The sequence below is a fragment of the Triticum urartu genome, chromosome 1, assembly GCF_003073215.2.
Source record: "Triticum urartu cultivar G1812 chromosome 1, Tu2.1, whole genome shotgun sequence".
In the NCBI taxonomy this organism is placed as follows: Eukaryota; Viridiplantae; Streptophyta; class Magnoliopsida; order Poales; family Poaceae; genus Triticum; species Triticum urartu.
The window spans coordinates 75232004-75303944 of NC_053022.1; the positions used below are offsets into that span (position 1 = coordinate 75232004).

The following is a 71941-nucleotide window of genomic DNA, read 5'->3' on the forward strand; positions in this document are numbered from 1 at the left end:
GCCGCTTCGTTCTTTCGATGGTTAATGTGCTCCACCTGATAACCTTTAAAATGCCCTGCAACAGCATCAACCTCCCGGCGATAAGCCGCCATGAGAGGGTCCTTGGAATCCCACTTGCCTGATACCTGTTGAGCCACTAGATCTGAGTCGCCAAGACATCTAACCCGGCTCAAACTCATCTCTTTTTCCACTCGAAGACCATGGAGCAAGGATTCATACTCTGCTGCGTTGTTAGTGCAAGGAAACATCAATCGTAACACATAACAAAAAATTTCACCTCGCGGAGAGGTTAACACAACTCCAGCCCCTGAGCCTTCCAACTGTCTGGACCCATCAAAATGAATAGTCCAATACGTGTTGTCTGGTTTCTCTTCTTGCATCTGCATCTCTGTCCAGTCATTAATGAAGTCAACCAGTGCTTGAGACTTGATCGCGGTACGTGGCACATACTTCAACCCATGAGACCCAAGCTCAATCGCCCACTTGGCGACTCGCCCAGTGGCTTCTCTATTTTGAGTGATGTCTCCCAAAGGAGAAGAGCTAACCACGGTGATTGGATGTCCCTGAAAATAATGCTTAAGCTTCCGGCTTGCCATGAACACCCCATATACGAGCTTCTGCCAATGCGGATATCGCTGCTTGGATTCAATTAGCACCTCACTGGCATAGTAAACCGGCCATTGAACCGGATGCTCCTTGCCAGCCTCCTTGAGCTCCACCACAATAGCCACACTAACAGCTCGTGAGTTGGCGGCCACGTATAACAGCAGTGGCTCTTTCTCAACTGGAGCAGCCAAGACCGGCGGCTCAGCAAGCTGTGTCTTCAAATCTTCAAAAGCAGAGTTTGCAGCATTGCTCCAAACAAAAATCATCTGTTTTCTTCATCATCTGATACAGAGGCATTGCCTTCTCCCTAACCGGCTTATGAACCAGCTCAAAGCAGTGACACGACCCGCCAGTCGTTGAACGTCATTGATGCATGTTGGTTTGGCCAGGGATGTAATTGCCTTGATTTTCTCCGGGTTAGCCTCAATACCTCGGTTAGACACCAAAAACCCAAGAGCTTGCCGGCTGGGACTCCAAAAACACACTTGGCCGGGTTAAGCATCATTTTGTAGACCCGGAGATTATCGAAAGTCTCTTTCAGATCTGCGACCAAGGTTTCCTCCTTCTTGGATTTTACCACTATATCATCCACATAAGCATGAACATTACATCCAATTTGATCGTGAAGACAATTCTACACACACCGTTGGTAAGTCGCCTGGGCACTCTTCAGCCCAAAAGGCATAGACACATAGCAGAAAGCTCCAGAAGGAGTGATAAAAGCCGTCTTCTCCTGATCTTTGACCGCCATCTTGATTTGATGATAACCACAATACGCATCCAAAAAACTCAAACGTGCGCAACCCGCAGTAGCATCAATGATCTGATCAATATGGGGGAGGGTAAAAGGATCAGCTGGACAAGCCTTGTTCAGATCGGTGTAATCCACACACATACGCCAGGTGCCATTCTTTTTTAGTACAAGCACCGGGTTGGCTAACCACTTTGGGTGAAAGACTTATACAATGAACCCAGCTGCCAAAAGCCAGGCCAGCTCTTCTCTAGTGGCCTTGCACCTTTCTTCATTGAATCGTCAGAGAAATTGTCTGACAGGTTTAAACTTTGGATCAATATTGAGAGTGTGCTCAGCGAGTTCCCTCGGGACACCCGGCATGTCTGAAGGTTTCCATGCGAAGATGTCCCGGTTCTCACGGATGAACTCGATGAGCGCGCTTTCCTATTTTGGATCCAAGTTACCACTGATGATGAACTGCTTGGATGAGTCACCAGGCACAAAGTCAACCATCTTGGTGTCATCAGCTGATTTGAATTTCAACGCCGGCTCATGCTCTGTTGTGGGTTTCTTTAATGACGTCATGTCCGCCGGGTCAACATGATCTTTGTAAAACTTTAACTCCTCTATTGCACAGATGGATTCGGCATAGGCAGCATCACCTTCTTCACACTCCAAGGCAATCTTCCGGCTCCCATGTACCGTAATGGTGCCCTTATGACCCGGCATCTTGAGCTGCAAATACACATAACACGGCCGAGCCATGAACTTGGCATAAGTCGGCCGCCCAAACAGAGCATGATATGGGCTTTTGATCTTAACCACGTCAAAGGTTAATTTCTCTGCTCTGGAGTCATATTCATCCCCAAAGCTACTTCTAGCTCAATCTTACCAATGGGGTATGCCGACTTACCAGGTACCACACCGTGAAAAATAGTGTTGGACTGTTTAAGATTTTTATCAGTCAATCCCATCCGGCGGAACATCTCATAGTAGAGGATGTTGATGCTGCTGCCTCCATCCATGAGTACCTTAGTAAACTTGTATCCACCAACCTGAGGTGCCACTACCAAAGCCAAGTGACCCGGGTTATCAACCCGGGGCGGGTGATCCTCTCTGCTCCACACAATAGGCTGCTCTAACCAATGTAGATAACGTGGAACCGCCGGCTCAACGGCGTTGACGGCTCTCTTGTGAAGTTTCTGGTCCCTCTTACATAAGCTGGTGGTAAATACATGATATTGCCCACTACTCAGCTGCTTCGGGTTGCTCTGATAACCGGATTGCTTCTGCTGATTACCCTGGCCGGGTTGCTGATTATATCCTGCTTGGTGACCAGGATAACCTTGACCGTGAAAACCTCCTCCGCCTGAACCAGCGCCCGGGCCCTGAAAGCCGCCTCCACCTGAACCGCCACCTGGGTCGTGACCCCCATCAAATGCGTTTGAATTTTTAAATGCCTTCATGATCGTGCAATCTTTCCACAGGTGGGTGGCTGGTTTCTCCCGGGTGCCGTGCTTTGGACAAGGTTCATTCAACAACTGCTCCAGGGTGGGGCCTGACCCGCCCGACCGAGGGGGCTGTCTGCCCTTGCGCCGTTGATTACCTCCCTGTGCATTAGTATTAGCAACAAACTCATCAGCCTTACGTTTATTACCTCCCTGATTTGTCGGGTTATGCTGGTGACTCTTGCCGTTGCCGTTCTTCTTTCCCTTTGTTGCCTTTTCTTCGTCAGACACCGGGTCCTTGGTGGTATCAGAATCAGCATACTTAACGAGAGCCGCCATCAACGTTCCCATGTCATTACAGTCACGTTTGAGCCGCCCCAGCTTCTGCTTTAGAGGTTCAAAACAACAATTTTTCTCCAACATTAAAACTGCTGAGTCGGCGTCCATTTTATCAGATGAATGCATTATCTCCTTGACCCGGCGCACCCAATGGGTTGTGGATTCACCATCCTCTTGCTTGCAATTGGTCAGGTCCACAATCGACATAGGATGCTTACACGTGTCTTTAAAGTTCTGGATGAACCGAGCCTTCAACTCCGCCCATGAGCCGATAGAATTGGGTGGCAATCCCTTCAACCAAGTACGAGCTGTTCCATCTAACATCATAGTGAAATACTTTGCTATTTCTGCATCGCTGACCTCCAATAACTCCATAGCCATCTCATAACTCTCAATCCAAGCCCCGGGCTGTAAGTCAGCTGTGTAATTAGGCACCTTACGAGGCCCCTTAAAATCCTTTGGCAAATGCTCATTATGTATGGCCGACACCAAGCAAGGAACGCCTCTGGTTCTTGTGGCCACTCCTACCTCGACCGAGGTTGTTGGATAAGATGAAAAAGTTTGATGATCCGCCTGATCTGCTGCCATTTGAACTGCTCATTCCGCTTCTTGTCGAATCCTCTCCTGATCCGCCAAGTTAAGGGCTCCAGCCCGCACCGGCTCATGCCTGTATGGCCGGTTGTGGCGTTGAGCATTGCTTGACACATCTGCGGATTCCATATGCCTACTGTAACTCGGGCTCCGGCTTGGGTGAGGAGTTGAATGGATCCTGTCTCGACTGTAGGAGTATGCATCCTGCTGCGCCAGAGCTGTTTGAAGAAGTTCTCTTACCCTCCGTGTTTCAATTGTCGCCGGTGAGTCACCTTCCATCGGAGGAGCCGCCAGACGAGCCCATGCTGCGATGAGGTTTTCCAAAGGGTTGGAGAAGTGACCCGGCGGTGTTGGGACGTAATGAGGCAGAGCGGTAATTATACGAGGTGGATCCATGGCATGCGGCTGGACCGGTGCGTCGGGTGTTGTAATCCGGGGTGCCTCCGACGGGTTACTTCTCCCGGCTCCGGGTGTGTGAAAAAGATTCCTAGGATCGAGCGTCAGAGGCAGACGTGATTGGGTTTTCTGATGCCTCCTCCTCATGACCTTGTTCGACGCATTCAGATCCACCGAGAGCCGGAAGGTCTCTGCTTGAAGCTGTTGAGCACGAACGTCCAAAGCCGCCCGCTCTGCTGCCATCCTGACTTCCTCTGCGGCTAGATTTTTCTTAGCTTGCACCATCTCTTCACATACGTGTGCCACCTCTGCATCATGCTGGGCTTTATCCGCCGGCTCTACAACGACAGTCAACAGAGTCGTCAGTTTATCCATGAGGTCCATCAAGATCTGAGCCGGGGGGCGCGCGGGGTCTCCTGACCCGGCTGCAGCCGACCCGGTAGCTGTTGTCGTCGCTGCTGTAGAGTTCTGCCCGGGCTGTGTCCCTGCCATGAAGACTCCGGCCCAATTCGGCGGCTCAAGAGGGTCCGGAATACTGCTGCCATCAGAACAGCCTCCGAGCATGCCGTCCTGCAGCTGGTACAAAGAGTCTGTCTCGCCCGTTGATGATGCAATGTCAGAACAGATGGCCGTCTCACCGCCCTCCACCGACCCTTTAGAGTATTCACCACCATGGACGCAACCTACGAAGGCATGCTTCACGGCAGATTGAACACAGGCGGTCCTCGCGCGCCGAGCCGTTTCGATGAGGTCGGTGTAGACGTCCGGCTCAGGATCTGACTCGCCGATCCGGCCGATGAAGACATGAATTCCGCCGAAGGGGACCCGGTACCCGTACTCAATTGAGCCGGCCTCGGGGCCCCAGCCTTCGTCGTCGATATAGAGCTTGCCACGACGACTCTTGGTCATCCGGCCCACAGCGTATCCCTTGAGCCCTTCAAAGCTGCCCTTCAAGAACTCAAATCCATCGTGCGCTGGCCCCACGGTGGGCGCCAACTATCGTGGAATTGTCACAGCAGATGTCCTAGAGCAAGGACTTAGTCGTAGGGCCATCGCACTAGGAAGCTTAAAGGGGTTAATCGGGACAAAGGACACGAGAGGGTTTTATACTAGTTTGGCCCCTTACAATGAAGGTAAAAGCCTACGTCTAGTTGGGATTGGTATTGCTGGGGTTTCGATCACCAAGAGGCTCAACTCACCGGCTTGGTTATCGATTTGTTGTTTCTTGCCCTAAGCCGCCACCGGGTCATCCCCTTATATACATGGGTTGACGCCTTGTGGCCTACAGAGTCCCAGCCGGCTCATAATCGTGTCCGGCTCGGTGACTTCCTTTACATGCCTTTCTTTACAAGTCTTTCCTTACATACGGCGGTTTACAATATCGGGCCTTAAGTCGCCTCCATGCCTTTGGGCATTCTATAAGGTTTAATAAACTATCGTCTTGAATGTTTACTGAGCTTCTTGCGTAACCCGCCATTGGGGGCTGACCCGGCCCCTCCTGGGCGGGTCATGACTGATAGTAAAATCCCCAACAGGAACTCAATCTGATAATGAACCTGAAACTAGTGATAATGTTAATGATAATGTTCATGATGATGCTCAACCTAGCAATGATAATGATATAGAAATTGAACCTACTGATGATCTTGATAACCCACAATCAAAGAATCAACATTATGACAAGAGAGACTTTGTTGCTAGGAAACATGGTAAAGAAAGAGAACCATGGGTTCAGAAACTCATGCCTTTTCCTCCCAAACCATCCAAGAAAAAGGATGATGAGGATTTTGAGCGCTTTGCTGAAATGATTAGACCTATCTTTTTGCGTATGCGATTAACTGATATGCTTAAAATGAATCCTTATGCTAAGTATATGAAAGAAATTGTCACTAATAAAAGGAAGATACCGGAAGATGAAATTTCCACCATGCTTGCTAATTATACTTTTAAAGGTGGAATACCTAAGAAGTTAGGAGATCCAGCAGTACCCACTATACCATGCTCCATTAAAAGAAACTATGTTAAAACTGCTTTATGTGATCTTGGAGCCAGTGTTAGTGTTATGCCTCTCTCTTTATATCGTAGACTTGATTTGAATAAGTTGACACCTACTGAAATATCTTTGCAAATGGCTGATAAATCAACTGCTATACATGTCGGTATTTGTGAGGATGTGCCTGTTGTGGTTGCAGACGTTACTATTTTAACGGACTTTGTTATTCTTGATATTCCCGAGGACGATAGTATGTCCATTATTCTTGGAAGACCCTTTTTGAATACTGCAGGAGCTGTGATTGATTGCAACAAAGGCGATGTCACTTTTCATGTTAATGGTAATGAGCATATGGTACACTTTCCGAGGAAACAACCTCAAGTTCATAGTATCAATTCTATTGGAAAAATTCCATCGATTATTTTTGGAGGCTTTGAATTTCCTCTACCTACTATCAAGAAGAAATATGATATTCTTATTGTTGGGGATGTGCATATCCCCATTGAGGTAACCTAGTGTTATTCGAAAATTCTCTGGTTCCATGTTATTCGGAATGAGTTTGTTAACAAGACTTGATCAACCTTGTTAGTGGATTCCTTTTGATGAGCATGAGATGGATGAAGTTAGAAAACACAACTCTTTGTACCCTCCTTTTACTTTCTGTTATTTATATTAAGTAAAATAAAAATAGTATTTTCTGTCTGTTATCTGAATTATCCGTGCAATATAAAAATACCCCAAAAATAAAAGTTCTCCAAATGCCCTGAAATTTAAACATGATTTTTTCTGGAATATTTGAGAATATTTGGCACTGAGAACACAACAGGGGGGCATCCACCTGGCCACAAGGGTGGAGGGCGCGCCCTACCCCCTGGGCGCGCACCGTGCCTCGCGGGCCCACGGTGGCCCTCCTCCACTTATTCCTGCACCCACACACTGCTTCCTCCCACAAACACCAATATCCAGCTCAAGCATGAGTTCTAGCTCATTTTGCTGCGATTTTCGATCTCCTTGCTCAAAGCACCTCTCACAAAACTGCTTGGGGGGATTGTTCCTTGGTATGTGACTCCTCCATTGGTCCAATTAGTTTTTGTTCTAGTGCTTTATTCATTGCATATTCTTGCTTCTTAGGTGACCCTGTTCTTGAGCTTGCATGTCAAATTTATATGGACAAAAGTAGTTTTGATGCATGATATAGGCTCTAGGCACTTGTAGGAGTAGTTGCTATCAATTTTGTTGAGGTTGGTTTACTTTTATTTGAAGTTACTAAAAATTTCAAAAAAATTTAGAAAATAATGAAGAGATTTTTGAGGGGCTCATCGAGCCGAAGCTCGAAGGAAAAGCAAAATGAAGAAGCAAAGAAGCCCAAGTATAATCTGCCTCGCACCACGGAGGTTAGGCCGTGTGAATGGCCCTCCGATGATTTCTTGAGAGCCACCGGGATTTATGAGGATTTTTATGAATTGGCTAAGAATGCAAGCCTCACCGACTTCCTCCGCGACCAACGCGAACAGTATCTCTTACTCACCAATACTTTTGTGCAAAACTTCTACTATTATCCTAGGGAATCACCTCCTTCAGTAGAGTTTTATTTATATGATGTGGTTAAGAAGATGTCACTATATGAATTTTGCAGGGTTTGCAAAATACCTTTCGAGGGTAGCTTAGAGGAACCACAACGTAAAGATGTGGATGGGTTTATTGACACTATCACTATAGGGGAAACTAGGAAGGTTTTCGATGCAAGAATCACTAGCATACATTTTCCTGTTTTACGCTACTTTGCAATATTTGCTAGTCGGCTTAATTGGTCACGGAAACTGTGGAAACCTTAGTGTTCCTGATATTTTTATTTTTTCCATGGTTTATTCCGTGACGACTCTGTTAGTATGGGTGGTATTATTGCTAAACGGTTAAGTCTGAACTGTACAAAGGGCCCCATCTTTGGTGGTATCTATGCTTCACGCCTTGCTGCATATTATAACATACCCATTAGGCACTATGAAAAAGAAGAAAAAGTGCTGCCTACTGTTTATTTAGATTATAAGAGTATGGTAGCGCATGATTCTATTATAAAGAATAGGGAAGGGGAGCTCAAATACAAATTGTTCTTTGATAAACGTCATCCTGAGACTATCACCTTGCATGCTCCTTCCTTGTTTGATTTATCTACAGGCCAGTACCTCGTCTCGCCGGAGGCTATTCACGCCTACCGGAACCCTACATCAGCCACAGAGCCAGAGTCGGAACCACAAGTTGATCCTCCACGACAGTCTAATTACCAGTGGGATCCGGAGATCATTGCCAACCAGTGGCAATCAGAGTCTTCTTCTTCGCAGTACGACCCCAACTATTACTATGGATATCCGCCAGGCCAACCGTGTCCATAGACCAACTTAGGCCAAAATCCTAAGCTTGGGGGAGTACGTATTTCTCACCGACATTACATTCATGTTCACACACTCATTGCTAGATGTCGGTGCTCATACTTTTTCATTGTATCATCCATGCTAGTTTATTTTCCTTTTTATGCTTTCTTCTTGTGTGTTTAATAAACCTTAAGAAAAACAAAAAAAATAGTTGTAGCTTTTAGCTAGTTTTACTTTCCATGCTTGTAGTAGTAATTAAAAAGAAAACCCAAAAAGATTTCCTGTTCTTCTTTTGCTTGTTGGGAGCTTTCCCGTGTAAATAGTTTTATTTCTTTTCTTTTCTTTGGGGGTTGATAGGAGAAGACCATGATTAAATTGTTGACGTGGCTCTTATATGCATTATTGTTGATCTGACAAAAGAGCCCATATTGCCTTGTCTTCTCCTGTTTATTGAATGCTTGCAGATTCCAGCTTAGTCCAATGCACGTGCACTATTATTATTATCCACATCGTTCGGTCGTGCAAGTGAAAGGCAATTATGACGATATATGATGGACTGACTAAGATAAGAAAAGCTGGTATGAACTCGACCTCTCTTGTTTTTGTAAATATGATTAGTTCATCGTTCCTGATTCAGCCTATTATAAATAAACATGTTTGCAATGACAACTAGAGATCATAGTTTCTTATGACATGCTTAATTAGCTAGGAGCTTATAATGGTTTACCTTGCGTGCCAACAGGCTATTAAAATGGTTGTGATGTAGTATGATAGGGTGGTATCCTCTTTTGAACGATTCGAGTGGCTTGACTTGGCACATGTTCACGCATGTAGTTGAAACAAAATAGTCTCTACGATATTTATGTTCATGGTGCATTATATCCTACTCATGCTTGCATTCGGTGTCGATTAATTTTAATGCATGTTCATGACTGTTGTCGCTCTCTAGCTGGTCGCTTCCCAGTCTCTTTCTAGCCTTCACCTGTACTAAGCGGGAATACAGCTTGTGCATCCAATCCAATAAACCCCAAAGTTATTCCATATGAGTCCACCATACCTACCTATATACGGTATCTACCTGTCGTTCCAAGTAAATTTGTATGTGCCAAACTCTAAACCATCAAATAAATATCCTGTTTTGTATGCTCGAATAGCTCATGTATCAACTAGGGTTGTCCGTATCTTCCATGTTAGGCGGGTTATTCTCAAGAGGAGTGGACTCCGCTCCTCACTCACGAGAAAATGGCTGGTCACCGGGATGCCCAGTCCCATGCTTTATGCAAACTAAATCAAAATAATTGCAAACAAAACTCCCCCTGGGACTCTTGTTAGTTGGAGGCACTCATTGTTTCGAGCAAGCCATGATTGATGCTTGTTGGTGGAGGGGGAGTATAAACTTTACCATTCTGTTTGGGAACCGCCTATAATGTGTGTAGCATGGAAGATATCGCCATCTCTTGGTTGTTATGTTGACAATGAAAGTATACCGCTTAAAATATTATTCATCTCTATTTCAAAATCGAGCTCTAGCACCTCTGTAAATCCCTGCTTCCCTCTGCGAAGGGCCTATCTATTTACTTTCATGTTGAGTCATAATCCTCTTATTAAAAAGCACCAGTTGGAGAGCATCGCTATCATTTGCATTCATTACTGTTAGTTTACATTGAGTATGACTTGACTGGATCTCTTTTACCATGAATTACAATGTCTAGTCAGTCCTTGATCTTTAAAGGTGCTCTGCATTTATGTTTTGCGGTCTCAGAAAGGGCTAGCGAGATACCATCTTATTATATCATATTATGATTGTTTTGAGAAAGTGTTGTCATCCGAGATTTATTATTATTGCTCGCTAGTTGATTATGCCATTAATATGAGTAAAAATGAGACCTGAGAGTTATTGTGAATATGGTTAGTTCATAATCTTTGCTGAAAACTTGAATGCTGGCTTTACATATTTACAACAACAAGAGAAAACAGAGTTTGTAAAAGTTTTTCTTTATCACTTTCAGTTTGTCAACTGAATTGCTTGAGGACAAGCAAAGGTTTAAGCTTGGGGGAGTTGATACATCTCCGTCATATCTACTTTTCCAAACACTTTTGCCCTTGTTTTGGACTCTAACTTGCATGATTTGAATGGAACTAACCCGGACTGACGTTGTTTTCAGCAGAATTGTCGTGGTGTTATTTATGTGCAGAAACAAAAATTCTCGGAATGACCTGAAACTCCACGGAGCGTCTTTTTGAAAATAATAAAAAATAATGGCAAAAGATCAAGGCCAGGGGGACCACACCCTAGCCATGAGGGTGGGGGCGTGCCTGCCCCCCTGGGCGCGCCCCCTACCTCGTGGGCCCCCTGGAGCTCCTCCGACCTCAACTCCAACTCTATATATTTGCTTTCGGGGAGAAAAAAATAGAGGATAAGGATTCATCGCGTTTTATGATATGAAGCCGCCGCCAAGCCCTAAACCATCTCGGGAGGGCTGATCTGGAGTCCGTTCGGGGCTCCGGAGAGGGGAATCCGTCGCCATCGTCATCGTCAACCATCCTCCATCACCAATTTCATGATGCTCACCACCGTGCATGAGTAATTCCATCGTAGGCTTGCTGGACGGTGATGGGTTGGATGAGATTTATCATGTAATCGAGTTAGTTTTGTTAGGGTTCGATCCCTAGTATCCATTATGTTCTGAGATTAATGTTGTTATTACTTTGCTATGCTTAATGCTTGTCACTAGGGCCCAAGTGCCATGATTTCAGATCTGAACCTATTATGTTTTCATGAATACATGTGAGTTCTTGATCCTATCTAGCAAGTCTATAGTCACCTATTATGTGTTATGATCCGTTAACCCCGAAGTGACAATAATCGGGATACTTACCGGTGATGGTCGTAGTTTGCGGAGTTCATGTATTCACTAAGTGTTAATGCTTTGGTCTGGTACTCTATTAAAAGGAGGCCTTAATATCCCTTAGTTTCCAATAGGACCCCGCTGCCACGGGAGGGTAGGACAAAAGATGTCATGCAAGTTCTTTTCCATATGCACGTGTGACTATATTCGGAATACATGCCTACATTACATTGATGAACTGGAGCTAGTTCTGTGTCACCCTATGTTATGACTATTACATGATGAACCACATCCGGCATAATTCTCTATCACCGATCCATTGCCTACGAGCTTTTCATATATTGTTCTTTGCTTATTTACTTTTCCGTTGCTATTGTTACAATAACTACAAAATACCAAAAACATTACTTTTGCTACCGTTACTTTTGCTATCGTTACCACTACTATCATATTACTTTGCTACTAAACACTTTGCTGCAGATACTAAGTTTCCAGGTGTGGTTGAATTGACAACTCAGCTGCTAATACTTGAGAATATTCTTTGGCTCCCCTTGTGTCGAATCAATAAATTTGGGTTGAATACTCTACCCTCGAAAACTGTTGTGATCTCCTATACTTGTGGGTTATCAGGGGGAGCGGCGGCTCGGGTGCGAGATCGGGCTCCTCCCCGATCCAATCCAGCGAGGGGAAAGGTGAGGAGCGAGGGGAGTGGGGTTCGTGCGGGTGGGTGAGTGGGGGGAGGTTGCTCTAGGTCACGGGGGAGTGGGGGGATAAGGAGGCCCGGCTGTGCCTGGTGGGCCGGCCAGTGCGGCGGCCAGCTGGGCTGTTAGGCCTAGCATGTGGGGTGGGCTTGTTTCTTTATTTTTTTGTTTTTATTTTTAACTTTTCTGTTTTATTTTAACTACTGCTTCTATTAGTTTATCCACTAAAAGGCTTTTGTAAAATGAAACAAATTGTCGGAACAAATACTAGGCATTATTTAGTACTGCCACAAAAATCTTGGAGTTTAGAAAAAAATAGTTTAGAACTTCTATAATTTTGAAAATGCATTTTAGTAAAGACTTGGCCCCTGTTTTAATTTATTTAGGACAATTAAAATTTTTATTAGTGTTGGTTTCTCCCTGATAATTAGTTAAAGAATATTTGCATACCACCAAACATTTTTATTTTACCGTTTGAAGAAATAACAATTTGACTTTATTTTAATTTGAATTTGAAATCGGTTTGGATCAAAGTGAGGTTTATAAAAATAATCATGATGACCTGGCACCATTAGTGTATGATTACTGTAGCTTAACGACCGGGGTGTTACATTCATGGACTCGATCTTCTTCCTAGCGGGATTTCAGGCAAGATGACCGTCACCTTGGATCTTACTACTATCTTTGCTATGCTAGTTGTCTCGATGCTATCGCTATGTCGCGCTACCTACCACTTGTTTTCCAAGCCTCCCAAATTGCCATGATAGCCTCTAACATTTTTCCACCATCCTAGCAAACCGTTGTTTGGCTATGTTACCGCTTTGCTCAGCCCCTCTTATAGCGTTGCTAGTTGCAGGTGCAGTTACAGGTTGTTCCATGTTGGGACATGGATTTCATGGGATATCACAATATCTCTTATTTAATTAATGCACATATATACTTGGTAAAGGGTGGAAGGCTTGGCCTTATGCCTGGTGTTTTGTTCCACTCTTGCCGCCCTAGTTTCCGTCATACCGGTTTTATGTTCCTTGTTTTTGCGTCCCTAACACGGTGAGGGTTTATGGGCCCCTCTTGACAGTTCGCTTTGAATAAAACTCTTCCAGCAAGGCCCAACATTGGTTTTACCATTTGCCTAATAAGAACTAAAACTTGCATAGGGACCGGCTAGCACCCGAGGTCTCTTAATCAACCCCCGGACCAGTGCTCCTCATGAGTGTTGGTCCACCTACCTAGAAGTCGGCGGTGCCACCTCGGGGAAACTCGATGGTATTTTGGCTATCGTCCACTTCGCATAGATGGTGTTGTCCTGAGAACGAGATACGCGTGGCTCCTATCGAGGTATCGACGCACCGGGTGGTCTTGCTAATTTTGTTTTACCATTGTTGAAATGTCTTGTGCACCGGGATTCCGAGTCTGATCGGAGGGTCCCGCGATGGAGGATTGTCTCCGCGGATCGTGAGCTTGTCATGGGCTAAGTTGGGATACCCCTGTTGGGTTTAAACTTTCGAGAGCCGTGCCTGTGGTTATGTGGCAGATGAGAATTTGTTAATATCCGGTTGTAGTGGACTTGAACTAAACTCGATTAAAATACACCAACCACGTGCGTAACCGTGACCATCTCTTTTCAAGTAAGTTCGAGAAGACAACACGGTGGGGTTATGTTGGAACGTAAGTAGTTCAGGATCACTTATTGATCATTACTAGTTTGCAACCATTCGCGTAGTTTCTCATCTTACTCTTGTACTCGTAAGTTAGCCACCATACATTGCTTAGTTGCGTGCCAACCTCACCACTTATCCATTCCATGCCCATTAAGCTTTGCTAGTCTTGATACCCATGGTAATGGGATTGCTGAGTCCTCGTGGCTCACAGATTACTACATCAACAATTGCAGGTACAGGTTATGCGATGATCATGACCTGAGAGCGATGTTTACTTGTTTTGAAGCTCTTCTTCTTCTTCGATCAAGGGATTAGATTCCGGGTCGGGGAGCCTGGGATTAGCAGGGTGGATGTCGTTCTTCTTTTTCGTTTGATTTCATCCGTAGTCAGATCTTGCTCTTCTGTATGATGATTGCTATGTATTGATGAATTGTTGTATTTATGATGTAGCTTGTGGCGAGTGTAAGCCTTTATCTTATATTCTCATCTATTCAGTACATGGTATGTTGTAATGATATCCACCTTGCTATGCGCTCGAAATGCGGTTGTGCCCCAATCATGAATTCATCACGTGATTGGGATAGAATCGCATCTTGGACGCTATAGAGTGAGAAAAACCGCAAAAAGGATCGGTAGCACGCAGTAGCTAGGAATTGTAGGAATCAAACATGGGACTTCTTGCTTGCGCGAACTCGATGCTAGCCACTGCGATAGAACAGACCTTACGATCGAAATACAACAAAACTCTAAAAGAAACTAAGTACAGTTCTGGATTTAACACTGTTTGACAAAATACCAATTTACCCCAAAATTTGAGTAATTTTTTGAACGTATGTTTTTTTTCAAAAATGCAAACAGATTTTACGAAAAAGAACAAATTTTGATTTTCCCAAACATTTTTCGAAAACATGAACATTTTTGAAATTTGTGAACAATTTTCTAAAGCACAATTTTTTTGAATCTTGAGAACAAATTTGGAAGTGCAAATAATTTTTTAAAGCACAGACATTTTTTGAATCTTGAGAACAAATTTTGAAACGGAGAACAATTTTGAAAAATCCCGACCAAATTTGTAAGCACGAACAATTTTTTAAAGCAGGAACATTTTTTGAATCTTGAGAACAAATTTTGAAATGGAGAACAATTTTGAAAAATCCCGAACAAATTTGGAAGCACGAACATTTTTTGAATATGTGAAAAAAATTGAAATCCAGTACTTTTTCTGAATTTCAAAAGTTTTGAACTTTTTTGTGTAACAAGAACATTGTTTCAAAAACTGAACATTTTTGGAATGCGAACAAAATTTAGAATTTTCGATTTTTTGAAAAAGAGAAGAAAAGAAAAAGAAATAAAAAACCAAAGAAGGAAAAGAAACAGAAAAGAAGAAAAAGAAAAGAAAAAAGAAACAAAAATAACTTAAAACGAAAAGAAGAAAAAAGAAAACAAGAAAACACGGTTTGAAAACCTTCTGGAAGGTTCCCAAAACCGGCCAGGAACCATCCAGAAGGTTCCCAAAACCGGAAAATGATCCCACGTAAAAAAAACGCTAACTGGGCCGGCTCATTTACCACTGAACATGTGCTGACGAATAGGGTTTTCCTTAGAGCATCTCTAGTGGATGGTGTAAATTTGGACGTGTATATCTCCATATACACATCCATATACACCTTGCTAAATTATACACCTCCCAGTTTTTCAGTGAAACGTGTAAATTAGGATGTGTATATTTCCAACGGCTATATTTTCAAACAGCTATATTTCCAATGGCTATATTTCCAATGGTCGTATTTCCGATCTATATAAACCACCCCTACCACCTCTCTTCCAGCACACTTCTACCTGTGACTTCTCTTCTTACCTAGATTTCTCTATCGTTTCTCACGCAACACAATGAACACATCCACTTGGGACATGAGTTCTTCGTCATCTTCATCTGGCGACGATGAACTCATACTTGCAGCATTCGCCGAGCACGAGGAGGAAGAGAGGAAGAACGCTCGACGCCATGGCGGTTCCAAGCATGGACGGCAGTCAATCGATCGAGGAAGAGATGCCGGATTTGTTCTTCTATGGGACGACTACTTCAAAGAGATTCCTCGCTTTCCCGAACATTTGTTTCGACGAAGGTTCGTAATCAGTACACTTCTCTGCTTTGGTAATTTTTTCATTTCCTTGTCTCTTTTGCTTTTTATGCACAGATTTAGGATGTCGCGTACTTTGTTCAACCGCATAGCTGATGGTATACTTGAGCATGACTATGATGGTTTTTTTACGCAAAAAAGAAGTGCTTCTGGAGCTCTTGGGTTACATCCTCTGCAAAAGATGACTGTGGCAATGCGTATGCTAACATATGGATTAGCATCTGATGGTGTTGATGAGTACATCCGGTCCGCTGAGTCTACTAATTTAGAGTCTTGCAAGAAATTTGTGATCAAAGTTTGTGAAGTTTTTGGGGAAAAGTACCTGAGATCTCCAAATGAAGAAGACATTGCTAGGTTACTTGCAATAGGGGAGGAAAGAGGATTTCCCGGTATGTTAGGGAGCATAGATTGCATGCATTGGGGGTGGAAAAATTGCCCCAAAAAATGGCATGGCATGTTTAAAGGCCATGTGAGCGAGCCCACTATGATCTTGGAAGCAGTTGCTTCACAAGATCTTTGGATTTGGCATGCTTATTTTGGTTTACCAGGGTCTCTGAATGATATAAATGTTCTTCAACGTTCTCTTGTTTTTACAAAGCTAGCCGAAGGCCAAACTCCTCCAGTGAATTATAGCATCAATGGCCATCAGTACACAATGGGGTATTACCTTGCAGATGGTATCTATCCACGATGGGCAACATTTGTGAAGAGCATACCATCTCCAACTAGCAGAAAGCATAAAACTTTTGCCAAGAAGCAAGAGGGGGCTAGGAAAGATGTGGAACGAGCCTTTGGAGTTCTGCAATCCCGTTTTGCCATTGTTCGTGGACCTGCTAAAGGATGGAAACATAAAGAAATCACTGATGTCATGAAAGCTTGTGTCATAATGCACAATATGATAGTTGAAGAGGAGCGACAAACTGGTCGGCAAAGCTGCACTTTTGAGGCAATGGGAGAAAGAGTCACAGTCTCTCGTACTCATGCGGAAGAACTGAGCTCTTTTATTCAGATGACTCACCGGATTAGAAATTTCGATGAACATGATCAGCTTAAACTTGATCTAATTGACCATGTGTGGCAAAAGTTTGGAAATAAGTGATGTCCTAGTTATAAGTTTGTAATCCATTTCTTCTCATGTAGTTATAATTTATGCAATGAGTGATGTAATCCATGTCTTTGTAATGCATCTAATTTCCTTGCAATTTCGTGCATCTTCATTCTTTTTGAGTGCAATCTCCTCTTTTCGCAATTCCAGCTATGTGTAGCGAGCATTTCTTGCCGCCTCTTTGATCTCATCCTTCTCGAGCTTTGCTGCCCACACAGTTTCTAATGACAGCTTGCAAGCACTGTCATCAGCTTTACCTCTCTTATCCTTCTTCACACCATCAGGTCTTTTCTCATGTTCAAGAGCATCAGTGCGTATCGAGGTAGCATCAGTACGTACCGAGGATGCATCACCCAGATCATTGGTGGCTGTGCCCGGACTTGCATCAATGGTCTTCTTTTGTTTCTTAAGAGAAGTTTCAACTTCTCTTGTCTGCCACTTTGGATACTTCGAAAACTCTACATAGCAATGCATCAGTGTGAAAGGCTTCTTTTTTTAAGATCCATTTCCTTGAACAAAATGTGTGCATCGTTTGTCTGCACATATAAATATGTTGTCAAAATAAGCACAACATATATAGAATATTGCACATCACATATAGAATTACAAGAAATGCGCATACCTTTTCTTCTAGTCCTTCCACTTTCTTGCCTATTTAAAATCTGCTGAAGGCAACCACAAAATTTAGAGGTCTCTCTGTTAATCGTTGTGTAACGGCAATTGATTGCATTAGCATTACGCTCCGGCCATGATGATTCCTTGTGTGTGTTGTAGTACTCTGAAATTCTATCCCAATAAGCATCTCGGTTTTGATCTGTCCCAACAATATCCAAACTTGTATTTGCCCATGCTGCTATGAGAACCTTGTCCTCATCACTAGACCAATTTTTTCCTTTGTTGGATTTTTCTTTCTCTGTTATTGCAGAACGATGCTGAGTTGATGGAGTTGCCTGCTCTCCAATTGGACTATCTGGTTGTGTTTGTGTGTAACCAAAACCAATGGTGTCCAAGAAGCTTTGGTCACCATCCATCTGCAAGCAACCAATGCATAGCTATTTTAGACCACAATCTGACATCAAATTGACATGGCCAAGCAACAATTTGCAATAGACAAATACCAAATATCAACACCAGATGGAGAAAGCATTGCAATTTCCTGCTTTTCCCCACCCACTCGGCCTCACTGCTTCGATTCAGAGCTGCCTCTCCCCTGCCCGTCGACCTCACTCCTCTCCCCAGGTCGCAAGCCGCCGGCCTCCCCAGCCCGTCGACCTCCTACCTCTCCCCAGGCTGCAGCTAGCGCCGCCCGCACCCGCACCCCGCCGCCCGCACAGCACCGCCCCGCCGCCCGCATCTCGCAGGACGCTGCCCGCAGCTAGCCTCGCCCGTAGCTAGCGCCGCCCGCTGCCCGCACAGCCTCCCCAGGAAGAAATTGTTACCTTGGGCGACGGCCGGAGAAGAAACGCGACGGCGACCTGGGGGCGAGCTCCTCCGATTCTTCCTCCGGGCGGGCGCGGGACGAAGCAGCCGTCTCGTTTTCACGAGCTGACGAGCGTGGCTTGCTCGTGTATATTTCCACACCTCGTACCGTCGTGGACTGGGCGTGGATGTTTACACGCCCTTTTACACGAGTCGCTGGGAGTAATTTTTTAGCTGGCATCGTGTATATTTGCTATACACGTTCATATAGATGATCCACTAGAGATGCTCTTACTAGGGATCGAACCCCGCTCTCCGGTGTGGAGGACAAGTGCCTTAGCCACTGCGCTGCTCCGGCGCTCACTTCATAAGTGTATCAGTGTATAAAGAACCGAACCTCACGTGTTTTTGAAGAACGAATCATTTTCTTAACTTATAGGTGGCATGGTGGGTACTATTTTGTAACTTCGGGGGTAATTTTAATGACGGACGACCGGAAGCAATAAACCTTTTATTATTTATTTTCTTAATTTTTTTGTCATATCAAGATTTTCCTACTTGACAGCCTTAGCGTATGTACAAGGTGGGGCACTGGAAAGCGTACACGATGAAACATTGATTCTTACGCATAATAAATTAAAACACCAAATTCATTTGAAAATTCAAAATTTCCCTTGAATTTTTTTTGTTTTTTTCCTCTAGGTGAAAACAATTAGTTCAACTCACGTTTATGTTTTTCTTTTAAAACTTTATGTTCTAGGTCAAAGACTAACTTCAGCTTCAATAAAGTTTTTCCGTGATGCTCAATCACTTAGCAATTTTAGGCTCTGGGGGTTTTCCTCACTTAGATTCTCAAAATTTCTTCAAGAGGTTGCTCAGGCAAAACTCCTGCAAATTTATCGTGGAGCAGCCAACCAAAAATGGTTGAAGTAGGAGGCTATTTATAGCCGGTGGAGCAGATTTAGGGGTTGATATGATCGTTCGACACACACAGACAACGTCAACATGACACATGGCAAATGGTCGGATTTTGAATGAGACGTACATGGATGGTCTTGCGGCGCTAGACATCCAACTCCTCAGGAAGAAACTTCACTTCGATGTCCTGAAGACATTAAAGCTAAATGACTTGATTGGAAGAAAATTTCCAGGTCTCTACTCTTAAAAAATAGGTTCGGTTGAGAACACAAATGAAGACTTCAATCTAACTTTCACTTGAACCCCTTTAATAGTACAGTTTTCCCTTTTGACTCAACAGAACAAACTGAAACTAGTAAACAAAAGTCTACACTTCAGCTTCATATTCCTCGCACAGGTATTCCAAGGACTTCACTGTATCACACAATTTTAGGGGTCCATACTCTTCTATGGAACCAAATCCTCGGGAACTTTCACCTATGTATACTCACAAACATATTAATCCCTTAACTGTTTTGTCATTGAATTATCGAAAACCCTCAGAGGGCACTACGTGCACTTACAAACATTAAAATCCACAAATAATCATCCTTGCTTCTAAGATTCGACAATTTCAATCAATGTTCTCATCGACATAGATTTACAAAGAATGTCGAATTATATAAGAAGCATAGCATTGCTTGGTCTTCATCGTATAATTGCATTGTTATCATAAACCAAACCAAGTTACTTTAATCACACAACAACATGCACTACACAACACATGTGTAATACTTGAGAGCGAGTCTAGCCATACCACTTTCCAAATGAAAAAAAGAGAATAATGATGTGGGTTTATAAGAAGTAAAGATATAAAGGAAGTCTTGCATCATAGAGGTTTGATCATTAGATAAATGGAATGCCTTATAATCTATGTTAACAGAGTAGGGATAGATATGCAACAGATGTGCTAGAGTTATAAGTGTATGAAATCTCTCTCAATGGATTAGTGGAGTGTACATCCAACTTACTTGCTCACGAAGACCTAAAGCATTTGAGGAGACTCATCATTGAAATATACAAGTCAAGTTCTATTACGTAAAGATCCCAAATTGTGTATGAAACATGAAGTGCATGAAAACTCTCTCTCTCTCAAATGTAATAATAGTACCTTGAAGCACTTTATGATATACGATAAAACTAGGTGGTACTTTGAAACACAAATGCATATGAAAAAGGATAGTAGTGTTGCTCCTTCCCTCTCTTTTCTTTTCTTTTTTAACTGTCAACTCTTTTTTTTTCTCCGGCACCTCCATGGTGCATTTTTTATTTGATCTCTCAAGATAGTGCAACACTCTATAATGATGTACAATTCATTCTGAATTTACTTAAAACTCAACTGAATTCAAATGATAAACATGATGCTCTAATGAATGTCTCTAGTAGTGTACGAGAATGTGTAATGGTCTAGCAGAGCATATATGAATAGTGCTCGTCCCTCCTGAGCCAGAGTCATCATTAAAAGATGCATCTATATTTACCTTGACATATTCCTCCTTCAGTTTGAGCCATCCATGTCGAACAATTCCTACCCGAGTTTTCTTTTGATCCCTCACATAATGCTTCACCAAAGCAGATATAGCTTGAGCTGTGTTATGTGATTGATGGATCACTTTGTTTCATGAATATACAAAACTTGTGTATCATTGCATTGATAGAAGGAATATAATGAGTTCAGAGAGGGGTACAACACATGACATGAACGCACACATGCGTGAACATGCTGCCTGAAGCAGAGAGACGAGGGATGGTCGGCCCGAACAAAGGATACATCACAGCTAAACCTACCAAGCCCGAAACAAGAGCGGCAATGTCGAATCAGCAAGTATTCCAACATCGCCTAAGCCAAAACCGGCGACAACACGAGTGAGCAAGGTAGCACCTTCAAGAAGGAAGTCCACGACGAGACACCATCGCCATCCGGTCCGGAGGAACCAGAGCTAGGGTTTCCCCTGAGCTCAAAGAGGGGAGAAGCCGAGGGCCTTGACAGCGCCTCCAAGAAGGAAATGACATCCACAGACGCCGCCGCTGCCAGCACCGGCAAGCCGAGCAATGATTGGCCTAAGCTGAGCAATCCCATAGTCGTTGTATCTGGAGTCAGAGATGAGGAAGCCAACGCTGGTCGGAGCCACCGTGTCAGAAGAGGGTTAGCGGGGCTGCACTTGCCATCAGAGGGTGGCACCGCCTTCGGACCCACAAGCGTTGGATCTGGCAAAAGGGAGGGTTTCGAGGCGTACAGGGTAGGGCAGGCGGCGAAGCTAACCACGAGGGAGTGGAGCGACGGCGATCGGCAATGCCGACAAGCAGGGACTGGAGGGACACAGATCCATATTGCCGTGGCCGTAGCCATCGGGACATCGGTGAGCCAGGCAAGCTGGAAGAGACGCAACTGCTGGGTCGCCGAGGCCGGAGTTGCCCGACAGAGGACGCCATCAGCCATAGACACTGGAGATACGTGGGTCCAAGGTCATCGGGGCCGGAGTAGCGCCAACAAGTACGTGTCATGAGGAGCCCCAGGACTGCCACTAGCACCATAGCCTCGTCGCCTACGCGTGAGCCGTCACCGTGATTGATGGATCATGGCGTACACGGCAATTTGGTGCCCGGGCTTAGATGCTCCCGAAATCCCTGCCGCTGGTTGCTGCATTGGGATGGTAAAAAGTAGGCCTGGCGCGTCAGAGTGAATCTGAAGAATATTAAGAATACTCGCGGTATACGACCCGCAACAGTGCGAACGAGTGGGCCATTTTCATAGCGTGGGCGTTTGTCCGTCACGGGGGCGTTGCGAGCCGTCAACCAGAATCGTGTGGACTAATCTGAGCTGTGGTCCATGACGGTAGTCTAGGTCGTTCGGAAAACCTGAGCCGTGGCGACACGAGAAACCAGATTTCTGCGGCGGCTTGTGCTTCCTCTGGCGGCGGAGCAATGGAAGCCGACGGGTTGGAGTTCCCGGCAGATCCCGTGGACCGGTGAGTTTCCCTTTCGCGATGTTCGTCTTTCGATTGCTTGTTTGCCTTGGGGGCTGGATTTTCGGTCCACGATTTTGGTGACCGCCCACCACCATCGCCGGTGACCACGCTGCGACTCGCGGGTTTCCTACAAGATCCGGTTGCGGACAGTCTAGAACATCCAGATCCGGTCTCCTTTGTGCTGCTGCCGCCCCGTGATGCCCATCCGGCTATGCCGCCTGATTCCACTGTCGGGTCAGGCTCCGCTCGGCATGAATGTGGCCGCAGCCCCGTTAGGCCGGGAGGGGAACGCCGGGGAAAAAGAATGCTTCTCTGACTCTACACAATCCAATAGGAGGGAGAACCATGAAGCACCTGGGTGAACGAAAAGGTGATGCCCTCTTTGATTTTTTTTTCAGTTTACCCTGCTCGTCAGTTGGAAACAGCAAATGCTTCGTTTCTTCTATTTAACCTGGGAGGCATATGGTGGGCTGAATAATTGATGCAATTATTAATGTCAAGGCTGTGTGCTCTCTATTATTTTAACTCTGCAAACAGATGTTATGTGGTAGTAGAATGCTCACTGAATTTGGAAATTGAAATCGATTCATGGTCATTTCAGGTTGCGGATGGGCACTGCACCACCAGACAGAACTCTGTGTGCCTCAAGAATGAGTGCACTGGAATAATCTATTCCCAAATTCGCCAAGGCTTCTATGAAGTGTGTGATCAAACTAGAACTTGGATTGAGTTTCGACTCCCTTGGTGAGGCATACGACTTCTACAACTTGTACTTGTGGGAGGTTGGCTTTGGGATATGGTATGGTAACAGACAATTAAACGCCGATAGGACTAAGTCCATGCAAGAAATTGTTTTGCGGCAGTTCAATGAGCACTGCTTGCTCCTCTGCTATTTACCTGTATGACAGTTCTGAATCTGTGACTGAGTTGCGTGGGTTGTGTACTTTAAATTTTGTTGACTAAATAACTGGAGGACCAATTTCTGGATGTGGCATCAATGGGCGGATTACATACATGCAGACGGTGGCGGGGGCGGCAAGTCGGATACTTTAGATGAACTTGGAGTGTTAAAGCAGCAGTAGGTCTGGAATGATAATCTGTTGTTTATCGAATATGCAGGTATGCTCGTAATCGGCACTACAGTGGGTGGAGAAAATTCAGAAGATGAGACCCCAAACAATAGGGGATTGTTGCTAGGAGGTCGAACATGCGATCATGAAGCTCAGGCGGCAGCAAGCCGTGAAGTTGTTCTAAGTATGAGGTTGAAAACTTGTGCCATGTTTACAGATGTAGTGCCATACTGTCCAGCTGAGCAACCATCGCAGACTAATGATGAGCGGGTGAGTAAGTACAAGGAAATGTATTATGCTGCCGGCCGTCAGTTGTCGGTATACTGACATGATGGTAAAATGCAAGTAATGCTGATGGTGGAACAAGGGTTGGCGGTGGTACTGAGGCTGCACAAGTTGAATGTTCAACATCACTGGCAAGGGACATGGTTAGGGATCATGGTCTTGCCACAGGGTTGTGTGGCCAGCCTGGGATTGCTGAGTACATGGAGAAGTGCAGAATTCCGTACAAGGTCATTTCCAAAGGAAGGGAGCAGGATAGGGTGAGTGGTGCTGGGAATCCGCCAGGTGATCCGGCGGTGAAGAGTGAGTGGGGAGAGAAGTTCTGTCATTCCGTCGGACTAAACCATGACCAGCTGTCGCTTCAGGATGTTCTTCGGTTCTATGACAACATGCTGGGCTGTTCTAGGGAACTGCGGAAGTAAGTCTTCTAACTGCTATGAGACTAAGTGCATCGAAGTTTTTGATAGCTGTACTGACGAGATGTGTTTTCTTTTTTCGCTAGGAAATGGTTTAGGTACTTCAATCCGTTTGTGGTGGTGATGTCCAAGCAAGACCTGAAGGATGAACTAGGACTTGGTGGTGAGTTATCAATGACTGGCTGGAGGTGCATCCATGGCATGATAAGTGCCAAGAAATGAAGATGTATCGCAGGTGGCTCTATAGATGGAGAGGGGTTTTCGATCCATGCTTCGTGGTAAGTGTCTCAGTGATCCACCATTTGACCGTGATAATATAGGTAGTACTGTCATTGACTGATGTGTACTTCTTCGCAGATGGTAATTACATCCAACCTTGGTTAATTCCGTCCTGCTACACATTCATGCATGGAACAGTAATTATAACTTCCAAAATGTTGCGCAATATATACAGTTCATCCCCCTTGTTCCGCTGGAGGAAGGATGGTTGCCGCTAATGTGGGACATGATGTCGAAGAAGTTGCCGATGACACGGCATTACGACGGCATAAAACTGAAGGCTTCCCCTGACGAAGGTGAACATCCTATCAATTTATTTTTGTGAAGATGTGCTCACCAACTTAGCTGTAACTTCATTATCCTTATTATCTGCAAATAATTTTCATACACAGCACAATATGAACAAGCTTAAGAGACAAGCCCTCCACGAGTGTCTGGCGCACAAGGCATTGTGGGCAGTCGTAGCACCTAGTGACTCTTGCTTCAGAAAAAAAAACCTTCTGCGAGAGAGCCGTCCTGGAAGTAGGCGATTCTCTTGTGCGCCTTACCTAATGTACTATCTTAGGCATTACTACGATCTCCGCTGACCATCATTTTGAAGATGTATGAATCATTTCAGCATAGTATATGGCGTTTCGCTCACTTTGTAGCTTGTTTCTTAGATCCATGTAAGGAGCAATCATTGTTTTACATTCATCCTTCAGTGTAGTCTGTATGAATGTCAGCTTGGGATAGCCTAAACTCTTTTGCCACATCGCCACCTTTGTTTGCTTCTCCTTGTATTCATCTACTTGCTATTTAGACAAACCAGTCAGCACTTAATGAAATCACAAAATCTAGGCCTGAACCTATGTATGGCGCCCTATCTAATGAGCCAGAAATTCCTTAATCAGTTATGAGAGTTGTTGTACTACAGCAAAATCTTACAGTATGAGAGTTGTTGTACTACATCAAAATCCAACAGTAGAGTTTACTCAAGGAAACATTTTCGCATTGAAAATTCTCCTGCTGCAGGAGAGTTGTTGTACTCAGGCGACACTTGCTCCAGCAGCAGTATGAGATTTACAAATTGTAAGGTCAGAAACCCCACACGCAAACTCGTGTGAAAATGTTGAACCCACTTCCTGCATCCAATGCCACATTTTGGACGCTTTTTGCAATCGCACGCTTTGTCATATGCCCAGCATGCAAACAACTCTGATAGTAGACGCTAATTGCCATTATGTGGCAGGATCAGCATTTCCGTGTTTTGTTTTTTGAGAAACATCAGCATTTCCGTGTAAGCCTGACGGCTCGGGATGGCACACAAAAATAACTGGGCCGTGCGCCAGGGCCTGTTCCGGCCGAGAGGAGACGGCTCCTACCGTTTTTAATGCGACTGAGGCCTACGTTATGTTTATGTCGATACCTTCTGAATACAGCTGCGAATACAACTGAAGGGGCACATCCCGATGCGTGTGGACGGATGTGATATCGAGTGCAGCTGAGACTGGGCTCAGATTCGAATTTTCGGATCATGGCCTACTACTTTTTAAAATAGTGGAGATAGATATATCATGGCCTCTCCCTAAAAAAACAGATTGTCCAACATCCTTTTCCCATTTTTTGTGGGGGCCTTTCCATTTCCTTTAAAGTAACAGAACTTGGGTAAGAAACAAGAATGCATGGATGTGAGTCGTGCCTGAAATGGGACGACATTAACGTCGTCAGGCCTAAGGCACGCTGGAGCGGCTGAGGAGCTTTATATTTAAGTCCCTGTATTTGTTTGGGCTTTTGCGTCTGCTTTTGCATCTTTTTCACATTGACAAAAAAAACGAAAAAAGCTCCTAAATAGGTGATTTTTGCTTCGGCTTTTGGCTTATACCATCATATAACAATACTGATTCGAAGCAAAAAGACTCTATTTAGGAGTTTTTTTTTTGCCAAAGTGGAAACGTTGCAAAAGCAGAAGTAAGAGCCCAAACAAACAGGGCCTAAGATTAGTCAGATAAGAGGGAGGATGCATGACGTCGCAGTTAGTTGAAAGCTGAACCCATCAGAAGTCTGGAATTCTTTGTCAAGAGACCAAGAATTTGAGGAACACATTCTTTGCTGGAGCTACGCTCTAGTCGACTGTTCTACGAGACTGCATAATAACGCTAACACTCCTACACGAAGTAGTATATAAACGGTAAAGCTGTAACTGTTGTGCCCTGTTCTGACTATATGGATAGAACAGAATGCGTTACACTGCATCTGTCACTTGTCGGACAAAGCACACACAGTGATTAGATAATGGCAGCTTGAGTGGTCAGGTTAGATCACCACGGCCTACCGATTTTTGCATAGTACGTATATCTTGAAACGGTGATTGTAAAATGAAGGTATTGCTACAACCAACGAACTCTCATGAATGGGGACTCCCCCACAAAGAGTACATATGCAGCGGGGTCAGCTTAGCTCAGCCCGCCGGAACTGGACCAAATATGGAGCTCACAAGTCATTCTTCATAGAAACGGAAGGCACATTTGCTGGGAAAGTTGTGACTGGGCACATTTATTGCTGTACAAGGACATAACTATCAGAAGGTACTTGCTCACAGAAATGAAAGGCACAATGATCTCCTAGAACATGTACGGAATTACATAAAGATATCTCTTTTTTTGCAGCTCACAGTTTCAGCAAGAATGTGCGTATCTCCATGGGCCCCAGCTCGACAACAAGGGATTGACTGTCAACCGGGCTACCGGTAATTGGGGCAGGACCACTTTCGGTGTCTCCGACAACCCTCCACTTGAGCTTCCTCATCGCCTCCTTCTTTTGGTTGGCGGACAGGTTAGTTTCAGTCCATTCCTTGATCTGCGCAATGGAACAGCACTGAGCAAGTGAGCATTTCGGGCTAGATCTCTTTCCGAAAGGAAAAATATTCATGAGTATAATTCATGCGACAGAACTTTTTTTACAACAAATTCTTATCATGCAAAGAGATAAAGTACAATAAATTACTTACAGTTTTCTTTCCAAACAATTTTTTCAGTTCAACTTTTGCCATCACTGAGTACTGTGGGTCCTCCGCAGCCTGCAACTCGGACAAAAAATTGTTCAGTGAACAAAGTAGAAATAAATATGATATAAACTACAGTTATGTAAAGTAGGAATATACCTGAAACAAATGTGCCAAGCGGAGAAGTGCGGTACCATCATCGAGACTCTGAAATATTAAGCCACACTCTGTTAGTGACTAATAGATGCTATCAATATTCAGATATATAAGGTCCGAGATAAATAGTTTTTTTTTGAGAAATTGATAAATAAATTGTGAACCTGCAAGGTGATGATTGCCACATTATCAGGAAGACTGTAATTTGCATTCATCATGCTTGCTTTCACAACACTGTAGGATTTCCAACTGCTCTCATCCTGTAAGAACAATATTACAGCTGTAGGTAGGAATAATGACATGAAAATACTTAAGAAAACAGGCTGACAGAACTATACAAATATACCTCATGAGCGAAACCAAGAAGAAAGGGTGAATAAACTTTTTGTCCTTGTGTCCTCCGCCAGTGAGCTCCATGTCCAAGCTTGTTGACATTGACATAATAAGTACCCCTAGCCTGTAATAGTTTGTATGAGGCAGAGTTAATTTTCTGCAGGGGAAACAGTACTGTGTCCTACTGTGTGTATATGTTGATTTTTATATAGTGAACTTGGTGCGATGTCAGGTCGGTACTGGAGGAAATAGAAATGGATACTATGCTGCGAGTGAATGTATACCACGAGCCCATCACATTTTCTGTCAACGCAAACAGTTTCATCCAGTGGCTCCCCCACACCTCTGCTATCATCATGAAGTATACGCCTGACATGCACAGTATCATGATTAGAGGTTGAGCTTACAAGGGCATGCTGAAATTGATTACACAGATTTGTGATTGATTTCAATAGGTTGATAACAAAGTTGGTAAAGATCTCTATAGTTAAAAATACACATTAAACAGTATATTGCATAGTAAGTTTAAACATAGGTGGTTCCAAAAGAGATAGATGAGAAACTGCTACTTTTAGCTGTTTTAATGGACACATTGGCATTTCTTTGTAGTTCAAGCTGTCTGCTAGCTTCAAGACAATGCTACCATAGTTAGATATAGAAACCAACTAGAATTGGATCAGTCTATCCTGGTAAACAGCACAAATATGGTACTGCAATAGAAGCTATAATACCTGTGGAACATCATTTCTATTTGACCATCCTGAATGCTTGAAGCTCCAACAGCACGATCAACAAGGACACTAAGTTCATATTTCCCATCTGTTACATACATTCCGAGATTGACCTGTAATGTCAACACGAGAGAAAAATCTGTAAGAAAATAGAACTATTTAAATAACAACAACAGCCACGAAAGCATGATGAAATAGGAAATTTTATTTGGGGAACCAAAAATGAGGGAGTGTCATGCATAGTCCTGAAAATAAATGCTCTCTTATACATCCTTTTTCCCTGGTGGCTTCGCTATATGCAGGTGTAAAATTATTCCAGCTTTGTGCCTACTGATGACAGAATTATATAATTAAGTACATAATTTTGTAATTGTTATATTGAAATGGAGGCAAAATATTTGTAATCAAAAGGAGTTTGACAGAAGTTTCAAAAAGCAAAGAAGAGACATAGCTAGCTCTACTTTTAGAATTATCTATATTAAAAGTATTATTATTATATATTGGAAATCAAAGAGTATCTCAGTATTAAAATGTGAATAATGTTCATACGGGATAGTAATTTCCTGCAACCGGTTGAGTCACTTGAAGATCCCAATCTTCCCTGTAGTCTCTCACCTATAGATGAAATCACGAAGAACGTGGGTGTAAAAGGAGAGTACAGAGATTCAAAAGTCAAACGTATTAAATCAGATAGATGTTCAGTAGGGCCTTAACAGTCACCCATAAAATAATTCAGGAAAAATATGAGAAGGTTGGCTTATGATATATTCCGTATTTAAGAATATTTCATACAGTAAGATAATTTTTTACCAAGGTACAAAGAAATTAATTAGATCGTAACAAATATCTGAAGCATAGCTCATATTGATAGTTACCCTCTTGAGAAAATCCCTTCCATTCGAATCTGTATAAAAAGTGTGGTTTGTGACCATATTTGCTGTCAGTCTTGTGATGACCTCCTTTCCTATGCCATCATTGACCGGGATTGGCCCAATCTTTCACATATGAGAGGAAAAACAAAATAAACTTCAGTGCATGTTCAATAATGATGGATATCATTTTTTCTGGAATGGAGAAATACAATTCAGGCCCTTATTCTCCGAAGTAGAGGAAATTACTAACCGTGTATTCTACTTCAGCATGCTCCTTATCCTTATATAGTCTTGTAACCTAGACATAGAATGTTTTAAAAGATAATCAAAGAGGGCTTTATCATAATTAATATATTACACCTGAAAAATAAGATGTTGACATGAAGGCACGAGGGATTGACAAGTCATAACTGAAACTGTACTAGAAGACAATTACAGCTAAAGTAATTTCGAAGGGGTTGGAGAATGCGATATGGCTGCTAGCTCGACATGGCGAGTGATGACCGCCTTCTGCTCTTGCAAGGCAGTGGCACAATTTTTAAGGTGAAGTTCAGCGATGATGCAATTGGCAAAGATGGCGTAGGTGGCCCTGGTGATGAGGTCATGCGGATGAAGGACGAGCTCGACAAGCCCAGTGGAGATCATAAAAACTATTGTACTAGAGTTTGGAAGAGGCTCTTTCCTCGGGTAATATAGAAGAATTGTTTTTCTATTATAACTTGATTTATTCGTCATAGGGGTTTCCCGAATCAAATCTAAGTAACAAATCGTATATCTTATCTTTGTATGGCTTAAGGCCGAAACCAAAGCTTCCACTGAGAGATCATAGGGATCTTCTTCATAACTTGATGCTTGGATGGGCCATGTATTACATAACAAATTTGGACGACCCACTACTTCTCACTTGAACAGGAGGCACATTGGGTCCAGACATCAAGAAGTTTAGCCTTAGCCACATGATATGTTCTTTTCGTGGTGACCTTAAGTTGTTGGAGCTAAATAATATCTAAAATTTGTCATATATAGGATCGTGAAGTCCTATAGTCATCTATCTTTTCAGAAAAACTTAGCACATAAAAGTGCAACAGCAGAGAAGGCTAAAATTAGTGTTGTGGTTTTAGTTCAAATATGAACTAAACCACGGCACTTATTTTGGATCGGAGGGAGTAGCAAATAGATTCCATGTAATGCTATTAATATAGGCTCAAAATTAATCTCAATCCTCGATTTGAGTAAATTTATATCTGACCTGATAAATCCACGGGCTGAATTGCTGGTGGACTTCATCAACCAGAGGTCCACGGATGACTTTTAACGGTACCTAATATAGAATAAACATAAATCAATAGATCACATAGAAAATGTATTTAAAGTTTTTAAATAGTAAATAATGCAGAAGTGAAGTTATTCAAGTAACATTAGAAAGGTAATCCAAGTACTCAAGTGCTATCTCTTTGTTGGGTGTGGGTTAGTGTGTGAGATGGTACGGGAAAACATGACTAGCTAGTAGAGGTCATGTGTGAGTCAAGTTGTAAGCCCATGTTGAGTTGCATATATAAGGGTGTGGAAGTCCTACTCCTAGGGATCAAACCATCCAGAAATTTCCCCCAAAATCCACATCTTTTATAATAGCCTGAGAGACTAACTGGATTATATTTTGACTGTTCATCATGCCTTTTGGACCTATATAGTTCAAGTCTTGTGATGTTAGGTACCAAAAGGGAACAATAATAGATACCATGGCTTCATCTGCTCTATAGTTTGCACAAAATATATCAGCAAAGAAGTTGTACTAAATCAGCGACACTTATTTTGGGATGGAGGGAGTACTATTTATTGTATCTTTTGGAGGTATGTGATCAACAACTGTAGTTTGCTGAGAAGATAAACTAATGCAGAAAATACATAAAGCACAAGTAATTTTGGAGTTAATGTTAATAATATACACTGATTTTAAACGGTGCATAGATGAACAGATAAAAAATTGAACTTAAACATGCAAGTTAGTATTACCGATCTTGAAACAACAGTCGGTGTAGACCCATCTGGTCTAAAAATATAAGCTCCAGATGCCTGGATTAAAACATATACAGACAAATAATAAACGTGTGAAACAGGTATAATTTAATAAAGAAAAAATTAGCTCCATAATGAAACCTGTGAATCCGCGCCATCACCATTATTTGAACCATACCAAAGAAAGCTCTGTTGAATTGGTAAATCCACCTAAAATAGATATAAAATTTTGCTACTGCATATCAGGATGAATAAACATGTGGTAGGACTCCTGTAACTTGCGAACATAATAAATTTCTTTAAACTCTGCATACAAAAGCAGTAAGGAAAAGCAATGTTGATCGACTATGAGAATTATCTTCCGGCAATAATTTTCAATACCATGTATTATGCACGGCATATTGCTTAGCTTGCAAAGTATGCGAATGCATAAACCAGGTACTCCCTCCGTTCCAAATTACTCGTCGTGGTTTTAGTTCAAATTTGAACTAAAACCACGACGAGTAATTTGGAACGGAGGGAGTACAAGCTAAATCGAATTTTAGATGATGTAACATTCTTTGTAACAAAATATTAGACAAAATGGTCAATGGCCAACAATGGTAAATTATAGGGCAGTGTTTGTTCATGCCATTGCAGAGAAACCTGCTTCGGGAGGCTTCAGGTTTGCATTACCGAAAAAGGCTTTCGCCCCGCTTATAAATAAAGCAAACCACCAATGCATAGACAGGTTTGTATTACAACTTTGCGAAGAGCTCTATCTCTCCTATCCGCTGCGACGCCATCGATCTCCAACTGGTCCTCGACAGTCGGGCCTGCTGCGGAAGTCTGACCTCCAGGCCCTGATCGACAAGATCACTGGCCGTTTGACAGTGTGGAAAGCTCCTCTACTCACCCGCGCATGAAGGTTAGTCAAGCTTAACTCAGTCCTCACTCCGTCCTTGGTGTATCAGATGGTCTCGCTTGACCAACCGCCATGGTCTATCAACTGTATCGTGTATCGACAAGTTTCGCCGCGGCTTCTTCTAGCGCGGCGGGGAGGAAGCCGAAGGTGGGCACTACCTTGTTGCCTGGAACGTTGCCTGCTTTCCGCGTGCATCGGGGCGCCTCGGCATTCACAACCCACGGCTGCTCAATAAGGCTCTTGCATCAGATGCCGCTGACTCGAGAAAGTAGTCCACGACAAGCCATAGCAAGGGATGTCAATCTCCATTCCCCGCGAAGCAGAGGACCTGTTCCTTGTCCCTAGGCCACAGATCCAGGCTATGTTTCTGGCATGATTGGTGGATCAGCAGGCGTAGCATCTCCCAGGCGGCTTCTCCCCCATCCACCTTGCTGCCAGCTCTCTGACCAAGCGCCGGAGGACCTGAGCCACATCTTGCTGCAGCGCTCCTTCTCGAGGGAGGTTTTGGTACTCCATCCTGCTTTTCGATGCGCCTTGATTGATTCACTCCTAGGGCTGCAACCTCTGTAGCGGAATGGTAGCCGGCGCTTAGCGTGGCTGTGGCACCAAACTGCTGGAAGGAGGTGAGCTCGCTGATCATGTTATGTGGACCAGTCCATCAAATGTGGAGTCTTACTCTTATCCCTTATTTACAGTCCTAGTTTTTTTGGGTGGAATTCCAGTCCTAGTTGATTAAGCATCTTTGTTAGGAAAGAGTCCAGTCAGTTTAGAGATTGTATTAGAGTTTCAATTTCAGTTTTGCTAAAGTCTTGTCTATTATATAAAGGGGCCGACCCCTCTCAATAAAGCAGAGAAGAATATTGTCTTTTACTTTTATCTACTTTTGAGTAATCAGGGTTAGGTCAGTAGTAGATTCTTCCAGATCATCCTCTGCATGTGATCGCTCTGGCTGGAGCTGAACAAGCGTGTCTCCAACAAGGTGGCCACCATGCCGGCACTATTTTTTTTTTCTTTTGGCTAGTGCCTATATGCCAACCTATCTAGCAAACACCAATTCTCACAATGATACCTACCAGCAACCGCACTATGATCACTCAAATTTGAACATATAAACTGAAAAAAAAACTGTTTTCTGATCTAATTTTGCATATGCACATACATATTGATAAGTAACAGTCTTTAATTTATCTTTTATACTTAACTATTTGTGAAATTTTACTGGACACAAATCAATTTACTTTTTATAGCAGAACCAGAATGTGTTAGGACTCACTCCTGTGATAGAATTGAACATCCGCGTAAGTTGTCCAGATGCTGACGAAAATGTCATCTTTAGAGACCCTGGTCCAACTTCAACTGTGTCTTTGCTTGGAGAAGCGATGGTTGAGACATACCCCATTCTGTTAGATCCTGGATAGTTCAATGGTAAATGATGTAAAACGAATAAATAAATTAATAATAAACACTCAGATGAAAACCAGATTTTTCATATTGACGTAGCAAAGAATGTAATCACTAATCATATTTGTAGTGTGTTGCACTTGAAAGAACCATAAATTTCTGCTTAGTGATTAACGTTGATGTTAGTGAAGATAACAAAAATAATTTGAAAACTCGTCATTAATCTGAAGAGAACTGAAGCATACATCGCATGCCATATTATCTGTACATATGAAGAAAAACAGAGTAAGAATATACTCTCTTGTAATACCCTGTTATCCAGTTCATCACCTTCACCAGAAATATATTATATCATCACTACATTGTACATAAACAAAAGTTTCTTTGATCTAACAAGAATAAAATCAAGCAGCTCTTCCTAGTGGGAAATTCACAATTTTATCAAAAGAATATAAACCGGAATAGAATATCTTAAGCAGATGCAATTTTCACCTGCTCCCTTGGGCTTTGAGACGAAATAAGTATTCCATCCCATTGGTGGCACAGAAGCTTGAAACACTAGCCAATATTTCGGGGGTTTGTCTGTATTGATTCCGAGATAAGCCTTCACATACAACTTCCTTAAATTGCTAGTCACATTATCTACCTCAACTAGTTGTGAATCGACAAAACTTCCATCAGAGCTTTTTACGACTAGGTGTAAGTCATTGACCTGAAAAGGGAAAATAATTATGGGTATGTACAAGTAAATTAGCTCAAGAACCTAGGATTAAAAACAGGTACAAGCCTTGACGGCATATTTCTTTCCATATGTCACAAAGTACCAAAAGGTTTGAAATAATTGAGTGCATATTTATCTCCTAGTGAGCCTCGATACACTTCATCTGCATTGTTCTGTTACAGAGAACCAAAATCTATTGGATAAAAGTGCACAATATAGGTTTAGACGCATACCGGAACCCGTATGAAGTCACTATGTTCCCACCCAAGAGGATTATAAGCAGTTATAACCTGCAGAAGATATTCTAAGTATGTGCAACATCATAACTGGCAAACATTACGTTAAAACAGATAGTACTTACTAAACCCTTTCCTCCTGAAATTTGTTCCTCAGTTGAAGGGCAGTAGCTTATATTGAGCAGTTGGCACTAAAAAAATTATTTGCCAATGGAACTGTTAGATCACGTAAACATATTCGGCGAACAAACTAGGCTATGTGTAAAGAGTAATGTGCTGTGCTAAAACAGAGCCAAATAATTAATGTTAAATAAGATCATACTGTCGTGTTTCCTTTCGAGATGAAGAAAGGTGATGTCGACATATATGTACAAACAGAATGTGATAATCATAAATACTATTACAGAAAATAAAGTCCATCCTAACTCACCTGACTAAACTTTACTGCTGGAGACATACATGTTCCCTTAGAGCTTGTCAGACAAGCCAGAGCAGTATTTACACCTTTCTCAACCTACAAGATGTGAATAGCCACTCCATAATTTTGTATGAAAAACTGGAAGAGCATTTTCACCGAAGCATTTCTGCAAGAGAAAATTATAAACCTGAGATGCTCCGAGAGCAAGGCGTTTCGAGTAATCGTCAGTTGTGTGTTGTTTTGCTGTTCCTGAGACGGCATCATGATGCTGGGCGATTCCCAGTGGGTCTTCCAAGCTAGAAGTGAATGATCCTCCCACAAGAAATTCTATTTGACGTGCAGCCTGTTAGAAAAGGCCATTTCCTATAATTAGCCACTTTTAACTTAAATACATGATTTTTAATCACCACAATTCTGTGGTTGTAGGTTTGTATTAAAAATATATGATACCAGGTAATATCCACTGAGCATTCGAACATATCCCTTGAAAGTTGGACGGCTAGTAAAATACCCAGTCCAGTAAGCATTTGTTGAATCAGCATATCTGCAATATGCAATGGCATTAGGGAGTAAAGAATGAACTCTTATCATTTTAGTGAGTATCGATAACTTACGGGAAATAATCATCGCGTTTGAGTGGCCAAGATTCATTTGATGCATGTTTTGCATCAGTGTAAATGGATGGAGTAGAATACAGCGCATGCACTCGTCCATCCTGCGGTGTTCAGGACATAATTTCTTATCTTCAAATAGTTTCAGGACATTAGTTAACCATGTATATCATCGAACTGCATAGATAACTGACTTTAACTAATGTGTTCAGTAGATGTTAAGATTCATTTTACAGGAGGAATATGGAATTAGTTATGTATGTTCTTCTCTTCCTGAATGAAATGCAGTCTTGTAACCCTGTCACCATACATGAACATAGGGGCAACACTCAAAGCTCATAAATATTATGCATGTCCTTATAATATATACGGTTTTCTTGCGCCCCCCCCCCCCCCCCCCCCCCCCCGATTGGGATGTGCACTAGGTTCCAGAGCTGTGGCTTGTAAATACTGTTTTTATCTTTTCAATACAATGAAACGCAAGCTTTGCATTTTCTTGAAAAAAAAATATGGTTTACCTTTCAAGAAAAAAGTATGAGTCAGCGGAATACCAAGAAAACGATAGCAGAACAGTATACATCAAAACTTGAGAGCCTCAACAAGTCAACTAGCATTCTGACAGTCGAGATCTATTAACCAGCATACCTTGTTCACGTAATGAATAAGTCTATCCATATTCCGGAACCAGGATTCAGCATACTGATAATTAAAATCATCACCCATGGTCCACATTATGTGGTTTGTACGCGTAACGTTTGCCTGATTAATAGAAACACCAGAAGTCAGATCCAGGTTTTTGTTCAAAATCTACTTCCGAATTGGTCGAGTAAACCAAAAGCTTTTACAACAAATGAAAGTTTACCTGTGCTATGGCTGCAGAAACAAAATCATTAACGCGTTGTTCAACATTAGTGTCAAACAGCAACGGGTCGTCCTACAAATGATTGTTAATGAATATTAAATATGTTAGAGTTTCTTCCAAGAACTAGAGGTCACTGAAACTGCTTGCCTAAAGCCATTTACCTGAACAGGTGTCATGTCATTCAAAACTTCAAAACTAAACCCATCGGGAGGGCTATAATGGACAGGAAATGCATTCGTAAAGATCTGCAGTTCAGTCATACATTTAAATGAACAGAATACAGGCCACTATTTTCAACATAATCATACATGCTGATGAATAGAATGCATATAATTATTTGCAACACAAGAATACTATGTAGTAACCTGAGAAGATGAACCAAATGTTCTTGAGCCCTGCCATATAACTTCCAGGCCTTTATCGTCTTTACGCTTTGCCCTATCTTGGTAATCAATTCTTGCAAAGTGCACAGAATCAAAACCAAGCTACAGTTATAACAACAAAAAAGCAAATATAAAATCTCCACATTATAGGAATGTTCCAGGAAGAGATATAAGATCACAGATAAAATTATGAAACAAGATTAAATGTTTTTCAATCAGTCGTCATATCACAACATAAAACTGAGCAGTAAACTTTACCAGCATAAGCAGGAGGACCTGTAACTCCAGACTAGTAAATGAAAATTAACTAGTGCTGGTCTAATGGTAAAGGGAGACCATGATGCTACCAAGTTGACAAACCACTAATGAAGTTTAATCAGACCCACCTACTCAATCTTGCCCCACTTTACCATGACTCCGATCTAAGATCTGTTTAGCTATTAACCAAACCATATAAAAATGAGAGATTAAACAAGGGACTACGTTTGTAACTAAATTATCTCCTGGAAGAAATCTCAACCATGACAATCCACCTGGAAAAAACTGGAGTTTTCAAATCCTGTTGTATTTACCTCTTGTTTTGCAAAAATATGTCGAACTTAGAGGAATCAGATTGCAGTGAACTGAGATGTGAAAAAAAATCAGTCCAACTGTATAATTTATAGGCATGCGGCATGCTTACTATACTGATTTCACATTATCCTTCTGAGAGCAGAGGCAAGATGCTAACACAAAAAGGCTACTAAGTTCTGATGTTCCGAGGAAGAGTCATGTTTTTGTACTACAATAATATAGCAAAACTTTATACTAGTAATCTAGTACTTCAATGCTTTCAGAACAATTTGGAAATGTGATGTTAACATTACCTCTGTTCCTAGCAAATAAGCTTGCACAGCAGAATGACCGAAAGGATCGATTTGCCAGCCAGCTCTTGGAGTCTTGTTGAATTGTTTTTTAATCACCCGATGACCAAGTGTGGTCTGATCAATCATGTCAATATAATGGGTGGCAGCTTCATCATGCATACACCACCCACCATTTCTGAATCGTAATATCCAAAGTTTATCGAAATTATATATTATATATACGCTTATTTATTTATTTATAAAAGATCCAAGGAAATAATGAAATCACATTACATACATGAACTCGAGCTGACCAGAATCAACTAGCTTGTGCACTATGGCCTGGATTTTTGGGCTTTTCTCTACCCACCACCTTTGGAAGAAGGCCTAAATGCAAAAGACATAAGTCTTATTCAGAGTTATGAAGATTTAATATAACTTATCAAGTAACATAAAGAGAGAAACAATTTTCTGGCCAACAATTTTCTATGTAACTTCCACAAGAGACATTGTACTCCATATATACCATGTCGCCGGATGCCGCGGCTGATTCATACGGCCAATCATTACAAGCCAACTGAAGGATGAACAGTCCTATATATAGAATCGTCGAGCAAGATATGGTCATTATAATATCGTTTCCGGATAAGCTGATCACGTGAACGGTGTGGCCCCACCACCGAATTAACTAGATGGGGTTGCCGGCCGACTTGCACTGAAACAGTGGGTTTGATTCGTGCTCTTTTAAAACGAGACCACCCATCCGTGACACAAGCAAGCAAGCAGCAATGACTGTTCAATCATTACTGTGTTCAACTTCAATCACGACGACGAGGTAAAAGAAGATATTTCCGTGGGCAAGGTAAAGTGGAGACAGAAACAAGGGAAGAAACGTCCAAAGCAAAGGGGAAGAAAATTCGACGGGAATTTGGGCGAGCACGTGACCTGCTCCGCGACGACGAACTTGCGGCCAGGGTCCCTCGCCAGTGCGTCCACCACGGAGTCCAGCGTGTTCATCACGCACGCGCCCTGCAGCAATGCACGCAGACGGGAGAAATCACGAACCGCGGCCATGGAAGACGGCGAGCGATAGCGGGCGCGCGGGAGGGAGGGAGGCGGCGCACCTGGATGGAGTTGTTGGACCCGACGTAGTACTGGTCGACGGTCTTGAGCCAGCCGACGTCGTCGTGGGAGTGCGGCACCAGGTGCACGTTCAGCAGCCCGGCCACCGTCCCCGCGCTCGTGTTGTACGCCACGTACCCGTGCGCCTCCCTCGCCGCCGCCACGGCGGCGAGCAGAACCAGCAGGACCAGCGGCAGCGCCATGGCTCGAGTCCTCGGTGCCTCCGTGCGAAATGGTCAGCCTCGCTCGCTTCGTTCCCTCGGGAGTGGGGCGGCGGAGTGGCCTAAATACACGGGTGGGGCGTGCGCTGGCTGGCCGGCCGGCTGGCGGGCATTTGTGCCTTTGTGGAATGTCGGTTTATTTTACTATGGAGTCGCCGGCAGTCAAGGAAAGGGCGCTGCCACCGATAGCAGGTCCATGCGTGTGTACGAAACCGAAAGAGTAAACTACCGGTGTCTTCGATTGAAATTTTGGAAGATCAATTCATTGATTTTTTTTCCCAATCGGAAATATTTGGTCCATGGGAATGGATTCATCAAAGATTTCAATGTAGTACTCCCTAATTTCCGATTAGGCTTATATCTTACTTAGACACATGGAATTAATTGTTATATCGGAAATCTTTGGTTCATAGGAATGGATTCATCAAAGATTTCAATGTAGTACTCTCTAATTTTTTATTAGGCTTATATCTTATTTAGACGCATGGAATTAATTGTTATATCAGAAATCTTTGGTTCATGGGAATGGATTCATCAAAGATTTCAATGTAGTACTCCCTAATTTTCGATTAGGCTTAGGCTTATATCTTATTTAGACACATGAAATTAATTGTTATATTTATTAGCTTAATGGCCGTGTGATGCCACCAGACGATAAACATACTGAAACAGAAGGCGAGAATCTGTTAGGGCATGTACAATGGTGCTATCTTAGGAGTGCCACGTAGGATAAATGATGAGGTGGAAGAGAGAGAACTCATAAGAAAAGGCTTGTTTTCTCTTATTTAAGGACAAGAGATGATCTCTTAGCACAATATGTCTCACCATATTTTTAGGAATTGCTAGTTATTGAAGATAAGGCTAAGAGATGACCCATTGTAGATATTTTTCTTTGTCATCTCTACATTACATGTAAAACTTAAGATAAAACTATCTTATCAACTATTGTACATGCCCTTATATGACTTCCTCATGCGAGTGGCGGATCTTGAATTTGAAACCAGGGTGGTCCTTATTTTTTTACAACAAACATGCAATACTAGGGAAAAGCCTAGCAGTAGCACGTGTTGGAGACGTAGTAGTGGCGAGGGCGCGCGCTACTGATACGGCGCTACAGCTAATGTTCAGCAGTAGCGCAGGTTGGGGTGCGCTACTACTGTATCGTGTTTTCCATCTAGGCGCTACTACTACTCCTTCCTAGCAGTAACGTGTTTCCCCACCTAGCGCTACTACTACACCTTCCTAGTAGTAGCACATTCTAGGCTACGAGCGCTATTGGTAAAGTTTGCCATTTTTCCTACTACATATTGCCGATGTATTTGTACTGGTTTATAGTAGTCTCATCATATAATTTTATGATTATGATGAGTTATCAATTCAGTGGGTGGAAAATACATGGATTAGATTCAAGTAGAGTAAACATGGTGCATATCCAAAGTAAAAGTGATCAAGTTTGGATTAGTAGTACTGGATTAGTATGATCAAGTTTGGATTAGTAGTACTTTGCACCTTATATTGCCTTCATTTGAATCTAATCCATGTCTTTTCCACCCACTGATATATATAGGGGCTGTTTGGTTCTACGCCTAGCATTGCCGCACTTTGCCACACATTTTTGCCAACCTTGCCTAAATTGGCAAGCTGTCGTGGAATTGTCACGGGAGATGTCCTAGTGAAAGGACTTAGTCGTGGAGCCATCGCAACTAGAAAGCTTAAAGGGGTTAATCGGCACAAAGGACACGAGAGGTTTATACTGGTTCGGCCCCTTGCGGTGAAGGTAAAGCCTAGTCCAGTTGATGTGGTGTTGCTAAGCTTCGATGACCAAGGAGCGAAATACGCTAGCTTGGCTTCCCGATCTGTTGTTTCTTACCCTAAGCCGCCACCGGGTCGTCCCCTTATATACACGGGTTGACGCCTGGCGACTTACAGAGTCTCGGCCGGCTCATATAACGTGTCCGACTCGGTGACTTCCTTTACATGCCTTTCTTTACAAGTCTTTCTTACACATGGCGGTTTACAATCACGGGCCTCAAGCCGCCTCTGGGCTTGGGCCTACTACAAGTCTTATACTAAACCATCGCCTTGTATATTCACTGAGCTTCTTTTAGTAACCCGCCATTAGGATTGACCCAGCCCCTCCTGGACGGGTCATACCTGGTAGTCATATTCCCAACAAGGCCCCAAGTTGATTTGAACTTTGTTCTTGTCAACCTCCAACACTTAGTCGAAATCCATCTTCTGTTGTTTTTAAAAGCTCTGTAACCCGCCATGACGTCATCTTCAGAAAATTTGGAAAAACACCACGACGTCATCTTCAACGGATCCTTATCTTAAATGTTTTCCGAAAATCGAGGCATCCATTTAGCTGGATAATCATTACCTTGGTCTTCCTTGATTTTCGCGTCTGCCCGTTCACTTATCCCCTTATAAATAGGCTCGGCCAGTCCTTCCTCTTTCTTCTTCTTCCTCCCATCGCCACCACTCCGCCTCTCGAGCTTCGCCGCCGCCGCAGCGCTCACCGTCTTCCTCAACGTTCGCCGCTGCATCGCCCTGAGTTCGTCCAGAGAACGGCGGCGATCCTCCGCAGTAGCCGCGCATCCGTAAGCTCTTGCCCTTTTCACCCCTTAAATCTGCATTAGGGTTCGCGAGTTCTCTTTCCTGTGTTCTTCGCTGTTCGTCATAGATTCGTTGCAACTTCTCTACCGCACCCTCTTTCGATCTAAAAGTAGTGCAGAACTTATGCGGTAGCTGTTTCTCATTCATTTTAGACACTAGCAGATCCCCTTCTCTTGTATAAATGCCTCTTTAGAACTAACGAACTCCTTTGTGCTCGTTTTTTAGGTCTAACTTTATTTTTCTTTTCTGAACCATTTTGATCCAGAATAATAGCCACAGCTTGGGAAACTTGTTTGTCTCAACACTTAGACAATTTTGATTCTGGCAACCTTCGAATACCTTTTAGTCATGGCGGCTTATGACTCCGGCTCATTTTTTCCGTATATATCATTAGCCCTTTACTTAAGCTGCCATTACTCATCTGTACTATAATCATGAATCTGTAACTCCACCAATAATTGAACCGGTAAATTACTTTCTTTTCAGCTTGCCCTTTTTTCATCATGCCGTCTAAAGCGCCAATAGTCTGCAACTGGGTCCCTTCCATTGTTACTGAAGATAACTTGAAAGAATTTGTCACCATTGGATTTTTGCCAGAGAAAAACATTATGTCTTATTGTGCTCCTGACCGGACGAAGAACGGCCTCAGCCCAAAGACGGTGAAGTTGTCGTCTTTACTGATCACATGAATCGGGGTTTCTCACCACCCGGCTCAAAGTTCTTCAGAGCCATTCTGCACTTTTTCAAACTTCACCCACAAGATCTTGGACCCAACTCCATATCCAATATCTACAATTTTCAAGTTCTTTGTGAGGTATATCTTCAAGAAGAACCGATTGTGGAGCTCTTCAGAGAGTACTTTTACTTGAACCGCCAGAATGAGTGTACCAACGACCCTAGCTTGGAACTTGGCGGAATCTCAATTCAACGCCGATAAGCTTACTCCTGCTGAACGCAAGAAGCTTATCCCATCTATCAAAAGGATTCAAGCTTTATTGGGAAATGGCCTAACTGGAGTTGACCTGATCCGTTGCTAGATCGCGTGGCGGGTCATCCCTCTAAGCCGCCGATCCAAATTGATGTATGAATATGGCAGAGGCCCAGATGATTCTCTGCGTCATAGCTCTGTACAATTAACTGAAGAAGACATTGTTGCGATGTCAACCATCCTCGTGAAGGGCAAATACAAGGACTGCAGTAAAGTTGGATTAAACCCCTTCTGCAAACTTAACCCGGCACCAGAAGTAAACCCCCTTGACCTCCTTTTTGTTTTCCTTAGTAATTAAATACTTGCATGGCTTTTTAATCTGTTTGCTTGCTTACAGGCCAAATCTGTTTTCTGGAAAGCCAAGTATGATCATGAAGCTGCCAAGAAGGCTAGAGCCGCTGCCATGGCCGCCAGGAAAACAACCCGGAAGCCAAAGAAGAAGACTGCATTTGACTTATTCCACCTGGATGATGCTTCTGAGTCGGAGGTAGCCCTTAACTCCCTTGGACAGTTTTTAACTACCTTATTGACACTGACTATTGCCAGGACGACACGGGGGCCAGTCAGGCCGTGGAAGAAGAGGTAACTATTTCCTCCAACTCAGCCCCTTTGCCAAGATAGAAACTTCGACTGGTAACCCAGAAAGTAAGGTTTTCACACCCTTTGGCTTATTTAGACCCTCATTTTCTTTTGAAAAAACAACAACATGAGAGCCGCCGTCAGGCCCGGACTAATGATGACGATGAACTGCCTTCCGATTTACAACAAACTCCTCAAAAACGCCAGAATGAGGTTTCTTTTATCTTTGTCTTTTGCTTCCATTAATGGATCTATTTCCTTGCATCACTAACTTTATTTTACCTTTGCAGGAGGTTTCTCGCTCTTCTGGCGACTCATCGCAAACTCAATTTCCGGCTTTCAAGACTGCCCTTGGGTAAGGAAAATCATCTTTCTTCTGCATCTTTAAAAACTGCATCATTATACTAACTGTCTCATAAAAATCTTTCTTAGTGGTCAAGCAAAGTCCAAGAAAGCCAAGGTGATTAAACCGGCAGAAGACCCAAAAAATCCTGCACCTGAACCGGCAACATCAACTCCTCCCGCTCAATCTTAAGCGCCAGAAGACTCGGCTGTCCATGCTCAATTGGACCCTCCTGAGCCGTCAGCTGACGAAACCATTGTCGATCCATCCACCGTCAGGCTGCCTGGTTCAGCTAACCCGCCAACGTCTCCTGACCATGACGTTCTGATCACTGGCAGCAGATTCATTGAGCCAGGTAATCCAACAGTGCTGGCTAGGAACTCTGCCAAACAAGAGGCCTTGGAAAGGCAGAAAGTACGGTTTGATGTCTCTCACTATGCTCACCTGAACGTTAGTGACGTGTTGTCCGACTATCTCAGTCATGTGCATTCCAGCCGTGACTCGGAAATTGAGATGGTCAAGCAATTGCAACTAAAATATGAGGTATGTTCTCCAGTTTATATATACTCTGCCAGCCCCCAAGTCTTCAGATTATGATGAACCTGAATGATCTGTAGACTTATGGTATAGGTTGATACCTTGTCTTTAGATTTTTCCTAAGTCCAACAGATTAGTATAAACTTCACCTATAGTCCCCAAGGGCTGGCTCAATTTATCATAAATGAGCCGGTACTTAACTTCATAACTGTTTTAAATCAGTCCAAATAAGTAGTGTGATCCGGCTCAACTTAAAAAACTTTTTGAATGTCATGCATTAGCCCCCAAGTGCCAAGCGTTGTTACTTTGTAAAACACTTGGGACTTGAAGCATAGAACAGTCATGTTGCATAAAAGTTGCTTTGGCAGACATTAGCCCCCAAGTGCCAAGTGGTATTGCGTTGCAAAGCACTTGGGACTTCAATCATTATAACCTTTAGTTAAATCTTGACACACCTGTGCATGTTTGTAGACTGCCCTAACTGAATTGGGCTCTCAATTGACGGATGCAAAGACCCGGCTGGCAGATCAAGAGGCAGAGATAAAGACTGCTAACTCCAAACTCCAATTGAGTCTATCTGAAACTGAAAAATTGAAGACCAGTTTGACTGAGAAGAAGAAATCCTGGGCCGATGAGAAGACCTTGCTGGTACAACGTGCCGAGGCAGCAGAGGCGGCTCTTGAGGAGGTTACCACGGAGCTCACCAGCTTAAAAAACCGTGTGTCTCAAATGGTCTCTGCCATCTTCGGTGAGTCATTTGCATTAGTCACTTATACTCTATTTTTACCAAGAATAGAAACCGCCTGCTTAACCTTTGTGAAAATACTCACAGGTCCACGGAGTAACAATCTGAGTCCAAACAGTGTGATAAAACTGAAGGCGGTTTATACCTTGGTGGAGCAACTGTACACTGGGGCTCAACGGGCACTTGTTACTATCTTCCCTGCCAATCAAGGACCCAACCATTTGAGTGATGTTTTGAAGAAGCTATCCATCTTACCTGCCAGATTTCAAGAGGTCAAAAGGTCTTGTGCAAGAGCCGGAGCCCTGACTGCCCTGAGCCGTTCCAAAGCCTGGGTGCCGGATTTAGACCCGGTGGACGTGGCCAAAGGGTACCCTACCATGAAGGAAGACGGGACTCCGTTTGAGCAAGATGACTTTATTGCCTGTGTGAGGGGAGTTCGTCCTCAGGCTACCATCTCTTGGTGAGGAGACCAACATCGACAAATATCAGCCGAGTTCTGATATGGAGAATAAGAAGATGGCGACTCCCTCTTATAAAGTGACGTATCTAATCCCGCCGGTTCGTCAACACACTTTTGCCCCGGAAATTGACTCGGCCGGTCTAATTGACGATGAGTCTGAGTTCATTGCTCTGAACGGCTTTGACTGGTCCAATCCCAGCTTCCAAACAATGGAGGGAGGTGAGCCAGCCAGGGAGGAGTCATAACCATCTGAATAATCCAACTTTTTCGCTTAAGACCTTCTTAAGAGAGAAAACAGTCTAACCTTTTGGGCTCTCAATGCCTTGTAATAGGTTAGTTTGAAAACTGCATATTTTGCCTATGCCATCGTGCATAGAATGCTGCATATGACCTTTTGCCCATGATGTCAATATATGCATTATATCCATGGTCGCATCTGTAGTGTTTGAATCTGTTCTTGTAAAAGATGAAAAAACTGTCCTGGCGGTTTAGCACCGGACGGGTCAAAACACCCGATATATGACTATGAAATTATCACAGTGGAAAAACAGAACCAAATGTAAGATAAACAAGACTGAAAAAACCTTTGACTAACGAAAAAACATAGAGAAGTCTGTTCATGAATGACACTGTCATACCTGTGTTCTTTGAATCTGGACTGCCGATTTACATGACCCTGCTGATGAGGTTGATAACCCAATCTTTTTTAGAAGTCAATACTTCCATATGTCTGATGACTGTTATGCCTTGGCGACTCATTGTCAAATAACCGAGCCGGTTTAATTTGAAATCATACTGACAGTTAGATTTGAGACGATAAAAAACAGTAAGACAAAACACTAGGCTTCAGACAATATAAATCAAACATTAAATAAAAACTGGAGGCTTCTGATTGGAATATGATCAGTAAACCGGACAAAAGGGGTTAAGCTAAGATTCGAATACGATCATATAGCCCCAAGTGGCTTTGGCATAGCGCCGATCAAGAGGGTACCGACAGCTATGTTCTCTTTGGTTCAAATACGACCTATGTTTGAACAGGAATCCCCCAAATGACCTTGAGCGGTTTTTAACGACCCTGATTCGAATACGATCCAAGTCGGACCCAAAAGGGGTGAAGCTATGATTCGGATACGATCAGGAAGCCCCCTAGTGAGTTTGGCTTTGCGCCGATCAAGAGGGTTATGACAACTATGTTCTCTTTGGTTCGAATACGACCTATGTTTGAACAAGAAGCCCCCAAGTGACCATGAGGTTTACGGCTAGATTCGAATACGATCATGAGCCGGACCAAAAGGGTTAAACTAGATTCAGATACGATCAACCCCCTAATGGTTGTTTTAAATAATGAGAATAATAAAGATATATGATCATTGAAGGGGAAAAGGACAGAGGTCCTGCTTTATTACTTATCATAATATATACAACGTCAAAGTATGTACATGATGAGAGCCGGTGGCTTAAGTATAGTATGGCCGAAGCTGAGCAATGTTCCACGGCCGGCGGGTCTCCTCCTTCGACTTACGTGAGTCTTTGTGCTCTCGAACATCAATGAGGTAATATGACCCGTTGTTTAGGTTCTTGCTAACCACAAAGGGTCCTTCCCAAGGCGGGGATAGCTTGTGTGTATCAGACAGATCCTGGATGAGCCGGAGCACCAGGTTACCTTCTTGAAAGGTTCTGGACTTAACCCGACGGCTGTGATAACGGCGCTGGTCCTGTTGATAAATTGCTGATCGAGCCGCTGCTAAATCTCTCTCCTCATCTAACAAGTCAAGTGCATCCTGTCGGGCTTGTTCTTTATCAGCTTCAACGTAAGCCGCCACGCGAGGTGAGTCATGGCGGATGTCACTAGGCAGAACTGCTTCTGCTTCGTAAACCATGAAGAAAGGTGTATAACCTGTAGGCCTGTTAGGAGTGGTATTGGGTATTGATACTCTACAACACCGAGGGTAATTCCTCTACCCAACAACCCGACGTCCGTTGTAAAGGAACCATAAGCCGGGGCTTGAGACCTTTTAGGATTTCCTGATTTGTTCTCTCAGCTTGACCATTGGATTGGGAGTGAGCTACTGACGAAACATCAAGCCGGATATGCCCACGTTGACAAAACTCCTCCATAGCACCTTTGGACAGATTAGTGCCATTGTCAGTTATAATGTCGTGTGGAAAACCAAAGCGAAAGATCACCTTTTTCATGAACTGAACCGCCGTGGCTGCATCACACTTGCTCACCGGCTCTGCCTCAACCCATTTCGTGAATTTGTCAACTGCCACCAAAAGATGTGTCTTTTTATCCTTGGATCTTTTGAAAGGTCCAACCATATCAAGCCCCCAAACCGCAAACGGCCAAGTGATTGGAATCATCCGCAATTCTTGAGTCGGTATGTGTGCTCGTCGTGCGAACTTTTGACATCCATCGCACCTACTGACCAGATCCTCCGCATCAGCGTGAGCCGTTAGCCAGTAAAAGCCATGACGAGAAGCTTTAGCCACAAGATACTTTGATCCGGCACTGTCCAATCTGGAATGACATGAAGAGCCGCCACCAACTGTGCCTCCGGGTCAGGAACGGCCAAGTCTTCCTCTGTAGGCAACTTGACAGAAGGGTTATGTAAAACATCTAAAAAGGTGTTAGGTGGCACCGGCTTACGCTGAGATCCCAACCGGCTTAAGGCATCTGCCACTTCATTCTTTCTGCGACCAATGTGTTCCACCTGATACCCCTTGAAGTGTCCAGCCACAACGTCCACCTCTCGATGATAAGCCGCCATGAGAGGGTCACTGGAATCCCACTTACCCGACACCTGCTGAGCCACCAAATCTGAGTCGCCATGGCACCGTACCCGGCTTAAACTCATCTCTTTAGCCATTCAAAGACCATGGAGCAAGGCCTCATATTCTGCTGCGTTGTTAGTACAAGGAAACATCAATCGCAACACATAACAAAACTTGTCACCTCGAGGAGAAGTTAAAACAACTCCAGCCCCCGAGCCTTCCAACTGTCTGGACCCATCAAAATGAATCGTCCAATATGTGTTGTCTGTCTTTTCTTCAGGTGTCTGCAACTCCGTCAAATCGTTAATGAAATCAACCATCATTTGAGATTTGACCGCAGTACGTGGCACATACTTTAAACCATGAGACCCAAGTTCAATGGCCCACTTGGCGACTCATCCTGTGGCTTCTCTATTTTGAATAATATCTCCTAACGGAGTAGAGCTAACCACAGTGATAGGGTGACCCTGAAAGTAATGCTTGAGCTTCTGGCTTGCCATGAACACCCCATAAACAAGCTTCTGCCAATGTGGATACCTTTGCTTAGATTCAATGAACACCTCACTGATGTAGTAAACCGGCCGCTGAACCGGATGTTCCTTGCCCATTTCCTTGCGCTCCACCACAATAGCCACACTGACAGCACGTGAGTTAGCAGCCACATATAACAACAATGGTTCTTTCTCAACAGGAGCAACAAGAACCGGCAGCTCAGCGAGCTGTCTCTTCAGATCTTCAAAGGCAGAGTTAGCAGCATCACTCTAGACAAAGTCATCTGCCTTTTTCATCATTTGATACAATGGCATAGCCTTCTCACCCAGCCGGCTTATAAACCGGCTCAAAGCTGCAACACGACCCGCCAACCGCTGAACGTCATTAATGCACACCGGTTTAGCCAAAGATGTGATTGCCTTAATTTTCTCCGGGTTAGCCTCAATGCCTCTATTGGACACCAAAAAACCCAAGAGCTTGCCAGCTGGGACTCCAAAAACACATTTGGCCGGGTTAAGCATCATCTTGTAGACCCGGAGGTTATCAAAGGTTTCCTTCAGATCAGCTACCAAGGTTTCCTTCTCTCTGGATTTCACCACTATATCATCCACATAAGCATGAACATTACACCCAATCTGGTCATGAAGACAGTTCTGCACACATCGCTGATAAGTCGCTTGGGCGCTCTTAAGCCCAAAAGGCATAGACACATAGCAGAAGGCTCCAAACGAAGTGATGAAAGCTGTCTTCTCTTGGTCCTTAACTGCCATATTGATCTGATGATAACCAGAATAAGCATCCAAAAAACTCAAACGCTCACATCCCGCCGTAGCATCAATGATTTGATCAATACGAGGGAGAGCAAAAGGATCAGCTGGACAAGCCTTGTTTAAATCTGTGTAATCCACACACATACGCCAGGTGCCGTTCTTTTTGAGTACAAGCACCGGGTTAGCCAACCACTCTGGGTGAAAAACTTCAACAATAAACCCAGCCGCCAAGAGCCGGGCTACCTCTTCCCCAATAGCCTTACGCCTTTCCTCATTAAACTGCCGAAGAAACTGTCTGACCGGCTTAAACTTTGGTTCAATGTTGAGAGTGTGCTCAACGAGTTCCCTCGGTACACCCGGCATGTCAGAAGGTTTCCATGCAAAGATGTCCCGGTTCTCACGGATGAACTCGATGAGCGCACTTTCCTATTTTGGATCCAAATTGGCACTAATAATGAACTGTTTGGATGAGTCGCCAGGCACAAAATCAATCATCTTAGTGTCATCAGCTGACTTAAATTTCAACGCCGGCTCATGCTCCGTAGTTGGTTTCTTCAAAGATGTCATATCCACCGGGTCAACATTATCCTTATAAAACTTCAATTCCTCTGTTGCACAAACATACTCGGCGTAAGCAGCATCGCCTTCCTCACATTCCAGGGCTATCTTTCGTTTTCCATGCACTGTGATGGTGCCCTTATAACCCGGCATCTTGTGTTGCAGATAAACATAACACGGCCGTGCCATGAACTTAGCATAAGCTGGCAGTCCAAACAGAGCGTGATACGGGCTTTTGATTTTAACCACTTCAAAAGTTAACTTCTCAGCCCTAGAATCATACTCATCCCCAAAGGCTACTTCCAGCTCAATCTTAGCAACTGGGTATGCCGACTTACCAGGCACAACTCCATGAAAAACAGTATTGGATTTTTAAGACTCCTATCAGTCAACCCCATGCGACAGAACGTCTCATAATATAGGATGTTGATGCTACTGCCTCCGTCCATGAGTACTTTAGTGAATTTAGATCCACCAACCTGAGGTGCCACCACCAAAGCCAGATGACCTGGATTATCGACCCAGGGAGGATGATCTTCCCTACTCCATACAATAGGCTGCTCAGACCATCTCAAATAACGTGGAACCGTCGTCCCAACAACATTTACAGCCCTCTTATGAAGTTTCTGGTCCCTCTTGCACAAACTGGTGGTGAACACATGATACTGCCCACCGTTCAGCTGCTTTGGGTTACTCTGATACCCGGACTGCTGCTGCTCCTGACTCCCCTGGCCGGATTGCTGATTATAGCCGCCTTGACTACCTTGATGGCCTTGACCATGAAAACCGCCACCGCCCGAGCCGGCGCTCGGGCCATGAAAGCCGCCACCACCTGAGCCGCCGCCAGGTCTGTGGTCACCATCGAATATGTTAGAATTCTTAAAAGCCTTCATGATCGTATAGTCTTTCCATAGATGGGTAGCTGGCTTCTCCCGGGTGCTGTTTCTTGGACAAGGTTCGTTTAGCAACTACTCAAGGGTGGGACCCGATCCGCCAGACTGAGGGGGTGGCCTCCCCTTGCGTCGTTGATTGTTGCCCTGTGCACTGGTGTTAGCTACAAACTCCATACTACCATCAGCCTTACGTTTATTACCTCCTTGATTCGCTGGGTTGTGCTGGTGACCTTTTCCATTGTCGTTCTTCTTCCCCTTCCCTGTTTTCTCTTCACCCTTGGTACTGTCAGAATTGGCGTACTTGACGAGAGCCGCCATCAGCTGGCCCATGTCATTACAGTCACGCTTGAGCCGCCCTAGTTTCTGTTTCAGAGGTTCAAAATGGCAATTTTTCTCCAACATTAAGACCGCGGAGCCAGCGTCCATCTTATCAGATGAATGTATTATTTCCTTTACCCGGCACACCCAATGGGTCGTGGACTCGCCTTCCTCTTGCTTGCAGTTAGTCAAGTCCACGATCGACATGGGCTGTTTACAGGTATCTTTAAAGTTCTGAATGAACCGGGCCTTTAACTCCGCCCATGAGCGGTTGGAGTTGGGCGGCAACCCCTTTAACCAAGTACGAGCTGTTCCATCCAACATCATGGTGAAGTATTTGGCCATTGCTGCGTCATTGACCTCTAATAACTCCATGGCCATCTCGTAACTTTCAATCCATGCTCCGGGCTGCAGGTCGGCTGTGTAATTGGGTACCTTACGAGGCCCCTTAAAGTCCTTTGGCAAACGCTCATTATGCAGAGCCAACACAAGACAAGGGACTCCTCCTGTCCTTGTGGCCACCCCTGCTTCAACAAAGCTCGCTGGATAAACTGGAAAAGCTTGGCGATCCGCCTGCTCAGTCGCTTGTTGAACCGCCCGTTCAGCCTCTTGACGAATCCTCTCCTGATCCACCAAGTTAAAGGCTCCGCCCGGGGCCGGGTCACGGCCGCGTGGTTGGTTACGGCGCTGGGCGTTGCTTGACATGGCCGCCGAGTCCATATGCCTGCTGTAGCTTGGGCTCCGGCTTGGGCGAGGGGTTGAATGGATTTCTATCTCGACTATAAGAATATGCATCCTGCCGTGCCAGAGCCATCTGAAGAAGCTCTCTGACCCGTCGTGTTTCGATCACCGTCGGAGAGTCGCCTTCCATCAAGAGAGCCGCCAGACGAGCCGACGCAGCAATAAGGTTCTCCAAAGGGTTGGAAAATGACCCGGCGGCGTTGGTGTGTGGCGAAGCAGAGCCGTATTCACCCGAGGGGGTTCCATAGCTCGCGACTGACTCGGCGCTCCAGCCCCGGGTGTGGCAATCTGGTTGGTCTCCGGTGGGTTACTAGGCCCGGCCCCGGGAGTGTGGAAGAGATTCCTAGGATCATAAGTTAGGGGCAGACGTGATTGAGTCTTCTGGTGCCTTCTCCTCATGACCTCGTTTGATGCGTTTAGATTCATTGAAAGCTGAAAAGCCTCCGATTGAAGCTGTTGAGCCCGGGCGTCCAAAGCCGCCCGTTCCGCAGCCATCCAGACGTCCTCTGCTGCCAAGTTCTCCTTGGCTTGAGCTATCTCCTCCCGTAACCATGCCACCTCCGCATCATGCTGAGCTTTATCCGCCGCTCAACCACGGCGATTAACATGGCCGTCATCTTATCCATAAGATCCATCAGCACCTGAGCCGGCGAGCATGCAGAGTCTCCTGACCCGGTTGCGGCCGTCCCGGAGGTTATTGCTGCCGCAGCTGTAGAGTTTTGCGCGGGCTGTGTACCAGTCACGAAGACCTCCGCTCTGTTCGGCGGCTCAAAGGGGTCCGGAATACTGCTGCCATCGGAACAGCCCCCAAGCCCGCCATCTGGTAGTTGATACAACGAATCTGTCTCGCATGTGGATGACTCACCGTCAGAATATATGGCCGTCTGTAGGATCGAAAGTATGTCTAGAGGGGGGGGGGTGATTAGACTACTTGACCAAATAAAAACTTAACCTTTTCCCAATTTTAGTTCTTGGCAGATTTTAGCTATTGTAGGACAAGTCAAGCAATCATCACACAATTCAAGCAAGCATGCAAAGAGTATATTGGCAGCGGAAAGTAAAGCATGCAACTTGCAAGAATGTAAAGGGAAGGGTTTGGAGAATTCAAACGCAATTGGAGACACGAATGTTTTTCCCGTGGTTCGGATAGGTGGTGCTATCCTACATCCACGTTGATGGAGACTTCAACCCACGAAGGGTAACGGTCGCGCGAGTCCACGGAGGGCTCCACCCACGAAGGGTCCACGAAGTAGCAACCTTGTCTATCCCACCATGGCCATCGCCCACGAAGGACTTGCCTCACTAGCGGTAGATCTTCACGAAGTAGGCGATCTTCTTGCCCTTAGAAACTCCTTGGTTCAACTCCACAATCTTGTCGGAGGCTCCCAAGTGACACCTAGCCAATCTAGGAGACACCACTCTCCAAGAAGTAATAAATGGTGTGTTGATGATGAACTCCTTGCTCTTGTGCTTCAAATGATAGTCTCCCCAACACTCAACTCTCTCTCATAGGATTTGGATTTTGTGGAAAGAAGATTTGAGTGGAAAGCAACTTGGGGAAGGCTAGAGATCAAGATTCATATGGTAGGAATGGAATATCTTGGTCTCAACACATGAGTAGGTGGTTCTCTCTCAGAACATATGAGTTGGAATTGTGTTTGTGTTCTGATGGCTCTCTCCATGAATGAAGAGGAGGTGGAGGGGTATATATAGCCTCCACACAAAATCCAACCGTTACACACAGTTTTCCAATCTCGGTGGGACCGAATCAACAAACTCGGTCGGACCGAAAAGGTAAACCTAGTGACCGTTAGAGATTTTCGGTGGGACTGACATGCAACTCGGTAGGACCGATATGGTTAGGGTTTGGGCATAACATAATCTCGGTGAGACCGATTACACAAACTCGGTGAGACCGAGTTTGGTAATAAGCTAACCAGAGAGTTGGTCAGGTAAACTCGGTGGGACCGATTTGCTCTTTTGGTGAGACCGAAAAGTTACAAAAGGGAAACAGAGAGTTTACATTGCAATCTCGGTGGGACCGATTCACTCTTTCGGTGAGACCGAAAAGTTACGAAAGGGAAACAGAGAGTTTGCAATCCCATCTCGGTGAGACCGAGATCCCTATCGGTAGAACCGAATTGCTAGGGTTTGGCAGTGGCTTATGACAAGTGAAACTCGGTGGCGCCGGATAGAAAGAATCGGTAGGACCGAGTTTGGCTTAGGGTTTAGGTCATATGTGGATATGGGAAAATAGTTGAGGGTTTTGGAGCATATCACTAAGCACATGAAGCAAGAGGGTCATTAAGCAACACCTCATCCCTCCTTGATAGTATTGGCTTTTCCTAAAGACTCAATGTGATCTTGGATCACTAAAATATAAAATGAAGAGTCTTGAGCTTTTGAGCTTGAGCCAATCCTTTGTCCTTAGCATTTTGAGGGTTCCACTTTCACATCCATGCCATGCCAATCATTGAGCTTTCCTGAAATAGTCATCTTGGAATAGCATTAGCTCAATGAGCTATATGTTGTTATGAATTACCAAAACCACCTAGGGATAGTTGCACTTTCACCGTCTCACCACCATCCACAGATCCTTTGGAGAACTCCCCTCCATGGATGCAACCTACGAAGGCACGCTTCACGGCGGGCTGAGTCCGGGCGGGTCTCGCATGCTGAGCCGTCTCGACGAGGTCGGTGCAGATGTCCGGCTTAGGGCCCGGCTCGCCAATCCGGCCGATGAAGACGTGGATTCCGCCGAAGGGGACCCGGTACCCGTACTCGATTGAGCCGGCGTCAGGGCCCCAACCTTCGTCGTCGATGTAGAGCTTGCGGCGACGACTCTTGGTCATCCGGCCCACAACGTATCCCTTGAGCCCTTCGAAGTTCCCCTTCAAGAACTCAAATCCACCATGCGCTGGCCCCACGGTGGGTGCCAACTGTCATGGAATTGTCACGGCAGATGTCCTAGTGAAAGGACTTAGTCGTGAAGCCATCGCAACTAGGAAGCTTAAAGGGGTTAATCGGGACAAAGGACACGAGAGGTTTATACTAGTTCGGCCCCTTGCGGTGAAGGTAAAGCCTAGTCCAGTTGATGTGGTATTGCTAAGCTTCGATGACCAAGGAGCGAAATACGCTAGCTTGGCTTCCCGATCTGTTGTTTCTTACCCTAAGCTGCCACCGGGTCGTCCCCTTATATACACGGTTTGATTCCTGGCGGCCTACAGAGTCCCGACCGACTCATATAACGTGTCCGGCTCGGTGACTTCCTTTACATGCCTTTCTTTACAAGTCTTTCTTACACATGGCGGTTTACAATCACGGGCCTCAAGCCGCCTCTGGGCTTGGGCCTACTACAAATGTTATACTAAACCATCGCCTTGTATATTCACTGAGCTTCTTTTAGTAACCCGCCATTAGGATTGACCCGGCCCCTCCTGGGCAGGTCATACCTGGTAGTCATATTCCCAACACAAGCCTAAGGGAATCTTGCCACACTTTTTGTGTGTATGACATGTGATGCTCAAGTGTGGCTTGCCTAAGGTGTGGCTTGAACTAAACATTCACCTAAGTTAGTCAAACTTGCCTAACCTTAGGTGTGGCAACCTTTGGCAAAGTTAGTGACAAACCAAACAACCCCATAATAACTGATCATGCTCATAATGATATAACAACTAAGCATCATCATTAATAATAACTCATCATCATTATCATAATAACACACTAGTATGCGTCGGTGCTATACAAACGGTTTTTAACCCCTTTCCGTGACGACACTTGGAACCGTCGCCTAGTGAGTGACGACATAGGGGGTTGGGGGAGTCCTGGATTAGGGGGTATCCGGACAGCCGGATTATATCCTTTGGCCGGACTAATGAACTATGAAGATACGAGATTGAAGACTTCGTCCCGTGTCCGGATGGGACTCTACTTGGCGTGGAAGGCAAGCTAGGCAATACGGATATGTATATCTCCTCCTTTGTAACTGACCTTGTGTAACCCTAGCCCCCTCCGGTGTTTATATAAACCGGAGGGTTTTAGTCCATAGGACAACATACAATCATACCACAGGCTAGCTTCTAGGGTTTAGCCTCTTCGATCTCGTGGTAGATCAACTCTTGTACTACCCATATTATCAAGAATAATCAAGCAGGATGTAGGGTTTTACATCCATCAAGAGGGCCTGAACCTGGGTAAAACATCGTGTCCCCTGCCTCCTGTTAACATCCGCCTTAGACGCACAGTTCGGGACCCCCTACCCGAGATCTGCCGGTTTTGACACCGACATTGGTGCTTTCATTGAGAGTTCCACTGTGCCGTCGCCGTAAGGAAGGATGCCTCGTCTCGTTGCTAAAAACAACATCACTGCCGGAGGAGCCCTGGCTGTCGACCAAACTCTCCGGCTTGGCAGTTTCGGCATGACCGCCAGTTTGTCCGCTGCACCGACGATGACTTCTCGGGTCATCAAAAACAGCCTCCACGTTGGCTCGGAATTCGCCGACCAGATGGATCCAATAGAGCTCTCTTCCCTAAACGAGCTCTTGGATCGTATCGCCACCTTGGGATTCGCTATAGACTATGATCGGATTGGGCTTAAACCCGATCCGAGGGAGATTAATTCTCCGCCGGTCACCCATCATATTGCGGTGGTGGAGGAACAATGCGGCGATTTTTCCTCTACCCTGAGGACTAACTATGTCCGGATTCCTGAGCTCTTCGAGCCGGATACCCGTTTACGGGAGGACATCACCCAAGCCCTGAACCTAGAGTCAGGCAGTGGGTCAGACTCATCGGGCAACACTCCGGAATCCGAACTTCCAAGATTGGAAACTCCTCGGCCCCTGGGTCTCAGATCGGGTAGGGGTTTGGACTCAAATCCACCCACCCGCCCAGACATAAACGATCTTTCCCACATTAGGTAAGAGCCCCATGAAACAGTACATCACTATTGGGCCAGATTCCTCCTTGTGATGAACAAGGTTAAGGACTATCGCGAGGAAGACGCAGTCTTATTCTTCTGCAATAATTGCACGGGCAAGGGAATCCTTAACGCCTTAAGTCGCCGTGAAATATCACGCTTCACTGACTTGGCGTCCATAGTACGAAAATACTGTGCGATGGAAAGTGCCTGGAAAACCGAAACAAAATTTTGGGATAATCCGGCTCGGAATACACACCCAGTCCGAAATAAAAGGGTGGACTATCATAAGACACCCGAGTTAGTTACAAAGAAACAAAAACCCTCTACAGGGCATGGAACCACTACTAGGAAAAGGCCTACTAATGGTGCACCAGTTTTGCCTACTAATGGCGCATCACTGGTGCGCCATTAGTATCACGCCACTAGTATTTATTACTAATGGCGCACCACTGGTGCGCCATTAGTATACTAATGGCGCACCACCATATACTAATGGCGCACCACCCAGTGCACCATTAGTATATAACACCATGCGCCATTAGTATGCCTCCTAGGGGCCATATTTAACCATGTGCTTTGGCACACTAATGGCGCACTGTGGATGGATGCGCCATTAGTATACTTGGCATACTAATGGCGCACTGTTTGGTGATGCGCCATTAGTATACTTTGGCATACTAATGGCACACTCTGTAGTGATGCGCCATTAGTATGAATATTATGTTTTTTTAATTTTCTGATTTTTGCATAGCTTACAAAATATATTATTTGACAGAATATAGACAGTAGCACACAGCAACAATAGATTCATCGAATACAATAGAAGATTAGTCTCCGAATACAATTCATCATATTAGTCTTCGAATTCAAAAGACCGAACAAAGATAAAACATTACAAGTCTCGACACCGCGAGTATCAAGTTTGTCTTCACATTACAAGTCGATATCGATTATCTAAACTACCATCACATAGAAGAGAGCTGCGGTCATCACGATGAGCATCATCGCGATGAAACTGGTCTTCATCCGGTTCCTCCAACGCTCCCTCCTCTCTCCCGCTAGATAGCGGGCGTATCTAGATTCCACCTTCTCCCTAGTGGTGTACCCTTTGTAACTGTTACCGCTGAAACGGTGAACCTGTCTCCGACACTCCTCCCAGTCGTTGTAGACTCCGGGAACCTTACCCTTGTACACGACATACGACGACATCTCTATGCACAAGCCAAACAACAGACAATACATACATAAGCAATATATAAGTATGCAACAAAAGGATCAGAAGAGAAAAGCAAGACATGACATTAATAGCACGATTCATGGTCCTACTAATAAATAGCATCGATTACATCTAAGTTGAACGACTGTCCAAAAGAAAGAGACATACAATTCATTAAAGTTTAATTACAACATGAGCCAATCAATGTTTCAGAACTACACATAGCATCACTACTTTCGACTCGACTCATGGACAGGAGCGTGGATGAAGCCGCCGTCTATCGTGATGGTCATGAAATCGCGGGCGTTGTCAGCCTGCATTTGTAGCATTCCATCTATCTCAATGTTGGATGGTTGATATCTGAGGAAGAACTGCCCCGAGGTATGAAGGACATCTTGATGGATGATATCCTCAAACTCCGACTAGATGCGAAAGAATTCTTGTCTGATGTCCGCATCCTGGATTGCCGACAAGCTCGCGGCCCAATCTTTGAGATTATTTGGTAGCAGAAGGTGGTGATGGTCCCTTACGATCGCCCGCATGTGATGGAGGGCGTAGTAGGCATCCTTCTGACCGCCAGGCGGCTGCTTGACGCAGCAGAACATCGTATTGCGGGCGAACACGTGCTTGCCGTACTTACGAACTGCCCTGGTGAAGGTGCCTCCAGATTTGGCGTAGTCGGGGAGAACATCATCAAGAACTTTCTTGATATTTGTGTAGTCTATCTTGGAGTTACGGTTCGGGTCGAAATACGTGGCCATGGAATATTTCGGGCTTAAGAGGATGAGTGTGCAATGTGTGTCACTACATAGAACACGGAAGTTAGAAAAAAAAAGAATGATCGAAATCTAAGAAATCATATGTTACGGGGCGGTTAAGGGATGACTTACTCGGGAAAGTAAGCCACAAGGAAGTTATCCTTATCTGGGTTTGCCAGAATGACGTATTCGAGGAGTGAACTCACGACTTGGCGGTCCCCAGCGCTGCTCAAGAGCTTGGCACGCATGTAGAAGGGGTTGACGATCACGATGTCCGGGGTCTTGTCTCTAATGATCCACATCTCCATACTCAGCGAAAACAGCCGAACGAAGGTGTAGTGCAGCGGATGAAGGTTAAACATAGCAAAGATGTCATCAAACCGCAGGACGATCGTACCCCCGATGTCGCCATCCACAAAGCCCTTGCCCTCTGGCACCTTGGCCACGAAAACTAGGTATTCCACATCATTCTCTCTTAGACGCCGCTTCTCCAAAGAAAGAACACTGTCGTGCAGACTCCGCATAGCACCGGTTGCAGCATTGAGCATATTTGTCGGTAGCATCGCCCTACCCGCCACATGCACCCTCCTCGAGATATCCTTAGGTGAAGGTGGCCCGTCCTGAGCACGAATCGTACTCGGTGCCGGCTGGCTCGCACCGGCGCCCTTTTTAGTCTGCCGTTTCCGGCTCTTCTTCTTGATCTGTTGTAATGGGACCGAGTTCTGCTCAAAGACTGCCTTCTTGAGCGTGTTGGGGCTGATAATATTTCGCACCTTAGCTATCTGAGGCTCGGTGAAGGCGGCAGCTGGAGGCGTCTCCTGAGAACTGAACGCCATACGACGCCTGTTGCAACTGGGTTTCTCCGACGTACCAGCTAGATCGCAGTCGTCTTGGTTGGGTTCTTGAGAAGGAGGCCCGCAGAACTCGTCATCGTACCCATGTTCGGCAAAGTACTTATCGATGTTGGTAAATGTACCGTTGTCGTCGTCGTTCGGATCTTGTGCCATATGCATGTTCGGATCCTGTGCCATAGGGATGTCCGGCATGTCCGGTAGCGTTGCGGCATTCTTGCCATGGCTTGGTGCCGGCACGACTGGCGGTCTTGTCTGTGGGGTGGTGTCCCCCGCCCCCAAATGAATCTGGCTCTTCGGCCAAAGCAGGGGCCAACTTACGCAGGCGCTGAGGGTCATCTCATCTTCTTCGTCGGCCCCAGCGGGTCGAGTCGGAGGTAACAGCTCGTCGCAGCCTGGCAGCACCTGAACCACTTCAACCCTATACATTGTGGGTGGCATCGGATTACCGTGGAACATGGGGTTGCCCGGTTGAACGATTCTGCCCTTGGCGACATCAACCAACTCGCTGCCCACGAAGTGCAGGAGAGTGCAAGGAACGTCGGCGGCGCCCTGCGAAAACATGTAGGGCATCAGGGATGCCCAGTCAAAGGCAAGGAGATGAAGTCCTCGGCCGAGAGGCTTAGTTACCGTGATGCCGTCGAGCTCGGCTAATGTCGAGGCACCGCCAACGGCGGGCGTGCAACTGACGGAGGGGCCGCTTGCTGGCGAGGTGCCGGCCGGCGTACACCCGGGTGCATTAAGCTCCAATGCCGGCGTCGGAGACACCAATACCGCCGCCGTCGGAGACACCAATGGCGCCGCCGCCGTAGACACCAATACCGCCGCCGCAGGAGACACCAATGGCGCCGCCTGCGCGTTGTGCAAGTTGCTGGCCGTGAAGCTGGGAATCGGGGGCGGCCCCTGTTGGCCACCCGCAATCCACGTCGTTATCCCATGAATCAAGGTAGGCATAATGCCGGTGAGCATCGATCCCAGTTGTTGTTGCACTTGCTCTTGGACCATCTCCGGAATCCGCGCCACTTGCGCCTTGAGTGCTTCAACCTCGCGCGACTGGCTTTCCGAGCTGGTCTTTTTCTCCTTTCGCCCACCAGTGGTATAGTATGACGACCATTTTGTGGACAAGCCTCTGCCGGCCACACGACCAGCTGATGTTGGCTTACTGAGCTTATCCTTATTTTTCATTACGTTCAACGCCCTATTCAAAGGGGTGTCGAAAGGGGAGCTCTGAGACGACCCCGCGCTACTGCTTTCTTTGTCCTGTGGAAGGAACGTGAACCATTTAGAAATATTGGGGATTAATTAGAATGCAACCATATGGAGCTAATTACGCGGGGGTGTATTCTTTACCAGAACAAGCTCAAGCGCCTTGGCCTTCGGATCCGTGGTAAGCTCCTTTGTTATCGGGTCCTCCTTGTACCGGGCCCTGAGAAAGTTCCTGGTCTGCTTGTCACGGTATTTCTCGAAGCAGGGCGGTAGGCCTTGCTCGACACGCTCCGCGTCCTCCTTGTCCCATATAGGCTCCGCCACTCTGTAACCGCCGGGACCGAGTTGGTGGACCCCTATGTTCAACTGCCGCATTTCTTTCCCCCACTGACTTGATTCGGAGGTTGCGGGCTCTTGCACTTGATCTTGAACTCCTTGTAGTCATCTTCGCTAATCAAAGGATATTTCGCCTTGATCTTCTCATAACTATCACCTTTGTCAATCATTGCCTTCACCGTGCTTTTCCAAGTAGACAGGGCTATGCTCATCGTCGTGAGGGCGGCACCGTTCGCTTTATTCCCCGAGAGGCGTGTGTTTGCGAACTCAGCGAGGAACTTGTATCGTTCGTGCAGCTTCATGAAGAGGAGGCTGCGCAAATTCCCTCGGTCCTTATGCCTTAGGTTCTCGGTGTTGATCGAGGCGGTGCTCCGGAGAATGCACCCGAGCTGAACAGAGTACCCCTTGACTACGTGTTTGGGCGCCGTCAGATGCCCGTCGGAGTTCACTTCAGTAAATTCCTCCCTGACGGTGCCGAGCACGTTCGGGCGCCGGTCCTTCCGTTGCCTCTTCGGTTGGCTGCCATCTGTGCGTGCGCCGCCATCATCAGTGGTGGCATCCGCTGCGCCATCATCAGTGTTGTCATCCACAACGCCACTAGGGGTTGTGTAGTCAGGATCGGTGTCTTCCGCGGCGTCCTCATAGCAGTGAGGTTCTTCCTCCAACTCCTGGGACAGCTCCCAGAATTTCTTGCCGCCCGAACCGCTGGCCTCATCGTTGTGGGCCATGTTTCGCTCTAAATAGGAAAAAATTTTGGTCAAAAAGTTGGTTATTGTCAAGGAACAAGATCGTGGTCTCATCATTTAGGGTTTGTCGACACCGAGGCATCCTAAAAGCTAAGCTTTTATCATTAAGGGTTTGTCGACGCCGAGGCACCCTAAAAGCCTAAGCGTACATCATTTAGGTTCTCATCGACACCGAGGCACCCTATAGAAGCCAAGTTAAGTTTTCATCATTTAGGGTTTATCGATGCCGAGGCACCCTAGGTTGGGCCTAATCACTTGGCACTAATCACTTGGCTCTATTGCCACCTATGTTGGGTTTATCATCTAGGGTTTATCGATGCTAAGGAGAATTCTAAGTTGGGCCTAATCACCCCGGCCCATGCATTAGTCGCAAGTACCCCATATGTCCTATTTTTAGCAAAGTCATGCTAAAATTCACGGAAAATTTCAGCATGACCTTTGCTGAAAATAGGACATATGGAGTACCCGAATTTGCTGGAACGGAAGTTAATCGACATTCCGGCAAACTCAAGGGCCTCTCGGGGTACCCGCAAATTCATCACGACACAATGGTCGGAGACAAAACCCAGCAAACTAGCAAGATGATCATCATCTTTGCAAGTCATTACTTGTCAAATTCAGAGGAAGGAACAATTTATTTGTCACATAGTTGGCCCATACAGAAGAAGCAACACCCTGCACTAGCCTAAAAACAAGTGAAGTTTCACCCATATAAGAACAACTTTATAATATCAGAGAAGTTGCTAAAATTTTTGTATCCTTCATACACACTGGAGTACAATGCTTTATAATGTTCCATCATCATTACAATAATCCAAGAAACACATGGTCTTGAGGATATTCTTTATGACTGATTATTTCAGTTTTACATGCAGATTTTGACCAAAAACACATGGTCTTTTTAACAGTTTTCAGTTTGGACAGAAATACTAAAAACTACAGTTTGGATAGAATTCCTAACACTTTGGTCTTCTAGTTACAAAACAAAACAGACATAATTCTGTCCAAACTATGCATGAACGTTTACAGTAATGATTTTTGACACTGACAACACATATATGAAGTGAAAATGTTACTAGACTTCTGTACCTACACTTCTGTACCTAGCTCGGTATTTTTCAGAACTGAATTTCAGAGTACTCTAAATGCTGTGTGCCCTAGTATTTCTGTGTTCCCTGGCATTTCTATAACATTCAGTAGCATGACAATTTTAACATGTTGAGAAAAATTTAGTAACATCTAGGGTTAATCATGTATTGAACAGTCAAAATTATGTTATGGTACAGTAACTCAAAATCTGCTGCCGTCACTAAATGTCATGGTTTTACCGCAAAGTTTTTCATTTGAAAACTTTACTATAGTAATCTGTTGTACCCTGGAAATCTAGGAATGTTCTGTAAACAGGGCTACGGATACCCATGATGGGCATGCTAATGATAATTAGTACTCTGTATTACAGTACTAGTAGATGATCTGAAGATTCTGATACGGCAAATGGCGACAGTATCATGCTATATCCACTCAGACAATCCCCATCACGAACCCATTTCACTCACTTTTGCAAAGCATCAGGGCACCAAAGTGTCCATAGGCAGCAACAACTCTACCCCGGTTTCAGCCAAAGACAAGGCGAGCATGGCTAATCCAGCTACAATACACGAAGCTACAGAGAGTAGCTACCCAATGATGCCCGCGTTCATGAGTGCCATGCCGATCTTGACGACAAGGTAAAGAAAAGGCCAAGGAAACCAAATCCCCAAAAAATGTTTGCCCTCGATCAAGGCATGATCCATCCTTCCTAACCATCACTGTCAATCTAGCTACTAGCTCTAGGTGGCCCTAGGGTTTGTAGGGGAGGGGGTGGAGGAGAAGGGAGGAATCACCTGGGGGAGGGGATGGAGGAATGGAGGAAGACGTCGGGGGTGCGGGCGCGAGCAGAGGGGCTTGGGCGGGAGGACGTCGAGTGCGCGGGCGCGGGCAGAGGGGGGACGGCGAGGGAGGCGGCGCTCGGCTCGGCGGCGCGTGGCCTGGCTGAGCTGAGGTAGAGGCGGTCGTCGTCTCCTCCTCCTGGTCCTCCTCCGGCTCGGGGCGCGGGGGCGGCGGCGCGGGGGGAGCTGCGGTGGTGGGGGCGCGGGGGCGGCGGGGGTGGAGTCCGGCGAGGGTCGGGGCGGCGGCGTCGGGGCAGCGCGCGGGTGGATCTGGCGAGGGAGAGGGACGAAGGGGATCTGGCGAGAGGGAGAGGGAGGAATTAGCTAGGGGGGGAAGCGTACTAATGGCGCATCCACGGTCGGTGCGCCATTAGTAATTTTTTTACATAGCAATGGCGCACCAGGCAGAGGTGCGCCATTAGTAATCTTTTTTTATAAATAGCAATGGCGCACCAGCCAGATGTGCGCCATAAGTAATTTATTTTTATTTTTTGTTGCATGTAATAATTTTTTAGAAAATGAATATGAATATGAAACAGTAATATTTTTTTATAAAAACAATAATAATTGTTGTTTAACAACAATTGTAGTCTACACTTTTTTATTATTATTTTTTTAAAAATGAATATGAATATGAAACGAGGGGTGCTCGTCGGTGGCGGTGGAGCGGGGGAGGGTGCGGGGGTGCTCGTCGGCGGTGGTGGAGCGGGGGAGGGTGCGGGGGGTGCTCGTCGGCGGCGGTGGAGCGGGGGAGGATGCGGTGGGTTGTCGGCGGCGGTGGAGCTAGCGGGGGAGGGTGCGGGTGGGATCGAGATCGAGATGGAGGGGGATAGCGATCGAGATGAAGGGGCATCAGAGATCGAGATGGAGGGGGATAGCGATCGAGATGGAGGGGGATCGAGATCGAGTGTCCTCATGAATATTCAATATTTTATCATATTGAATATGAAAAAATATCATCAAATTTGAAAAAATATTCATGAATTCAAAAAGTGCCCATGAAATTTAAAAATATTCATGATATCAAAAAGTGCCCATGAAATACAACCGAGAAATGAAGACTACGATTTAAATACAGTCGATCTTAGCTAGCTATCTGTTCATAATCTTCTTGCCCTTCTTTTTCGCAAATGGAGTTCTTCTGTGGAACAGACGTCCTTTAGGTAGGGTGGTCCTGCTTCTTCTTGTGGTGTATGCTGCTACTACTTCATCGTCGTCGTCATGTTCGATCTTCGGGTAGCCGTACTTGTCGAAGTCTTGCTCATTGGCTACTCCATCCATTCCGATGATCTTCCTTTTGCCTCTCCTCACGACAACACGACTGGGCTTTGTCGGGTCGGTAATGAAGAATCATTGGTCCACTTGGGAAGCCAGTACCCATGGCTCATTTTTCGCGGTGACGTTTGCGCCCGCGGTCTTGGATTTGGCTTCGGGTATAACCATGGTGGTGAAATACCGGTCTTCTTTTAGGACGCTCTTGGCCCATCTGACACGGAACATCGGGACCTTCTCTCCAGCGTAGCTCAGCTCCCAGATCTCCTCGATCCTTCCGTAGTATCTGTCCTTGTCGTTACCGGTGTAGGATTCCATCGTTACCCCGGAGTTCTGATAACCATCGCTATTCATGTCCTTGTCCTCGGTGTAGAATGTGTAGCCGTTGATATCGTACGCCTCATAGGTCATCAGGTTGTGCTCGACGCCCTGTGACAAGGCGAATATGAGTTGTTCTTCCGCGGAAGAATCCTCATGTAAAGGGTACGACAGAAGCTTCTGCTTGAACCAACGCGTGAAACATGAGTTGTGCTCTTTGATTATATCTCCGTCCGTCCTCTGTTGGCCTCGGTCATTGTACGTCTTCTCAATAAAGGTTTTGTGCTCTACCACCCAAGGATCGACCACGTCTATGTGTTGTAGCGCGACTAGGTTTGCTCTTTCAAAGTCGGCGAGTCGACCCTCGAAGTCGGCATGCATTTCGCGGCGGCCCTCACGGTGGCCCCATCCAGCGAGCCTGCCGAGGTGCCTGTTGACGGGCAGACCAACAGGGTTCTTGATGCCTAGATAATTCGTGCAGTAGGAGATGCACTCTTCGGTCAGAAAGCCCCTGGCTATACTTCCCTCTGGACATGACATGTTGCGAACGTATCCTTTGATGACACCATTCATCCTTTCGAACGGCATCGCTGTGCAGGAACGTCAGCCCGAGTTGGATAATATCCTCCACGATATGGACCAACAGATGCACCATAACGTCGAAGAATGCGGGCGGGAAGTACATCTCAAGCACGCATAGTATCACCACGATCTCTTCCTATAGCCTTCTGAGTTGCCTCACGCCAACCGACTTCTGAGAGATGACGTCGAAAAAGTTGCATAGGCCAAATAGCGTTTCACGGACGTGCGCGTCCATGATCCCACGGATTGCAACTGGAAGTATCTGCGTCATCAGCACGTGACAGTCGTGAGACTTCATCCCGCTGAACTTCTGCTTCGCTGGGTCTAGGTATCTGCTTATCTTCCCCGCGTAACCGTAAGGAAGTTTTACTCCTACGAGGCATGTGAAAAACTGCTCGATCTCCTCCTGACTTAGAGTGAAGCACGCGGGAGGGTAGTCATTTCCGGTCTTCTTGGCCTTTTTGCCTTTGCGACGACTTTCTGTGTCCTGCTTTGCCTCATCATCATCATCATCATCATCATCATTAGCATGAATCTCCTGCCTGATGCCCATTGATTTCAAGTCTGCCCTTGCTTTCGGTCCATCTTTGGTCCTCTCTGGCATGTTGAGCAGGGTACCAAGCAGACTCTCGCACACGTTCTTCGTGATATGCATGTCATCAAGGCTGTGAGGCACACGGTGGATCTTCCAGTACGGCAAGTCCCAGAAAACAGACCTCGTTTTCCATACCTTCAGCAGCGGCTCTGGCGCCTTTCGCTTCTTTCCCGGCTCTGGTGCCTTTTGCTTCTTTCCCGGCAGTGGGCAATCTTTCCAATTTTTCAACAGCCCGTCTATTTCCTTGCCGCTCCTCGTACGCGGGCGTCTTCGGAGTTCGGTTTCACCATCGAATAGATCCTTGCGTTTCCTCCACGGGTCATCGTCGTGAAGCCACCTTCGATGTCCCATGAACACGGTTTTCGAAGACCCGGGATCTCTATCTAGCTGGCGATACGTTGTGTCATCCATGCACCTGACGCATCCAGAAAATCCGTGGACCACCTGCCCCGCGAGATATCCGTAAACGAGATAGTCGTGCACCGTCGTGAGCAGTGCGGCTCTCATAGGGAAATATTCTTTCTCTGTGGCGTCCCACGTATTGGCTGGCGTTTTCCACAGCATGTCTAGCTCCTCTTTCAGCAGCCCCAGTTACAGATTGATGTCGTTCCCTAGTTGTTTTGGCCCTTCAATTAGCATACTCATGTGAATGTACTTCCTCTTCATGCACAACCAGGGGGGAAGGTTGTACATCCACACAAACACAGGCCAGGTGCTATGTGTGCTTCTCTGGCTGCCAAACGGATTGACTCCATCAGTGCTCGCGCCCAGCACGATGTTCCTTGGATCCTTCCCAAATTCTGGGTGTTCGAAGTTCAACGCTTGCCACCGGCTCCCATCCTTAGGGTGACTCAGCATCTTGTCTTTTTTATTTATCTCCGGATCATTTGCGTCATCTTCTTGCTTCTTCTCCTCCCTATCCGCGTGCCAACGTAGGAGCTTTGCTACCTTAGGGTCCGCGAAATACCGCTGCAGACGAGGAGTGATCGGAAAGTACCACACCACTTTTCGAGGAGCTTTCTTCCTCTTCTTGTATCGAGTGACGCCGCACACCGGACATATGGTAGACTCCGCGTGCTCGCCCCGATAAATGATGCAATTGTTCATGCACACATGGTATTTCACGTGCGGTAAATCCAGAGGACACACGACTTTCTTCGCCTCCTCGAAACTGGTCGGGCACTTGTTCCCCTTGGGAAGACGTTCGTGCCAGAATGACATGTTCTCGTTGAAGCATGCGTCGGTCATTTTGTGTTTTACCTTCATCTCCAAAGCCATGAGCATTACTTTCAGGCGGGTATCCTCGGGTTTGCATCCTTCATACAATGGAGTAACCGCGTCTATCTCCAGTTGATCCAGCTTGGCTTTCTCTCAGGCGGCAGCTCTTGCTTTATCCGTCTGCTTGAGAAGCAGCTCTTGAATATGAGGGTCCTGCACCCAGCCCATCGATGGTCCATCATTGTCTGCTCCTCCGGCATCTTGATCTTCATGATCATGCCCTTCGTCTGCTCCGGCATCTTCCTCATCATCATGTCCGACATCTTCTACATGATGACTGTGTACAGCATCACCGTCGTGATCATGTCCTGGAGATTCTTCATCTTCTCACCCGCCCGAGCCGCGGTGGTTGTCTTGCTGCCCTTCCTCATTTCTTTCCCGGCCCCCATGGACGACTTCATAGTCATCTTCATCACCTTGACACCGATAGCCATCCATGAAACCACACAAGAGCAGGTGGTCCCGCACCTGCCCGGAATCCGGGTCCGCAATAAGGCTCTTCAGCTTGCATATTCGACACGGACATCTTATCTCCGTCTCGTTCTTTTGAAGCATCTCGGCCTTCGCGGAGCTCAAAAACCTATTCACGATGCCTTCGGTCATCGTGCAGACCATGGTCGCCTGCGGGGTAGAGCAAAACGATATTTTAGAACCAAGAAATTTTTTGGCATGACTTTCCCTAAAAATAGGACCAAAAAGAATGCATAGTGCCAAAATTCTCGCCGAAAGGGAAATGAATCAACATTCCGGCAAAATATTGGCAACTATCGCATTTCAAATACCGGTACCTGCAAACACAAACATATATGCAACACCACAAACATATGCAACACCACAAACATACATAGATCTAGCTAGGCCACAAAAAGTGCATGTGCACGTTGTTGGAGCGAGCTAGGGAGAAAAAAAGTAGATCTACAACATGAAGATAGCTTTCCCCTTACTTACCTATCAAAAAAGGTAATTTCAACACTTAATTTTGATGAATCTATGGTGCAAATGAGGTGAGGAGGAGGAGGCAGCCGACAAGCTTAGAGAAGGAGGTGGGGGGAATGAAGCGGGGAAAGTGAGTGTGTAGGTGTGGCTGTCCAAAAATATCTAGCTGGTCCCAGGTTACTAATGGCACACCACACAGACATGCGCCATTAGTAAACCAACATACTAATGGCGCACCACACAGACATGCGCCATTAGTAGTTTTGCAAAAAAGTAAAAAAAAATAATTTTTATACTAATGGCACATCGTGGCACAGTGCGCCATTACTAGTTTAAACTAGTAATGGCGCACTATGCAACGGTGCGCCATTAGTAGTTTTGCAAAAAAGTAAAAAAAATACAGTTGTGACGCACTCTATGGCTGGTGCGCCATTAGTAGTTCTAACTACTAATGGCGCACTCTGCCCGAATGCGCCATTAGTATGTTTGAAAAAATGAAAAAAAACATTTTGTTACTAGTGGCGCACCGTGTGCCTGGTGCGCCATTAGTGTCTTCCACATTAATGGCGCACCAACACATGGTGCGCCATTAGTATATAGTAATGGCGCACCACATGTCTGGTGCGCCATTAGTGTCAATTCCATCTATAGCCCTTTTCCTAGTAGTGAACCGTATTGGAGGGATGGCTTAACGGACCCTGCAAAATTCATAGTACAGCGGATACCATACCAACACACAGCCTTAGAGCATGTTGGATACTCCGGCAGGTGGCCAAAAGTGGTGAGGATCTTCTCATCCCAAATGCCACAAGGCACCATCCCGTGGATAACAATACGGTATTAATAGTCTTTGAAACCTTCGCATCAAATAATAGGCGCAAGCGAACGCTCCGCAGCCTCGCCGAAATCTGCCACGTGGCAGCAATGAATCCACAGAGTGACACGGCTATTACCTTCAATGCCAGTGACGAACCTAAATTCCGAACAGCCCAAGCACCAGCTGCACTGGTCCTCAGTCCAATCGTGGACGACTTTCGACTCACCAAAGTACTCATGGACGGCGGCAGTGCATTAAATCTCATCTATGAAGAAACTCTTCAAAAAATGGAAATAGACTGGAGCCGCATTGAGCAAAGCAGCACAACCTTCAGAGGAATCATCCCCAGTCGGGAAGCACGCTGTGCTGGGAAAATCACACTAGATGTGGTATTCGGCACGCCGGAGAACTATAGGTCCGAAGAAATTACATTCCAAATGGCCCCGTTCGGTAGTGGATACCACGCCCTTTTAGGACGGGAGGCATTCACGATCTTCCAAGCCATACCCGATTATGGGTACATGAAGCTCAAAATGCCCGGGCCCAACGGAATCATCACTCTCGCTAGTGATCCGGACACATCACTCCGCGCCGAAAACAAAACAGCCGCGTTAGCCCTCGAGGCATTATCAGAAGCCCTTTCGGCCGAGGAATTCACTGCGCTACGCTCCACAGTGGACAGGGACGACGTGATACTTGACAAGAGATCCAAGTCCACCTCTTTTAAACCAGCGGATGAAATAGTCAAATTCCAAGTCCACCCAACGGACCCTACAAAAACAGCCTCCATCGGGGCATAGTTAAACCCCGTTGTGGATGCCGCACTACGAGAGTTCCTACGCGAGAATTGGGACATATTCGCCTGGCACCCCTCAGACATGCCAGGAATCCCACGCAGGCTGGCCGAGCACAGCCTCAATATCCTAAAGGGATTCAAGCCGGTTAAGCAGGCTCTTCGGCGTTTCTCTGAACCTAAGAGACAAGCTATGGGAGAGGAACTAGCCAAGTTATTGGAGGCCGAATTCATTAGAGAAATAAAACACCCGGACTGGCTAGCAAACCTGGTGATGGTACCAAAGAAGGACAAATCCTGGCGCCTATGCATCGATTTCAAGGACCTCAACAAGGCTTGCCCAAAGGATCCCTTCCCCCTCCCCCGCTTTGATCAAATTATCGATGCCACTGCAGGACACGATTCATTGTGTTTCCTCGACGCATACTCCGGCTACAACCAAATCAAGATGGCGGAGTCCGACCAAGCCGCAACAGCATTTATCACACCATACGGCCCCTTCTGTTTCAACACAATGCCTTTTGGGCTCAAAAATGCCGGCACAACATATCAGCGCATGATTCAGACATGTCTGGAGAAAAAGATCGGCAAAACAGTAGAGGCATAAGTAGATGATGTGGTCGTCAAAACTAAACACGTCGAATCTCTAATAGATGACTTGAGGCTCACATTCGACAACCTCCGAACATACGACATCAAGCTCAATCCGGAAAAATGCGTTTTTGGCGTACCAGCCGGAAAGCTCCTGGGCTTCATTTTCTCCAGTAGAGGAATTGAAGCTAATCCGGCCAAAATCCGAGCTTTGTCACAGTTGGATACCCCAATAGACCTCAAAAAAATCCACAAATTAACTGGATGTGTGGCGGCTCTAAGCCACTTTATCTCCCGCTTAGGAGAAAAGGCATTACCCCTTTATCGCCTCCTTCGGTGCACCGAACACTTCGAGTGGACGGACGCGGCCACAGCCGGATTGGAAGAAATAAAAGCCATACTGGTAACCAACCCAATCCTGGCCGCGCCAAACATTGGCGAACCAATGTTGTTATACATTGCGGCAACTCATTAGGTTGTAAGCGCAGTGCTCGTCATTGAACGAGAAGCGAACGGACATAAATTCCCTCTTCAAAAGCCGGTATATTATGTATCCACTGTCCTCACTCCATGGAAATCACGGTACCCACATTATCAAAAGATAGCCTATGCGGTATTCATGGCATCTCGGAAGCTGCAACACTACTTTCAAGAGTGTTCGATTACAGTAGCCTCGGAAGTGCCACTTAATGATATTATAAACAACCGCGACGCCATGGGCTGGATTGCCAAATGGGCCATTTAGATCCTCCCGTTCGACATAACATACAAACCACGGCGAGCCATTAAATCGCGAGTATTGGCCGACTTTGTCGCCGACTGGACGGAAGCGGAACTCCC

At 45.3% G+C, this 71941-nt stretch overlaps 2 protein-coding genes, 1 long non-coding RNA gene and 1 pseudogene across 6 annotated transcripts; 2 read left to right on the top strand and 2 right to left on the bottom strand.

Moving 5' to 3' along the window:
• Positions 1-16974: 16974 nt before the first annotated feature.
• Positions 16975-17992, bottom strand: LOC125532720 (annotated as a pseudogene).
• A 4043-nt stretch (positions 17993-22035) lies between these two features.
• LOC125548772 lies at positions 22036-33195 on the top strand. 4 transcript variants are annotated; one of them, XR_007301165.1, is made up of 10 exons: positions 22036-22647; positions 22879-23021; positions 23397-24047; positions 24132-24323; positions 24403-24405; positions 24500-24620; positions 26688-26891; positions 26973-27138; positions 32055-32322; positions 32424-33195. It is a non-coding gene; the product is annotated as an uncharacterized LOC125548772 (long non-coding RNA). The 4 variants fall into 4 exon arrangements; XR_007301166.1 differs by having other exon boundaries at positions 32445-33195; XR_007301167.1 differs by lacking the exons at positions 32055-32322; positions 32424-33195 and adding an exon at positions 28029-28154.
• Positions 26831-39260, bottom strand: LOC125548760 (alpha-mannosidase-like). Its single transcript, XM_048712308.1, has 29 exons — positions 38921-39260; positions 38742-38825; positions 38095-38183; positions 37818-37992; positions 36934-37053; positions 36730-36813; positions 36569-36640; positions 36352-36465; positions 35710-35810; positions 35546-35639; positions 35283-35438; positions 35108-35191; positions 34803-34868; positions 34675-34731; positions 34213-34432; positions 33593-33729; positions 31557-31625; positions 31413-31472; positions 30649-30720; positions 29650-29697; positions 29403-29522; positions 29077-29142; positions 28528-28640; positions 28081-28165; positions 27810-27920; positions 27628-27723; positions 27467-27514; positions 27314-27382; positions 26831-27162 (listed from the first exon to the last, which is right to left on the bottom strand). The coding sequence occupies exons 1-29, from the start codon at positions 39119-39121 to the stop codon at positions 26974-26976; spliced, it is 3000 nt and encodes a 999-aa protein (XP_048568265.1). The 5' UTR covers positions 39122-39260; the 3' UTR covers positions 26831-26973.
• Positions 39261-42912: 3652 nt separating this feature from the next.
• LOC125532722 lies at positions 42913-46371 on the top strand. The gene is made up of 6 exons (XM_048696667.1): positions 42913-42999; positions 43081-43230; positions 43755-43782; positions 43859-44208; positions 44674-44950; positions 45035-46371. The coding sequence occupies exons 1-6, from the start codon at positions 42913-42915 to the stop codon at positions 45409-45411; spliced, it is 1269 nt and encodes a 422-aa protein (XP_048552624.1). The 3' UTR covers positions 45412-46371.
• Positions 46372-71941: the final 25570 nt, after the last annotated feature.

What these genes read in the sequence shown, in the direction of transcription:
- LOC125548760 (XM_048712308.1), bottom strand. Translation starts at nt 39,121, where the DNA reads ATGGCGCTGCCGCTGGTCCTGCTGGTTCTGCTCGCCGCCGTGGCGGCG. An exon ending in TCTGGTCAGCTCGAGTTCAT is followed by an intron (nt 37,993 to 38,094) that starts GTATGTAATGTG and finishes ATTACGATTCAG; the next exon opens with AAATGGTGGGTGGTGTATGC. An exon ending in TCAGCCCGTGGATTTATCAG is followed by an intron (nt 29,698 to 30,648) that starts GTCAGATATAAA and finishes TTCTATGTCTAG; the next exon opens with GTTACAAGACTATATAAGGA.
- LOC125532722 (XM_048696667.1), top strand. Translation starts at nt 42,913, where the DNA reads ATGTCAACCATCCTCGTGAAGGGCAAATACAAGGACTGCAGTAAAGTT. An exon ending in ATGATGCTTCTGAGTCGGAG is followed by an intron (nt 43,231 to 43,754) that starts GTAGCCCTTAAC and finishes AATCTTTCTTAG; the next exon opens with TGGTCAAGCAAAGTCCAAGA. An exon ending in CAAAGTCCAAGAAAGCCAAG is followed by an intron (nt 43,783 to 43,858) that starts GTGATTAAACCG and finishes CTCAATCTTAAG; the next exon opens with CGCCAGAAGACTCGGCTGTC.